General features: G+C 38.6%; 1 protein-coding gene across 1 annotated transcript; it reads right to left on the bottom strand.

Annotated features, from left to right (window-relative positions):
- Nucleotides 1–27432: 27432 nt before the first annotated feature.
- Nucleotides 27433–65501, bottom strand: FGL1 (fibrinogen-like 1). Its single transcript, XM_008572382.1, has 8 exons — nt 65414–65501; nt 50353–50432; nt 47402–47582; nt 35767–35926; nt 35086–35183; nt 30009–30097; nt 29646–29833; nt 27433–27801 (listed from the first exon to the last, which is right to left on the bottom strand). Exons 2-8 carry the CDS (start codon nt 50422–50424, stop codon nt 27642–27644), a joined length of 948 nt encoding a protein of 315 aa, XP_008570604.1. The 5' UTR covers nt 50425–50432; nt 65414–65501; the 3' UTR covers nt 27433–27641.
- Between the last annotated feature and the right edge of the window lie 6588 nt (nt 65502–72089).

The following is a 72089-nucleotide window of genomic DNA, read 5'->3' as shown; positions in this document are numbered from 1 at the left end:
TTTCAGGATATAAGATTAACATAAACTGTCAATTGTATTTCTACATACTAAAGGTAAATTATTTTTCAAATCAAATTAAAAGATTATTCCATCAACAGTAGCATTAAACATAAAACACTTAGGAACGCATTTAACAAAATATATGTAAAACCTCAATGCTAAAACCTACAAATTCTTATAAGAGCAATTAAAAAACACCTAAATAAACATAGGGATACCCCATTTTCATGTTTTGAAAGACTTGATATTGTTAAGATGCCAATTTTTTCCCAAATTGATCTAGAGGTAGTGATTTATTGCAACCCTAACTATAATCCCAGCAGGCATTTTTGTAAAAGTGACAGTCTGATTTTACAAATATTGTGGAAATGCAAAGGGCCTAAAATAGCCAAAACAATAGTGAAATAAAAGGATAAAGCTGGAATACTTATACTATTTAGCTTCAAAACTTAATATAAATTATTGTAATCATGATGTGTGATACTGGCAACAGGATAGACACATAGATCAGTGCAATAGAGTAAAGAGCAGAAGTAGACCAATACCGGGCCGGCCCGGTGGCGCACTGCTATAGTGCGCCGCTTGGGAGCGCGGCGGCGCTCCCACCGAGGGTTCGGATCCCACATACAGACTGGTTCCCACTCACTGGCTGAGCGAGGTGCGGGCGCAGCACCAAGGGTTGCGATCCCGTTGCCGGTCCCGGTCCGGTACGGGCGCGACACTGAGGGTTGCGATCCATTGCCGGACACGAAAGAAGACAAAAAGGAAAAAAAAAAAAAAGAAGTAGACCAATACCTATATTGTTATTGCATTTTGGACAAAGTGACCAAAGCAATTCAGTGAAGAGAGGAAAGTGTTCAAGAAATCATGCAGGAAAAGTAGATATCCTAATGGAAACAAAAGACCCGTAACTTCTACCTTTTTAATTCAAGGTAAATCATGAACCTAAATATAAAAGCTAAAACTACAGATATTTTAAAGGAAAACCATAAGCATACTGTGAAAACCCAGAGGTAAGCAAACATTTATTAGACAGAAGAGACAGAGAAACAACAATAAAAAATAATAATAAATTAAACATTATCATAATTAAAAACTTCTCATTAGGGGCAAGCCCATGGCTCACTCGGGAGAGTGCGGTGCTAATAACACCAAGGCCCCGGGTTCGGATCCCATATAGGGATGGCCGGTTCGCTCACTGGCTGAGCGTGGTGCTGACAACACCAAGTCAAGGGTTAAGATCCCCTTACCGGTCATCTTTAAAAAAAAAAAAAAAAAAAAAAAAACTTCTCATTAAAAGACACCTAAAATATAGATAGGAAGCCAAAGACTGGGAGAAAATATTTGTAAAACATATATCTGACAAAGGACTTGTATCCAGAATATGTCAACAACTGCTACGATTTATTAATAAAGACACAATCCAAGAAAAAAAGGGGATAAAAAACTTTAACAAACACATGACAAAGAGGGCCGAACCCGTGGCTCACTTGGGAGAGTGTGGCGCTGGGAGCGCAGCGGCACTCCCGCCGAGGGTTTGGATCCTATATAGGGATGGCCGGTGCGCTCACCGGCTGAGCGTGGTGCGGCCAGTCACAAAAAAAGACAAAAAAAAAAAACATGACAATGAAAACATTATGCATTTCCAATAAGCACATGATAAAGTCCTCAATATGATTAGTCATCAGGGAAATGACCACAAAAAGGCATGAACAAGAAGATATCTAGTCACCAAAAACTAAAAGCAGCCCAAATGCTCATGAATAAGTAAATGGCTAAACAAATTATGGTATGCTCAAACAGTGAAAAACTATCCACAAGGACAGAACTACTGATACATCCCAAAACGTGGATGACTCTCACAGCCATTATGCTGAGCGAAAGAAGCTAGACACAAAGAATACATTCCATAATTCCATTTATATGATTTTCTTGAATAGGTTTTAAAAAAATCTTGTTGAAAATCTATGGTGAAAACAATGAATCTAGGATAGAAAAAAAAAATAGAAGAGCATTTGCCTCTGGCAGGGGTGATAATTAGGAACAGGCATAAGAGAATTTTATAGGGTAAAAAAAATGTTCTAAATCTTGATGGCAGTGTGGGTTATATGGGAGTATGCATTGGTCAAAACTTATCAAATTGTACACTTAAAATTGGTGCATTTCATTGTATTTAAATTTTACCCTAAAGATAAAGAACCTGAAACAAATATTAAATCTGGTAAGTTTGCTTTTGTCAATGGCTTAGCAATTCTGAAATTATTTTCTGTGTATTTTACGTTTGAGCAAAATGTATGAATTAATTGAGGATAGTGAAAGACAAGTTTTTCATTATTGATGAAGTGATTTATAAACATTGAGCAGGGGGAATTAAGGTGTACCTTGTGGTACTGGATTGGAATTGGAAGTACAAATACAAACACATGATTTTTCATATTTAGGTATAGCTTTATAGACATAGGGAACAATAGTCATAGACATGCAAATAAATATATATATGTGTATATATGTATGTATATGTATCTATGTGTATTAGTCCATTTCTGTTGAATATAACAGAATACCTGAAACTGGGTAATTTATAAAGAAATAGAAGTTATTTCTTACAGTTTCAGAGGCTAGGAAGTCCAAGGTCCAGGGAACACATCTGGTGAGGGCCTTTTTCTTGGTGGTGACTCTCCACAGCAATGCAGGTTATCACATAGTGAATGCGCTGAGCAAGAGAGAGATAATCTTCTCACTCTTTCTCCTTATAAAGTCATCATAACCAAGCTCATGACCACCCATTAAACCATCAGTGAATTAATCTATTCATGAGGGTATAGTCCTCACAATCTAATCACCTCTTAAAGGTCCCACTTTTTCAATTACCGTAATAGAATTTCCCAAACTCTTAACACTGTTACAATGCAGATTAAGTTTCCAATAAGTTTTGGGGGACATTCAATCCTCAGCACTATGCAAATGCGTGTGCCTAACTTCCTAGATCGGTTCATGCATAGGGCCTAGAAGTGCCTCTAGCAAAGAGCACACCTGCTACCCAGATCATTGTTTTAAAATATCTTTTCTCCAATAAACGGAAACTGGTTTCCTTGGAAAATGCTGATTCCAAAACCAGGGCAGGAGAAATGCAAGATGAATCAGGAACACCTTATTGTATTTGTAAGGATATAATCAAAATATGATAGGTACATATCAAAAGGGTATAGGAGTTGGCTTGAAGTGGCTTCCACTAACAAAACTGGAGCAAATTGAGCATTAATTTAAATAATGGTAGTAATGGGTTATAATCTATTGAATAAAGTTAGAATTTATGAGTCCATACTGATGGATGGATGTATGGATGGATGGATGGAAGGAAGGAAGGAAGAAAGGAAGGAAGGAAGGAGAGAGAAAGATGTAAAGGAAAAAAGGAGAGAGAAGGGAAGAAAGGAAAAGAGGGAAACTTTTAACATAGATTCCATAGGGTTTTACAACCATGTATACTCGTTTTGATACTATGATCTTTATTCAGCATTTTTTATTCACTATATGTATTTCCTATTTACACCAGCTAAAGAACATGTGGCTTTGAATTATTTGAAATGAGACAGGTTTTTTTCCCATTTCATCATTGTATTGATTGTATTACTTTTCTATTGCTGCTGTAAAATATCACCACAAATTTAGTGGCTTCAAACAACATAAATTTATTATCTTACAGTTCTGGAGGTCAGAAGACCAAAATGAGTCTTAAGATGCTAAAATCTAGATGTCAGCAGGACTGGTTCCATCTGCAGGCTCCAGGAGAGAATCCTTTCCTGCGTCTCTCACTTCCAGTGTTCATTGTCTCCAGGCCACGCCACTCCAACATGTGTTTCCCTGGCATTGTCTTCTCCTCTAATGTAGTCCAATATCCCTCTGCCTCCCTCTTAAAAGGACACTTGTGATTACATTTAGGGCCCACTGAGATAATTCAAGATAATCTTCTTATGCCAAGATCCTTAACTTAATCACATATGCAAAGTCCCTTCAGCATAAAAGGTAACATTGTAATTTGGGGAAAATCAGTTTTTGTCAGTGAGTAGCTGCTCAGAGAAATGTTGAGAATGCAGGATACAGGAAAAAAATGTTAACAATCTCTGATGTGCAGTAAGAACGGACTCTCTTGAGTATTTTCTGGAGAGCTGCAATAAAGATTTGAGTTGCTTTCATTTAGTATTTTCGGCTGGAATGACCAAAAGAGTGACTGGTTTATATGGTTCCTGCATATTAAATGTTAGTTTACCGACTCTGTCTTCCCCTCTCCCCCACTTGCATACAGACTTTATGAAGTTAGTGTCCTTGTCTGCTTTGCTGTCATCGTAACCCCAATGCTTGCAAAATTAGTAGCAGGTGCTGAATCAATATTGGTTGAATTACTGTGTGATTTGGGACAATTTGCTTAACCTCCCCAGACCTCAGTTAGGGTTGCTCTTCAAGCTTCTCAACTTGAAATAGCACCAACTGCAGAGAAAAAACATTTACTCCCCTGCCCAAGTCTGCAGTAGACTGAAGCAGCCAGTCACAATCCTGAGATTTCTCTGGAGTTTCTTTGAAGTCACATATTCCATCTTAAAAACTTGTTTCATGATTCATCTTAAAATTTTACATTTTATCTTCCATATCATTATATATCATTATTTATTTAAAATTAAAGTAATTTTATCTCAAATCTTCTGATAGAAATGAATAGCATTGTACCTGCTTCCCACAGGGCTATCTGAACTTCAAACCTTTTTGAGAAACACAAGTACTCATTAAATGATTTATAAGGCTCCCTTTTAGCTCAAAGTTTTATGGTTTTTTGATTCTTTTTTTTTTTTTTTCCTTTTTGTCTTTTTTCGTGTCCGGCAATGGATCGCAACCCTCGGTGCCACGTCCACACCTCGCTCAGCCAGTGAGCGGGAACCGGTCTGTATGTGGGATCCGAACCCTCGGCAGGAACGCCGCCGCGCTCCCAAGCGGCGCACTGTAGCAGTGCGCCACCGGGCCAGCCCTGGTTTTTTGATTATAACAAGTCAAACAGCTAATATTTACTAATTTCCTTTCAGGTTCAATGAGGGACAATGAGATAAACTGTCTACATTTAAGGGGATTGAATTGTGATCCATCATACACACATTAAAACATAACATTATAAGGCAGTATAGAGGGCCATGTGAGTAGAACAGATTGCCAATACAGAAGAATTCAGAATGATGTAGCCCTCTAAGCCTCAATTTCCTGATCTGTAACACGAGGTAACAATACTCATATCTTTTATCTCACTGGGTGGGTATGAATCTCAGTAAGATAAAATATGCACACATACAAATGAGAAATAGTGGTGATCAGAAGGGTTTTGATCACATGATGGAACACTGAGATATGGGTAAGAAACAACTTGACAGACTAGCATAGCCTTCCTAAAGTAATAGAAGGAGAAATATATCACAAAGATACAGGAAACTAAAAATAATCTATATGGAGTAGAAAGCTCAATTAAGGGAGATTTCTCTGAAAAAGCAGAAAAATGTGGGCCTTGAATTCTAAGTTAGGGAATTTAGAATTACTACTGCGGACTTTATTATAAAAAGATAAGTCCCTTGGTATGATTTGGTTCATATTTTGAGACAGCTAGAAACATTTTGGCACAGACAAAAGGGCTATTTTAAATATTTCAACTCCTTTAAAGAATATTAAAGGGAAATTTGAAGAAACTAGGTAATTGTTTGCAGAGATCAAATGTCGTGATGGTAATATTGCTAAAAAAGTAAAGAAAGAGAATAGGGTTGTATTTTTTAGTGAAAAATGAATTGGCATTATGCCACATGTGGGAGAACAGAAGTAAATTCAGAAAGGAGTTTCAATATAACTCTTGATGGGAGGCTAAAAGCAAGTGGCCTTCAGCACCATTTGGAATAAATTCTAGCATTCTTGAATGAATAACACATGGTTCAAATCTTAATCTGAAAACTAAATTTATTGTGTATTGATAAAAGTGTGACATTTGTACAAAGGTGAGTTTTTGAGCATGAGACAGAGAAAGCGTGCCTGGTGATGATGATCATTCTACATATTTGATCATTTAAATGATGTTTTTGAAAATCAACTAAAAAGAAAACACATTGTTAGTATACAGTATTAGCATTTGTTTGGTGGAAGCAGGTAAATGCAAAACAAATCTCTATTTTAAGAAGTTTCTAGAAAGCAAACTCCTTTTGCAAAACATGAAAAAGACCACAAAACTAAATGTTGAAACCATATATGTTTGAGTGCTATTAAAGATGGCTGCATCTGAACAGTGCATAGAATATGATACAATTTATGTAAAAAAGAAGGTAAAGAAAGAATAAAGTACATCTACTCATATTTGCTAGTATATGTATAAAATAACCCTAGAGGGATATAAAACAAGCCAGTAATCTTGGTTGCCTCTAGGACCTAGGAGTGAGGGAGAACTTTTTCTGAATACCTTTTGTGTTTTTAAAGTTTGAATCATGTAAGTGAATTGTGTAGTCCAATAAACAGACAAACAAATCAAATGACGTCAAATGAAATGGTTATCTTTGACACGGTTTCTAGAAATTTGAAGTTCACTTTCCTAATACATCAACTTACATCACATGTTCAGATGGATAAGATAGTAATTCTTCTCCCAGCACATTTCCCCCCAAACTTTAGCATGCCTCAGAATCATCTGGGGACTTGTTAAAAACAGATTGCTTGGCCTTACGCACCAGATTTTCTGACTCAGGAGGTCTGGGGCAGGCCCCAAGAATTTTCATTTCAAACAAGTTCCTAGGCGATGCTGCTGTTGCTGGTTTGGGGACCAAAATTTGAAAATCACTGTCCTAATAGTTACATCAGCAACGAGACGCTGGCATTGTAAAACACTTCACTCTCCAACGCAGAAATAAAAATGTATGGTGAGTTAGAAATCAGCAGGCTATAGAAAACATAAGCAAAATTCTGTAAATCTAAAATATAACAGTATCTAAAAATAACATTTCTAGACAAATTGCTATATGAAGTCTTCTCAGTGATCAATAAATCAGCACTAGGCCCCAGCACTCTGCTATTTATCACGAAGAGTACAATGACATATAAGATGCTGCTCTGCCATCAAGAAACTTTGAATCTAATTTAAACAAAGAGTTACTTTTTGATGAACTCTCCATTTAGATGTTTGTCCTAATACTACCTGGTTAATGTATACAAAGAATCAGTATGTTTTGTAATGATGAATATGCCAACTATCCTGATTTGATGATCACATATTATACACAAATACTGATAGTCAACTCTGTACCCCAGAAATATGTACATCAATTATATGTTAATTTTTAAAAAATTAGAAATAAAAGAAACTGCACAGAAAATGTAACTCAAGGAATTTGGTGACAAGTTTTGGTATTTCTTGTATTTATTTCTCATTAACTTTTACCCAAATGCAGATCTGTCAATGCTTAGTAAATAGTAAACAATTTGCAATTTTCACATGGTGAATTGAAAACCCATAATATACAGATGTGGGTTTAAAGACAAGCTTTAGTGCTAAGATTATATAAGCTTAAATTCTCTCATACTGTCTCTTCATCTAAAACTGATTATAATTATAACTACTCCAAGTTTGGTACTCTACAATGGTAATAATAAAATTGAATATTTATTGGACACTTACTATATAACTTATGTGCATTAATTCATTTACTGTTCACAATGACCCAGTCAGATATAGACTATTACTACCCTATTTCCAGATGAGAAAGTGAAGCTCAGAGATGTTTAAGAAACTTGTCCAAGGTTACCTGGTCTGTAAGTGACAGAGCCGGGATTTGATCATGCTTGCTTCCTTTCTAAAAAGTTGAAGATGAAGGTGAACCTGTCTTTACCTCAAACACCTTAGCTCTCCTAGTAGGACATATAAATGGCCTTCTGTCCTTTTCTTTAGTGTAGTGCCCTGAAACGAATTTTTATAAATGTAGAAAAAAACAGATATACTTATTCGATTGTATAATGTGATTTTTTGGTGCATGTACAATGTGGTGCTCTATTAGAGGACCATTGCATAGAAGGCCCTTAAATTCAGGTAATATCTTTATTGCAAAGATATATAGTGAATGTTTATTGAGTATTACACTCTTTTTGTTCCTAGTAATTTTTTTTTTAAATAGACTTTATTTTTCAGAACAGTTTTAGGTTCACAGAAAAATTGAGTAGATATTACAGAGTTCCCATATACCCTCTGACTCCCTCCACCCACCACACACACACACACACACACACACACACCTATCTCCCTTATTATCAATATCCTGCACTAAAATCATGCATTTGTTACAATGAACTTACACTGACACATCATTACCACCCAAAGTCCATAGTTTAGGGTTCACTTCTGGTGTTGTACATTCTATGAGTTCTGACAAATGCATAACAACATGTATCCACCATTGTAGTTTCATACAGAATAGTCTCACTGCTGTAAAAATCCTGTGGGCTCTATTTATCCCTTTCTTCACCCAACACTGTAGCTTTTTTTATATTTTGTTATACAAATAATATATAAGAAAGAAGAAACACTTTCATCCAAGTAATGCAAGGGTATTTCAAAAAGTTTGTAGAAAAATAGAATTAAGGGCCGGCCCGGTGGCGCACTGCTACAGTGCGCCGCTTGGGAGCGTGGTGGCGCTCCCGCCGGGGGTTCGGATCCCACATACAGACCGGTTCCTGCTCACTGGCTGAGCGAGGTGCAGGCGCAGCACCGAGGGTTGTGATCCCTTGCCGGTCCTGGTCCGGTACGGGCGCGACACTGAGGGTTGCGATCCATTGCTGGACAAGAAAAAAGACAAAAAGGAAAAAAAAATAATAAAAATAGAATTAAAAGATAATGTGAATCTTTCTATGAACGTTTCAAAGACCCCTTGTACAGTATGGTTAGGAATGTTTGCTCAGTACAAACATAGTATAATGATAAAGAATATCAGACAATTTCTAAGCATTTAGCCAACTAAAATCAAAGGATTAGCTCATTTATGTCTCTGCAACAATTGTTTTCTTGGAATATAACCACTAAACAATCTATCAAGTACTATAACTTCAGAACAATAGGATAGTCCTTCATTTATCTTGTACTTGATCAGAAATTCATCCTCTTCTGGGGACAGGTGAGGATTTCTTAAACCGGTTACAAAAAAACACTATCCACAAAAGCAATCCTGATAAATTGCACTCAAAATTAAGAGCTGTTCATTAAAAGAGAATGAGAAGCCAAGCCACAGACTGGGAGAAAATATTTTTAGAACTTATATCCAACAAGGTGTTATATCTAGAATATATAAAAAAGTCTACAAATCCTTAGAAAAAGACTTGAATAAAAGAGGTTGCCCAAATGTCCATAATGGGATAAGTATATGAAAAGGTTCTCAGCTTCCTAATCATCGGGGAAATGCCTGTTTAAACCACATTGAGATACTACTGCATACCTATCAAAATGACTAGTTAAAAAGAAACAAAACAAGGGGCCGGCCTGTGGCTCACTCGGGAGAGTGCGGTGCTGATAACACCAAGGCCATGGGTTCGGATCCCATATAGGGATGGCCGGTTGCTCACTGGGTGAGCGTGGTGCTGACAGCACCAAGTCAAGGGTTAAGATTCCCTTACCGGTCATCTTTTTGAAAAAAAAAAAAAGAAACAAAACAAAAAACTGGATAATAACAATGCTGGCAATGATGTGGAGCAACTGGAACTCTCATACATTGCTAATGTAGGCATATATGGGAACAACCACATCGAAAACCTATTTGGCAAAATGTACTAAAGCTAAACATATGCCTCCTCTATGAATCAGGTACATACGCAGGAGAAATCAATGTTTTTGCCCACCAAAAGGCATACACAAGAATGTTCCAAGCAGCTATATTCATGATAAACCAAAACTGAAAGCAACCCAAATGCACATTAACAGTATAATGGATAAATATGTTGGTGTATATTCGTACAATGGAATGTACTACAAGTGATAAAGAGGAATGACCACACACACTGTTGCATGCCACAAAAGAGGTGAATCTCACTGATAAAATGTTTAGCAAAAGAAGCCAGGCACAAGAGAACCCACTCTACTGTTCTCTCACTCTCTCTCTCTGTCACAAACACACACACGTTTGTATATACACATATATATATATGAAGTTCAAGAACAGGTAAAACTATGATAACAGAAGGTAGAATAGTACAATAGGAATTGTTTCAGTGTTGGAGCGTGGGGGTTGTAATTGACTGGGAAGGGGTGTGAGAGAGCCTTTGGGGTGCTGGAATGTTCTATATCTTGATTTAGTTCATCATTATGCAGTGGAATATATATGAAAATTCATCAAGCTATCCAGTTAGATTTGTGTGCTTTACTGGTGCACCTCAATTTAAAAAAGAAACAAATTAATCTCTGATTAATATTATGCAATAAATATTTCCATGCTAAATAATCTCCAGCTCTGAGGGGCTGGCCTGTGGCTCACTTGCAAGAGTGTGGTGCTGATAACACCAAGTCAAGGGTTAAGATCTGCTTACCAGTCATCTTTTAAAAAATAAAAAAATGAAAACTGAAAATAATAATCTCCAGCTCTGGCAGATTAAAAGACTGAAAAAGTCTTAAGTATTAATGTAGTCAGAAGGATCTAGCTGACTATGCTTAATATGAAATTGACATGGTAAAATTACACTTTATCCATGGCATTCATTATGTGCAGTGAATACATCAGAACATTTGGGGGAGAAACTTACATGCAGTGAATATGCTTTCTGTTGGGGAATGCTTGCCTCTGATTGCTTTAAATTTGTGAGTCAGAACCTAGAGGAACAGGGAGTGGAAACATTCCCTCCTTCTCCCACTCAGCGCCCCTGCTGACCACAAATCCTTGGCTTTGATTCTTATTAGGGGTTTTCTGTCAGATTTTATGGTTTTCCACATTCTAAAATACAAGCTATATAAATAAAAGACACATGCTTACGGCCTGCAGATGCCTTCAGATGTTTCTCAGACTTCCCTGCAGGCCAGTTCTCCACCTTCCTGCCCCTTGGACTCCTTCATACATAATGTAACACAGATTGGGCATTTGGACTTGAATAGTTGAAATTTTTCCTATGGACTTTCATTTTCCTATTGTTGCAGTGGCCCTAGGTGGTGTTTGATTAGGGTGTGTACACAGGATTTCAATGAACACACTTTTAGAAATTGTTTGAAGGGTCACATCTACCAAAGTAAAATTTTTTTGTGATGTCCCTACAAATGTTAACAATATGTTGGGTGTATCATGTGCTGCATTCCAGAAAACTGAACTGGAACATATTAAATGCAACTGGTAAAGTAGAATTTAATCCGCTCCTACCCTCAGGTTCAAGATGCATCCTGTTGAGTAGGTAGAAGGGAGCAACTAACATTTTTGCATGGCAGTTTGACTAAAGTTTCTGTGATTCCAACACATTAGAAATGGTAACGAATATTTGTGAGCTCTTCTCTCACTCAACACTGACCATACCAGATCAGGGGGACAGAAGTATCTGGGATTCAGAGAAAAAACTGAACCTTAAATTATCTTGACTCACAGCATCAAGTGCCAATGAGTGCTTACATGGTAGAACATCATTTTGAGATTGTAATTATTCTTCCACTGCTCACCACCAGTCATGTACAGGACAATATTTTCTAATTGTTCTTAGTCTGTGGGTGCCTGAATTCATCTGTAGCTGAGTTTGGGCTTTGGTACCTAGGCAATAATGAAAAGAGGCACTTTCTTTCTTTTGTCCGTGCAGATGGCTGCAAAGGGAATCCTTTCAGGTTTTTATCATTGGGGTGTTAGGTCCAATCCATGAGGCACAAATGCCAAGTGGCTAAAGAACATTCAAAAGCAGATTTGTCTCCAGTGTTGGGTGTGTATATATTTATGATTGTTATGTCCTCTTGCTGGATTGATCCTTTATCATTATATAATGACCTTCCTGGTTTATAGTTTTTGGTTTAAAGTCTATTTTATCCACACACACACACACACAAAAAGCAGATTTATTAAAATGATTCCAACAGACAATTAGAATTGTGCTAAGAAAATCTTTATTTTTTATTTTTTATTTTTTTACTGGTTTTAAATAAAACATTCATGTAGAGTAGTTATTTACCTTTTCCTTAAAAGTGGAATTTAGAGAATTGAAATTGCTAGTTCATTATCCCAGAGTCATTTTCTTTATACTTGCCTGTGCTTCTTTCCTCCATGACTCATTTCTTTCTCCTCTGCAGAGAGACACTTTGGAATGTGTGTTTAGATGTTAAGTATGTAGATTCTAGAGCTGGGATGTCCGGATTCAAACCCCAGTCTAATAGCTGTGTGATCTTAGGCATTTATTACTTGACCTCTCTGTGCCTCTGTGTCTTCATTCATCCAAACAGGATGGTTATTATAAAACCTAGCTCACCGCAGTTGTTAGGAGGATTGATGAGTAAGCAGAGACAAAGCTCCCAGCACAGCGTCTGGCACACGGCGAACACCACATGAAGGGTCAGCTGTATCCTGTTCTTGCTGAGACTCTCCTGTACTTTTTGCACCATGGCTTGCCTCTTCCTGGTGATGTTCCTCTCCCTGTCTTAATTCTAGACTTCACTCTACATCAACATGTTGACCTTGTTTGTTTATGTGTTGGTCTATATTTTTCTCAAAAGTTTTGAATCATAAGATTATTTTATGGTAGAGAATGATGATATCCTTACTGATGTTCATGACATAGCTACAAAGACCTTGGTATGACATGTTGTGTGTCACTTGCTAAGTGATTTATTTATCACCCACTCCTGTCACACACTGGTCATAAGACAATTGAAAGGCACAGATGAAAAGAGCACTCATCTGCTTTAATTGCTGTGTTTTGGAAATAATATGTAATATTAAAACCACAACTCCAAAACGTAAAGTCTAAGGTTAGGGAGAGACCAAAAGAACACTCAGTCTAATCCCCCAGGAGATGCTGTGTGCATTTGCAATATTCTCCACAAAAGGTCCAGCCTCAGTCAACTAAACCCTGCCGTGATGATCTTATCAATTCAAGAAGCTGTTTATTTTATTGTGCAGATAGCTCTGAATTTAGGAGGTTCTTTCTAACTTTAGTCAAAATTACTTGCATTATCATGTATTTTGATTTATTCATTTAATTGACTTTTTTTTTTTTTTTTTTTTTTGTCTTTTGTCTTTTTTTTCTGTGTCCGGCAACGGATTGCAACCCTCAGTGTTGCCCCCATACCGGACCAGGGACCGGCAACGGGATTGCAAACCTCGGCGTTGCTCCCGCACCTCGCTCAGCCAGTGAGCGGGAGCCGGTCTGTATGTGGGATCCGAACCCTCGGGCGGGAGCGCTGCCGCGCTTCCCAAGCGGCGCACTATCCAGTGCGCCACCGGGCCGGCCCTTAATTGACTTTTGAAGTCTTATGGAATACTCGTATAACACATCTTGCCATAAAAATCTTTCAGCTATGTGCTGACTGCTTGCGTGTTTCTTCTAGAGTTCTCTCTAGATATCCCAGTTGAGCTAAATATTGCCCATCTTCTCCAATGTGAATGGTCTGTTCTGAATGAGCTTATGGCTTATGGTTTACTAACATTCTTTTCATTTTGGTCCCAAATTGAACCCAACACTTTGTACACAGTTGGGTAAGTTCAAAGTATTAGAACGATTAGATGTATAACATCTAGAAGCTAGAATAGTAGATATAGGTTAGTAGTTACTAACTGTTACTATCTATATCTACTATTCTAGATTCTAGATGCTGTACATCTAATAGTGGACCCCAAGATCATATTAGCTTATTTTTGGTAGCTACATTATCTTTGTGAATAATACTGTATTAATTATGTCCAACTGACTTTTTCCCTGCCCTGAGATAGACCTAATTAGCAGCTCATTCTTCAGAGGTTCCAGATCATTTTGTACAGGCTGCTATTGCAACACAAAATACAAAGGTATTCTAATTATGTTATAGTGTTTTTATTCTAATTTATTCTAATTACTTTATTGTGTTCTTTTTTTTTTTTTTCCTTTTTTGTCTTTTTTCGTGACCGGCAACGGATCGCAACCCTCAGTGTCGCGCCCGTACCGGACCAGGACCGGCAACGGGATCGCAACCCTCGGTGTTGCCCCCGCACCTTGCTCAACCAGTGAGCGGCCGGTCTGTATGTGGGATCCGAACCCTCGGTGGGAGCGCCACCGCGCTTCCCAAGTGGCGCACTGTAGCGGTGCGCCACCGGGCCGGCCCCTTTATTGTGTTCTTATATTTGACTATGACCTCTGCATAAGTGAATATTTCATCATTTTGTTGTTGTCACTGATAACACATCTGTTACTCAAAACGTATTTGTCAAATAAACATTGAATTAATTCCTCCATAGTGCTTTTTAAGGTAACTCTACTTAAGGAAGATCACTCTACCATAATGTCCTATGAAAATTTTTATATCAGAGGCCCACAGAACTAATAAGCCCATCTCTTTTCCTAGAGGCCTGCTTATACCTAACCCCCCCAGCTGAAGGTTTGTATAACTTAAGTCTAATGAACATCAGGAAAAGGGATTATTAAACATAGTAGTTTAGTCAAGTGCATGCCCTATGGACGCCTCCAACTATTCAATTGTTGGAAACATTATGTACATGTACGGGTAGATTACCATGCAGTGTCAGCACCCACCATGGCAAAGTAATCGGCTTCAGAAGACTGAAGCCATGTACCAGCCTGTTCCGAGGAAACCTGACACTGGAAACTTTCAGTAAATTTTGCTGCCTTGGCAGTTACATGTCATCCGACAGTCTGGAACAAGAAAACTTATTCAGAGAACAAGCAAGCCTTTCAGGAGATTGTAGTGAGTCTGACCTTAAACTAAACACTAGGGGCCTAGAAGGTTATGACGCTATTTATGTTGTTTGTGTTTTATATTTGCTGCATATCCTTTCTTAACTGCACTTCGGTTAATACATATTCCTTGCTAACAGCTGCTATATTGAACACAGAGGAAGAGATACTGCAAGACCTTAATTCTGCTAGATTTTTCAAACTTGATGTTCAATTTCTTGTTCAGCTTGATAGCAATACTCCCAAATTAGAGTGAATAGAAAATATTGCAACAAGCTCTCCTGACAATGAGGTCCTGTGTGCACTAGGTGATGTGGAGCACTGAAAGAGTAGGTATCTGTGGCTTTGATGTGATTTACAAGGTGCATCCAGCTACAACTCCTTTTCTTTCTGTCCAACAATTCCCATCAGTGAAGTTAGACCCAAAATAAATAAAGCTGTTGCTTTATTATTGAAGGGCATTTCCATTAGGAAGCATTGGTGAATTGACACCTGAAAAGTTACAAGAGAATCTACCTGAGGGACTAAGTCCCCAGCAATCAATTCCCAGAGAGAGAGGATGCAGCGACTGAACTTGGCCACAAATGGTGCGTCTCTGAAGCCCCTGAGCAGCCTGATGCAGAGAATGCCAAGTGTGAAGGCCCTGGACTAAGGTCGAGGGCGTCCCTGTACACTGCACCAGTATCTTAGGGGGGCAGGGCTAAAGGAAGGCGAGCAAGAAGCCTGGATACACCTAGGACTTGATCTGTCATTAAGGTTGTCTATGGGTGGCATCCTTTGCAACTATGGCTTTGCAGGGACAGCAAAGGCATGCTGTGAATTTACAGTGAAATCCTGCCTGGCAAGCAGCAGGAGCACACTCACAAAGCTGCCACTTAGCAATTAGAGGCAGTCACTCCACTCTGTAAGACCCACATTGTGCAGGCAGGAAGAAGACACATAAACCACAGCCGATTCTGCAAACAGTGGCCACAGTGTCTTATAAAGACGTCAGAACAGAGGTCACAGCCACCCTGTGAAGGGCCTCAAGTCTGGCACCCCCTTTCTTGCCAAACTCATCAACACTAGTGCCAGAGAAAGCTAACACATGTGTCTTCATAGCCTTCACTGCTGGAACTTTTCTGGATCAACCATGTCACAGCATCCCCTCCCAGCACAGAGGAAGGCTTCTTACATTTTCTTTCTGTTACATTAGAAAATTTGAACAAAGTATTTTTCAGGTAAAAGGTACAAATATTTATTTTTAAATATTTATATTTTAGAACATACTGTGGCCCACAATGTATTCTTTGTGGAAGATGTGTCACATCTTGTTATTGAAGACTCGGTTTTGGCAGGTTTTATTTATGGATATAGGAAAAAAAGAGTCACTGAAAATGGCCAAATAGAATGCCCCACGGTTTACCACACCATTTTGCTCTGGGCCAAAGCCCAGCGTGGAAAAGTTTTAGTCTCTCAGCAGACTCAATAGACTCCTTCAGGAAGTTTTGGATGATGGTGAAGAGGTATTAAGAGAAGTGGCATGTCACCCTAACTGAGCTTTGATGAATATTTTCCTATGACAAAATTAAAGTGATCAATGAGCTCCAGTTTTTGCTATTAAGTTAGGAACAGCTGGCATTCACGCCCCCTCAGCAGGTAGTCCAGTCCAAGGTTGGGACTGAAGGAATGAGCGGGGGACTCACCAGCTGTCTGAGCATCTGGGTTCCAGGGAACTGATATTCAACAGGCTGCTAAAGAATTTAGGGAACACACCTGACAGCCATCTGCAAACCGTAATCGTCATTGAATTGCTGTTTTCTTGCTCTGCTTCAAAAAACTGTGTGAGAATACAGATCCAAACTTCTCATAACTTTGATCACTTTTAGGTTTTTCTTGGAAGAATAAACTAACATATCAAAACTACTCAAATCCTCTGAATGAAAAGAATGTGGAGGAATAATACCAAGGATCCTTAAACTTTGGGGCAAATCAGATTTACAGAAATTGTTAAAAACTAAGTGGCCCAGTGTTTTAGTCCGTTTTGTGTTGCTATAACAGAAGTGCCTGAGACTGGGTAATTTATAAAGAACAGAGGTTTATATGGCTTATGATTCTGGGACAGCTGCATCTGGCACAGGCCTCAGGCTGCTTCTACTCATGGCGGAAAGTGGCAGCAGCTGGTGGGTACAAGCAGATCACATGGTGAGAGGAAGCAAGAGAGAGAGAGAGAGAGAGAGAGAGAGAGAGAGAGAAGGTGCCAGGGTCTTTTTAAACAACCAACTCTCACGGGGACTAATAGAGCGAGATCTCATGCATTAATCCCTCCCCCGCCAGGGAGAGCACTAATCCCTTCATGAGGGATCCGCCCCCATGACTCAATCAGTTTCCAACACTGCCTCATTGGAGATCAAATTTCCACATGAGTTTTGGAGGGGACAACACATCCAAACTCCATCACCCAGGCCTAAAATTTGATATTCAAAACAGCCTTGGGAGTAAAACACACAGTCCTTCCAAACTCCCAGTTCCTGTGAGTTACTCATCCTACTATGTGGTGACTCACGTCCAAACAGCATATAGATGTTCTTGAAACCTGGATTTCAAAAGATCCGTACTTAGAAAAAGGTTTTAATCATATTCACCAACTTCCTCATATATTCTGAAAGTTTTCAGAATTATTTTTTTTTCCTGGTCCTACTGGTCTCTGAATCAACATGAAACTCTTGTTAAAAATTCATTTTAATTTGGCATTGCTTTATTTTTTGTAATCATCACCTACATAAAAGTCGCTCAGCTTTTGACTTCTTAGAAAGGTATTATTTTTTAAGACATATGTTATTTCCTGCTTGTTCAACATGAGTCAATGCATGAGGACATGACTCTTTGAAACCTGTTAGAATAGGACAAAAGTTGAAAGGGAATGGTGATTTTCCACCAGTGAGCTACTTACTCTTGTTTCAAATTTAACTTCCTTGTAACTAGGGAGAGATGGGCTATTTTTAATCTTTTTAAAAATCTAGTGGTTAAAAGGCTTGTATTATCTATAAAGAACCTTCTTTGAGAAGTATGTGATTTTTGAGATTCTCAATTAGTTGGGCACCAGAAAAGGACAGAAAAGGCTTTATAACTAGCTGACTTTTCTAAGGTTTCATTTTACAGTTCAAGAGCTCTGTGTTCTAATATCACTCAACTGAAAAGAGATAGTGTAGATATCCTAAAGGAGGAGAGGAAAAGAGATCAAACAGTGGGCACATGTTAGCCACCTTTAAGAGCTCCAAAATTACCTGGTATTCCAAAGAATTATGATGTGTGTGATGATTCCTGAGGGTATAATTATTTCTTCTAGGAAAGAAACCACAGCAGAAACCAAACAGTAAGCTAGTATCCAACAAAGGGGTATCTGTTTGGCACTCCGAGGGAAAAAATCAAAGTACCTCCAAGTCCAAACAGTCTCGGTGAGATTGTCATCTTTTTTTTTTTCTCTTTTGGCGGCTGACTGGTTCAGGGATGTCATCTTCTAATGAACTCAAAAATCTAGTTCTTCTAAAATATACTCTTGGCCTCATTCCAGTCACTGTATGACCTTGGAGAAACCTCTTTTGAAGTTTTCGGTGTCTATAAAACCTGGATAATAATACTATCTGTCCCAGATGGTTGGAATTGCATGAATTAATTAGTTCAAGCTGGAAAGGTCTTTGATAATGTTAAGTGCTGAATATTGTTATCGTTATAGGTGCAGGTGGAGGCAATGTTACACAGCACACCTATAATTAGAAAGGCCTAGAAACTGCAAAAGGTGCCAATCCCTCAGGAGTTAAGTTAAGGAGACAATACCCTGTGTCATTTTCTGCCTGAGACTCAGGCAGCTAGTTATGACTGAGTACTTAATTCCTTCTTTTATCCTCTCTGAAAGGTTGAAGCTTGTCTTGGACTCGCACACCATCCAGCATAGTTTTTACTGGGTGTATGTGCTTTTTAAGGCAGTATTCAAAATGAAGTGCTGACATTCATTAGAACACAGGGTGCAGTCTTGGGTTTACAATGCTTGTTAATTCATCTGAGTCAAGAGAGTAAGAAAGGCCACAGAAATACCTGTCATCTCAAACATGCAGAAATTTCTTGATCTGTTGAAAGAAGGAGAGTTCATGAAAAGCTTTCTTTTTTTTTCCAAACAAACAAATCACAGAGTTTTATGGGGAACTGAAATACATAAAATAAACACTGAGATGTGCTAAATGTAAGGAAAAAGGGGAAGATTTTCCTATTCCCTGTAATGACCTTGAAGCATGTCGTCAGAATCTAAGGCTCCCTGAGCCCAAGTTAGAGATCACTGGATCATCTCTCAACCAGCTTTCAACATCTAATTTTTGAGTATTCTCAATAGCAGTAGCATTAAAAACCTGGACTGCTGAACTCTTGTAGAAGATATAGTTTACCCAGACTCAGAATTCATTTTATGTGCTATCTCCTCTGGAAAACCCTCTCTGACCATATCCTCTCTTCTCACACCTTCAACTCTAGGTGAAGGTCACACAGCAGTCCAATTCCCATTACCACTTTCTTTTTCTCTTTTTCTTCTTCATTACCATCATCATCATCATCACTATAGCAAATGGTTTTGGGGCACATAGCATATGCCAAGCACAGTATTATCTCATTTATCCTCACGACACTACAATGGGAGAGCTATAATATTCATATTTTAGAGATGACAACATTCAGCACAGAGATGTAAAGTAATTTGCAACCTAAAAATGGCAAAGATAGAAGGTAAGTCTCAAACAGCCTGACTCTAATCTTCTTCGGTAGTAGCAAAACCCCAAATCATCTTGTCTATCACTTGTAGAATAAACATCTATGCATTTACTTGTCTTTCTCCCCAACTAGACCTGTCAGTTCTTTGAGAGCAGACATGCTGTTCTATTTCTCATTATATCACCATGACCTTGTACAGTGTCTGACACACAGTAGGTGCTCAATAACTGTTTAAGTGATCAAACTGGCAGCACGTTTCTGCAAGTTTATCTTAGAAAATAATTCAAAAAACAAAACAAGGGCTGGCCCGTGGCTCACTCGGTAGAGTGCGGTGCTGATAACACCAAGGCCATGGGTTCGGATCCCTATATAGGGGTGGCCGGTTCGCTCACTGGCTGAGCGTGGTGCTGACAACACCAAGCCAAGGGTTGAGATCCCCCTACCGGTCATCTTTAAAAACAAATAAACAAACAAACAAATAAGACCTTCAATTAGAAACACATTTATTATAGCATTTTTTATTATAACAAACAATTGGAAATAACAAAAATATTTTTAAAAAAGAGTAATGGTCAAAAATGGGAATAATCATTTTCTGATGTTTTATAGAACTATCAAAAATTGTGTATGAAAAGATATTTTAATAACTTGAGGATATAGTTAAATCATAAAATTTAGTGAGGGAAAGAAACATGAAATTCTACAACAAACATGATTCCCCAATTATTGTTATCAAAGCAACAGAAAAATAAAATCAGAGAATCATCCCAAAATGTTAACAAGCTTTAGTTCTGGTTGATAAATATTGTTCTTTATTTCCCCCTTAAACATCTCCACATTTAAAATTTTTCTACAGGATTATTTTGTTATCAGATGAAAAATAAACTGTACGGTTTTCAAAAATTATTATTAAAGAGCAGCCATCCAGTATCACAAGGGAAGGTAGGTTAAATTGAGGAAATTCTTCAATAAATGAAAAAAATTTAGAAAAGCAAACTTGCTTGCTTATTCCTAGAGTCAAATGCACATCACTGCATATGGCATGTTGTATCACATACACACAATTAGTTCCCCAAGTATCAGGGGTCAGGAAGACCTATTTGTTGCAAAGAATTGATTTGATATCCACATTATTCCTGCTTTTTTCTCCAGTTGTTTCTACTAATATTGAAAGTTTTGAAAGCAGATGGTGACATAAATATTTGGGCTCGTGAGCATATTAAATACATGCTTTTATTGCTTATAATTTTATTTACTCTCTAGTCAGATTCAATATGACCTACTATATTGCCAGACACTCTGCAAGATGCTTTCACTATAGCTCATTCAATTAAATTTCCATAACTACTTTTTCAAGCTGGTATTAATGTCCACCCCTGACAGATGAGGAAACTGAGGTTCAGTAAAGTGATTGCTCCAAGTTCAATCAGTTTGTTGGTCTATGAATTCTGATTTTTAGCACCTGCAAATCTTTTCATATTATCATAGCTAGACAATTTACCCTATAAAAAACCAAAATGTATCAATAAAATATTCAATAAAAAATTTAAAAGTAATAATAAAATACCAAAGGCAATAATAAAAACAATTCTCATTTTTAGAGTTGCAATAGTACTTGGGGCTTAGTAACTGGAAAAATTTCCATCTGAATTAATTTTTTATATTAGTTTTTTATTTTTATTATATCAATCCTTTTTATATATGTTTAATGAGTGCTACATATGAGGGTACTTCAAAAAAAAATTGTAGAAAAATAGAATTAAAAGATCGAATCTTTCCATGAACTTTTTGAAGACTCCTTGTACTGTAATGTCTGAACAAATAACATGACCTTATGGCACAATGCACACCCAGTATAGGATTCTGCCGTGTTGTGTTCAAATCTGCCACACATGCTCAACCATGAACTTGTGATCTCACTGTAAACCATGGCCATTAGGACTTCTCAAAATCAATGTCTATGGGGCTGGCCCGTGGCTCACTCGGGAGAGTGTTGGTGCTGATAACACCAAGGCCATGGGTTCGGATCCCGTATAGGGATGGCCAGTTAGCTTACTTAGGAGAGCGTGGTGCTGACAACAGCAAGTCAAGGGTTAAGATCCCCTTACGGTCATCTTTAAAAAAAAAAAAAAAATCAATGTCTATGTGCAAATGTGTGTGTGAATATGTGTGTATGTGTCTACATTTTAAGAAACATGCATGTGATGGGGTTAGAACCCACAATCCAAAAATCTCTTTTTAATCATTACAAGAGATGAATGAAAAGTGAAAGGATATTTAGCTTTTAATTAACTAATTGATTTATTAAGCTGGGTAAACCTATTTTCACATGATTTTATAATATCAGTTCTAGTTTGTAGTGACATCTTAGGCTTATAATAGCCTCAGAATTGTCCTATAAATTAATTATGTTTTTTAAAAAAAGAAACATCTCCTCCCTATAGGCTGTCATTTCCTCAAAGGCAAACCATGTTAATGCATGCTGTAATTGCAAAGCTCACCACTATGTTTGTAACACAACAGGCTTTAGATAAATGATTTTTGAAAAATGTTGGATTGGGTATATTTTGAAAAAAGAAAAGTATATCTCTCTTTTTTTTTTTTAACATTAATTCACTCAACAGTCATATCCACACAGACATATACTATTTGTATAGACTGTGGGCACACCGTATAATGAATATAGGTTGAATAAAAATTCTCTGGCATTGCTGTCCAAATGAAAACATAATACAAGCTGCCAAAGCAAGTTATATGTGGAATTTTAAAATTTCTAATAGTGACATTTAAAAAGTATAAAAATAAATAGGTCTAATTAATTGTAATAGTATATTTTATTTAGCAACATATAGCTAGAGTATTATTTTAACATGTGATCAGTATAAAAATTATTATTATCTTTTAGGTATTTTCCATATTTTTTGTATTGTCTTCAAAATTTTTTATATGTTTTATACTTACAGTACACACAAACTAGGACTAGCCTTATTTCAAGTGCTCAATAGCCACATGTGACTGGTGGCTTCTGTACTGACAACACAGCTTGATAACAGTTTAGTTTTGAATTTTTTTGTTTTTGAAATGAGCTAAATTGCCAAATTTACATATAATCAGCCTCACAGTATAGTATCCTTAAAGTCATTTGGTTTGTTTCCTTAGGCCCAACAGCCTATTTTTTTTTTATTTAGCTTATTTTAAAAGTATTATTATTAAATAGGTATTACATGCACATAATAAAAAACTTCACACAGTACTAACAGGTATAAAATATAAAAAGAAGAACGTCCTTGAAACGCATGTCCAAGCCCTTTCCCGTGAGATAATGACTGCCATGTATTCATGTAGATTTTTTCTACATGTATATGAAATATGTAATATTTTTCTTTTCTAACATAAATGAAAGCATAATCTACTTTTCATAGTCTTGATGAAACACTAACAAAAACTTTACAATATGCAAAGGGTTTTCTAGGATATTTTCAAGTGTAAATTTTTTTTTTTTTTTTTCCTTTTTTTGTCTTTTTTCGTGTCCGGCAACGGATCGCAACCCTCAGTGTCGCGCCCGTACCGGACCGGGACCGGCAACGGGATCACAAACCTCGGTGCTGCGCCCGCACCTCGCTCAGCCAGTGAGCGGGAACCGGTCTGTATGTGGGATCCGAACCCTCGGCGGGAGCGCCACCATGCTCCCAAGCGGCGCACTGTAGCAGTGCGCTACCGGGCCGGCCCTCAAGTGTAAATTTTTTAACAGCAATGAGGAAAGAAAGAAAAAACAACATGAGCTTAAATTTGTACGGTGTTTAGGCCCTTATTTTATAATATCCAATGTTTCAATTATCATAGAAATAACCAGTGGCCATGAATTCTGCAATATCAATTGTAGTAGCACTCCCCTACAGGACTATACAATTCATATGCATTATACTGTTCCTTTCTTAATTTCTTTCTTCACTCAGTCAGTCAACAAATATTTGATTTCCTACCCTGTGGCATACACTGTGTGGGATGCTGCATTTTCCCTATACTTTGCTCTATCAAAGAAAGAAAGAATGAAAGAAAGCACTTAAAAGCACTCATGATTTTATTGACCCTAAGGTGTAATCAGCTGATACAAATAAAAAGCTTCTTGCAATTTAAAAAGTGATAAAGCCTAATAAATAACTCTCTAATTGTGAAATTTCAGGGTAATTTATTTTAGACTGAGGTCATCCTGATATGTTGACCGCAGATAAATTCAATCCAGTTCCCCTGTTTTTTTTTTTGTTTGTTTGTTTTTTTCCTTTTTGTCTTTTTTCGTGTCCGGCAACGGATCGCAACCCTCAGTGTCGCGCCCATACCGGACCGGGACCGGCAACGGGATCGCAACCCTCGGTGTTGCGCCTGCACCTCGCTCAGCCAGTGAGCGGGAACCAGTCTGTATGTGGGATCCGAACCCTCGGCGGGAGGCGCCAACACGCTCCCAAGTGGCGCACTGTAGCAGTATGCCACTGGGCCGGCCCCCAGTTCCCCTGTTTTACATTTGAACTCTTCAAATGACCTATCTATTCTCTCTAACTTTTTTTATTTCATGGCCATGGCTCCCTACCATTCCATTGAAGTGGACTTAAGAACACAAATAACATTTTCACTAAATCCAGTGATCTTTTATTAAGACTTTCTCCTCCATCTTTTTATGGCATTAAAAAAGTTTTAATCATTCCTTCTGTACTTAAAAATTATTACACTAGGGTTAGAGCCTGTGGCTCACTTGGGAGAGCGTGGTGCTGACAACACCAAGTCAAGGGTTAACATCCCCTTACTGGTCATCTTTTGAAACAAACAAACGAACAAACAAAAAAACTATTACACTGAGATTTTATGCAATACTATACTTTTAAAGCTCCTTTCCCACTTCTCTGTTGGGTCATATTTTTCTCCTTTAAAAACTTTTCTTCTTTTGATCTCCTAATTGTGTGAGTTCTTCAGGCTACTACATGAGCAAGCAATCCTGTATTTAAAATTGTCACTGTTGCTCCATTATTTATAGCCTCCCAAAGTGTACTCTTTGGAACACTGTTCCCACAAGTCTACATTAAAAAACAAACATTCAGGAACTAGGGCAAACACCCTCTCTTGCCTGCACATTCTATAGAGATCATGAAGTTAAATATTCTCTTTCTTGATCTTACTTCCAGATGGAGTGAACATATGACACAATTTTGGCCAATAAGGCATAAACTGAAGTCTGCTGACCCTTCAACTTTCTTACTGATTTTAACATAGACAAAGCAGGAATTGCAGCAGACAACTTGTGATTTTGAATAAGTGAATTGCAGAGACATCGGTCTCCACACAGCTGAACACTGAACTCAGGACAGCAACTGCCTCTCTCCTGAGTTCTCCTTATGTGAGATAAACAAATCCCTATCTGTTTGCATTTCCATAATCAGGTGATTTATACCTTGCAGCTAAACAATAAAAATGCTGCATCTTATATGTCCCCATTGGAACTTCAGAATGCACATTAGCATATTAAAGGACCTGAGAAATTCTCAAGAGAAGAAATCTGTTGAATTTTAACATATCATCTGTTAAACTTATTTGGTCAAAAAGCCCTTTTCTTCCTGTACTATTAATATCCTATAGAACTATGGTTTCCTACGTTCTTGCTTTTCAAAGTGTGGTTCCTAGACCAGCAACATTTGCATTATCTTGACATTTTTAGAAAACCAGAATCTCAGGCCCAACCCCAGAATCAGAATTTATATAACAATATCCCCACATCATTTGTATGATGTTAAAGTTTGAGAAGCACTGCTGTGGGAAGCAATGGTTTAGAGAATAAAGTACACTAACCTTAATATCTTTATGTGACCATGATGTCAAAGACATCTATTATTATTGTCCTGTAATGCCTACTTCACTGATAATCACACCTAGCTTGTACTGAATGCTTACTTTGTGCAAGGCTTCATGCTAAGTACTCTACTTGTACAATTCTCAAAGCAACCCTATGAGGCAGGTACTATTATCTTCATCTTACAGATGAGATAGCTGAGGCTCAGAGAAGAGAATAACCTACCTAAGGTCACAAAGCTATGGAGTGGAAGAATCTTTGGCTTAAGGATTTAAGGATCACTAAACTATACTGCCTCTCTACCCTTCTTTTGTTTTCATGCACTTTCCTATTTTGTGTACTTTACACATGTGGTTCCCTCTACCTGACATGATCTCCCCACATACACCTAGTTAAAAGATCGTAGCTCAAAAAATTCCTCTGGGAAGCTTTTCTGATCCCCTCCACCCAAGCCAAGTCAGGTCTCCCTAGTATACATTCCCCACGAACGTACTTTTCCTTTATACTTACCAGCTTTTTCTTTTTTATTTTTTTTTTAATCAAACATGTTTACAGGGTGCAATTTTTTGTTTTGATATATGCATGTACTGTATTATGATCTAATCAGAATAGTTAGCATATCTATTATCAAAGCATTCACCATTTCTTTGTGTTTATAACATTCAAGATCCTCTTTTTTTTTTTTTTTTTTTTCCCGTGTCCGGCAACGGATCGCAACCCTCAGTGTTGCCCCCGTACCGGACCGGGGACCGGCAACGGGATCGCAACCCTCGGTGTTGCTCCCGCGCCTCGCTCAGCCAGTGAGCGGGAACCGGTCTGTATGTGGGATCCAAAGCGTGGGAGGGCCACCGCGCTTCCCAAGCGGCACACTGGGACCGGCAACGGGATCGCAAGCCTCGGTGTTGCTCCCGCGCCTCGCTCAGCCAGTGAGCGGGAACCGGTCTGTATGTGGGATCCAAAGCGTGGGAGGGCCACCGCGCTTCCCAAGCGGCACACTATCCAGTGCGCCACCAGGCCGGCCCCCAAGATCCTCTTTTCTGGTTATCTTGATACTTAGCTTTTAAAGTTATTTACATTTGTGTAATTATATGCTTAGTGTATGTCCTTATCAAAAAACTAAGCTCCTTGGGCCGGCCCAGTGCGCCGCTTGGGAGTGCAGCGGCCCTCCCGCCGAGGGTTCGGAGCCCATGTGGAGACCGGTTCCCGCTCACTGGCTGAGCGCGGTGCGGGCACAACACCGAGGGTTGCGATCCCGTTACCGGTCAGTAAAAAAAAGGGAAAAAAAAACCAAAACTAAGCTCCCTGTGGGCTTGAACTGTGCGTACCCTCTGTGCCCGACACATAATTGGCACACAGACATTTGATGGAATATCTTGTCTTTACTCCTGCTTTTACTCTTACTTGAAAGGTTCTTTGCCCACTCAGCACCAATCCAAGTTCCATCCAGAAGAAATTCAAGGACAGTGGTGAAAAATTTGATTTACCATTGGAAGACTCGGAATGAGTCCTTGTTCCCTATTTATTAGTTCTATAACTTTGAGCAGTTACAAAAACTCAGATCCACAAATTCTTAGCTCTGTTAAATGGAAATAATAATACCTCACAGGATAAGCATAAGAATTAAAATGAGGCCTATCAAAGAAGTGTATAACCTACATATACACTAAAAATATGACTAATGTTTTATAGTGATTAAGATCCTGGGGTGTGCTTAAGAGTTTCAGTTCTGCAATCTGAGACCTGAGTTCAAATCCCTACTAATAATACGTTTGTCTAGGAAGTTGGTTTGGTAAGCCATTATTTGCTGGATTTTGCCATGTGTGTTGTCATGTGTCAATTGCATTCATACTTAATTTATTAGGCATGTATGCTTGTGTTAGCTCCTACGTCATGGTATATATTCTATACTTTTTATTGTTTATCCAACATAAGCCCTTATTGTAGCTCTTTGCACATAGGAATTCAATAAATATTAACCCATCTACCTTTATTTGGTGAATATTGCATATTTGCTGTTGTGAAAGTACATTAAGTAATAAAGGCAAGTAAGAAAAATAAAAAGAAGTAATAGAAGTACACACAACAATTGCCATTGTCGTACATGTGTATGTTCAGAATTAGTTTTTCAAATCACTTTAAACCAAGATGAACTGCAGAAATGGAAGCCCAACAGGAACAATTAAACAATATTTGGAATAAAATCATTTGGCCTAATTTTCATAACCACAGATTTCAAAGAATACCACCACCCATGCCAGGTGTACCAGACAACCCCATTGTCTGTGTCAGCCACGTAGGGGCCTCTGTAGTATAAACCATTCAGGTTTGCAGAGTGACACCTAGTGGAAGAAAAAAAGAAAACAGAACAATCAGCCTAGAAAAATATCCTTCAGAAACCCTTTTATTTTGCTAACAAATGATCAAAACTTTCAAACTATTAATTCTGCCATTTTTCAGACAAGTCAATATTTATCAGTTTCCAAAAGCTGAGATATTTCTACAACAGATGAGTTTTTTTAAACTGTTGAATTTTACTGCCTTAGCAAATCTGAGGATACAACCCAGGCCACTTGTAGGGTTTTGAAAAATAATCATTTCCATTCTTAAGATCCTTTAAACAAAAAACAAAAATAAGCAAACACGAACATGACCTTGCAACCTCCAGCCTTACAACCTCCTGACTCAGAACAATGTTAGCTTTGTGCTTAGCCAGAGTGGCACGGGTTAACAAAGCAAGATGTGGGGCAGTTGCTCTACTGCCAGCTTCCCTGGATAATTTGCACTTACGTGTTCATCAATCTGCTGCCAAGACGTGGCTTTCGTAATTCCCTTCCTCCCCTTCTTTAAATCGCTAGTATATCAACTATTTTAATCTCAAGGGTAAGCAAACAAAAGTTAAACCACCATTTAAAGTTTTCCCAGCCATCAACCAATAATCATTTGTCTGAGTTGCTGAGTTAATGTTTTACATGTATTGCACCAATCCAGATAAGCTGGTTAGGTTATCACTAATTTTTAAATGTTCCTCTTCCTCCTTTGGGGTCTGTAAATTTTGTTCTTGACATCTAAAATTACATGTAAGACTATGTGATATTTATGTTGTGTTATTATCAAATTAATTATCATATATCTCTTTATTGATATAACCAATGAAGTTAAATGGATTGTCCTCAATTTTATGGAAAACCTAGTACTCCAGAAATACTCACTTACCAAAGATTCTATAATGGAAAATTTAAATGTCCAGATATTTTAAGGTGGCTCCCACCTTCTACAGAGAAAAGATGTTCAAAGCGCACACATTGCCTAACAGTTTGAGCACATCTGCTTTGCAGACACAGCAGGCTCATCAAGTCCTTTTCATAGATGAAGACTCTCTGTATCAAATATCCATTCCTGCCTTAAATTTGTGATTACAACAAGTAAAGCTGTCTGGAAACCATCTTAGGTGGAGAATAGTTAAAGGAATCATTTGGCCTAGAGAAGAGAAAATACCGAGGAATATCTTCTCATCCAGTGCCTGAAGAATTATGTTGATATGGAATTATAATTACTCCGTAGCTACTGAGGGAAAACCTGGTGAAGTGTAAGAAGGTAGATTTCAGGTCAATAAAAGGAGGAACTTTGTAAAATCAGAAGAGGAATGAGCTTGCTGATAAAGTAACATTCAATTGCAGGGTGGAATTAGGTTTCAGGAATATTGTATGGGAGATTTCTGCCTTGGGAGGGGCTTGGATTCAATGAATTCATGAAAGGCGATGATTGAAAAGTAGTATAGTACTACGTGGAAAAATGCAACAATAACAATGACTATTTTGTAATGACATGGGAGGGTGAAGAGCTAGCTGGTTATTAGGATGCCACAAATATTTTTCTCATGCCCTCTAATTCTTTGTGTGAATTTGTGGACTTTTCCTTTTAATTCATCCATAATTCAGCTTGCAAACAGTCTTTGTAAAAGTAGCAATCTGGCTTATTTCTATGACATATCTTTTAAACTTCACTAATGTGCACAATGAACAAATCCTCAAAAATACCTTATCACAGAGGAATTCTAATAAGAATGATTACTTAATAATACTAGTATTACAAATAAGACCAACATTACCTCATGTATTATAATTAATGCCCACCAGTGAGATATCATCATCACCATTACAACTATGTTTATAAAATGTCAAACCTGTTAAACCACCAGCCAGACTGATCCTCTGCTGCACAGTTCCCTTTGTAGTTGTCATTATCTCTGTCCCATGTGCTGAATTTCATCCTTTGGTGACTAGCCCACCACTGAACCTCAGGATGAAAATTCCCTGAAAGGGAGTCTCCAGCTGTCCCAGAATATTCCCCGATATTCAACTCATAGGAATTCTAAAGAAAAAGAAGCAAGTTCTACTATCAGTTTTCACCATTTAAAAAAAAAAATGTCTGTTTAATAAACAAAACAACAGGTTCTATTGGATATTTTTATTTCCACTGATTTCAGGATTATATTGTATGTTTTAAGCATTAATTCATGGTGTGACTTATTTGAAAATTTTAGTACCTTTTCATCTCCAACTTTGAAATTTTTGTATTGTGCATAACGGGTATTTTTTTCAAAATCTGCAAGGTCGATTTTTAAAGTGTAGTCTCCTGAAAAACGAGAAATTGTAGTTTTTAAATGTGACATGGAATTGACTAGTGAAGCTTAAAAACAATTCACAGCTTTTTTACTTTTACTATTTCCTTCTGCCAAGAGTCAGTTTTCAGAGAACACTCAGTGACTCCATTGTATTTAGAACATGAACACTTTATTGTGTATTTTACTTGAAAAAAATTGGGTACACAATATTAAAGGTAGAAAATTTCTACTAGATTGATCATAGGTAAAAGCTAGTGCAATTTACTTGGTAAAAAACAACAGAAAACAAGTCATTATTTAGTTAATAGATGAAGAAATCAAAGTATAGAAGTTTTAAGGAGTTTAACAGTTTATCCTCTTTTTCTCAATTTTGATAAGAATGTTGACTTTAAAAATAAATAATGACTGTTAATAATGTCTTATAATCTCTAGCAGCTAGGCAGTTGTCACAATGTAGTTGCCATCGTCTGCATATGCATGAACTTGGTTATTTTCCCTAGTAGTGCTCCAAGATCAGCCAGCAAACCTTTTAATGTGCATTTGAGGAAGAAATACAAATCCTGGTTGTTATCAAAAAACCTTCCTTTGATATTGACCCATAAAATCAAGAGAGTGTTAGCATCAAAGTATATAGAATGGATGTCATTGGAAGAGAATTTCAGAGACAATAGAGGAACACTCTCAAGAAATGCTGCGCCAATCCGCGCCTGCGCAGATCTCGACGGAGCGCAGCCGTGGCCATGGCAACGGCGCGGGCTGCGGGGCGCGATCCACTCGGGTCTGCCGCGGTCGTGAGCGCAGCGCGCATGCGCTTTTGAGGACCGCCCTTGGAGCCTGCCGCGCCTGCGCCGAGCGCTCACGGCCCGCCCATCCGCGCCGCCGTGGCCATGGCAACGGCGCGGGCTCCGTAATAACTTCGTATAGCATACATTATACGAAGTTATACGAGATCCCATATAGGGATGGCTGGTTCGCTCACTGGCTGAGCGTGGTGCTGACAACACCAAGTCAAGGGTTAAGATCCCCTTAACGGCCATCTTTAAAAAAAAAAAAAAGAAATGCTACACTACCAACATTCTTGATGGCATAGAGGATGATAATTATTGGAAAACATGCTAACATCAATAACTCTGAGTCAAAAGGTATTTTAAAAGAGTTGATATCTGGATGTGAAAGCATTTTACAAATACTTTAAACCTTTATTTGGCATATATTCTTTGTTATACAGTGCTAAAAATGATATATGATAAAAAAATAAATCTCTAAATATAAAAGAGGTATTTTAAAGACTATAAAATAAAAATTCTAGATGATAAGAGCATTCTCTAAAAGAATAATAATGACTGAAATAGTCACTATTTTCAAGTAATCATCTTTTTCCCACTGTCCCATTGTTTGTAAATAACAAAGACTATTCCTCTTTCAGAATCAGAACTATTGTCAGGAGCATAGAAAGTTACAAACCAAACTAACTGTTAGATCATATATGCTCTATCATTCTATTTTGATAAATTAAATATCACAATGACCTATAAAACCAGGTTGGAATTTAGAGTCTCAGACTCCTTGGAGTTCCAAGCCAGAACATGGAGCCCACAGAGAGAGACTCGCTGGGTCCCGTCACCCAGGCACAGTCTATGGTCGGCCTCCCTTCTCTTTCCATCCCTATCTCCATCACGCACAACAAGAGGTCTTGGATGCACTTGTGGAATCCCAGGTTATGTATCCAAGCTCTGTTCGTACCCATAATAAAATCTATTCCTTAGCCTCCTCTTGGGCTCAAGGGTACACCCATCAGCAACACAGGAGAACAGACAAAGAAGAGGCCTGAACATGTCCTGGGAACAAGCTCAAGGCTGTCTGGGCACAAAATTCTGAATTCCCCATTACTGGAACAAGTTTAGAAAGGGGCATGGGCTCTCACTGGGCTTGTCCTTTTGATCCCACAGACTCCTTGCCCCATGGAGCTTTCTAAGGCAGTAAAGGTCACACGAGCCAACACTGTGAGGTGGACAGGAACAGTAAGGCAGCCTAGGTCACTGTCCTAAAAAGTACTTTGTGTTAATAGGAGAGATATATAAAATCAGTCCCAAATTTCTGAGTAATCATCTAAATATTCCTTTGGTCAATAAATAAGTAAAATTGCAATTACAGACTATTTCTCAATTAATTTTATGGCAAACACTTCCAGTCAAAATGTATGTAATGGGGATAGAGCTATTTTCAGGGACAATTTACTAGCCTTAAGTGCTCCCATTATTAAAGAATGCAGGGACAAAGGTACTGCCTTTTGCTTGGGATGATGTGATACATGGTTGTGAGGCCTGGTTCTGATAAATACTGTGCAATTTTGCTACGATGAGAATAACCAGCCTGAATATCAAATTAAAATATGAAGGGGAAGATTCACTGGCAAGTCCATCTAGGCAAATATGCACATAATAATAATTTTAAAAATAATGTTTGAATTTCATATATTTAGGAGCCAAGGGTTACTGCTTGAGGTTTTCAATTTCAATAAAGAACCAGATAAATATTAATATGCAAAAGAAACTGAAGCTGATATGATATATTATATATATCTCACATAAAACACTAAAAATTGGGATAAGAAATACATTGAAGGAATCCTCATATAAATTTAGAGAGCAATGATCACAAGAAGGACAAACTATTAGGCTTCTAGAACTATCCATCCTCTCTAGCTATTATTCTAGTGTCTCAAAAACCCTTATAATTGTAGTCCTATTGACTGTTACAACTACAGAAACACCAATAGCTTTCCTGAACTTGGATGGAACAAATAAACCCTTGCTTTTATATTTAGTGCATTGCTAGTGTAATGTAGCATGCTTTCTTGGACAATGCAATTAATTGTCTTTTAAGAAACATTCAGGGTTGACACACCTGAGTGGGGCTGACTACAATCTCAGACTACAACTGAGGTAGGGAAGACAATGGATTGGAGCAAAAAAATATGGGAAATAGAAGCCTGGAAAATTTGTTATCAAACTAATGATATTTTAGACAAAGATTAAACCCTAGTTAAGGTTAGGAATGTAAAAGTATAGGGAGAATTGTATAGATGTCTACAATTTACTTTGAAATATATATTCAAAAAAGATGGGTCGGGGCCGGCCTGGTGGCGCACTGCTACAGTGAGCCGCTTGGGAGCACGGCGGCGCTCCCACCGAGGGTTCGGATCCCACATACAGACCGGCCGCTCACTGGCTCAGCGAGGTGCGGGCGCAACACCAAGGGTTGCGATCCCGTTGCCGGTCCCAGTCCGGTATGGGTGTGACACTGAGGGTTGCAATCCATTGCCGGTCATGAAAAAACACAAAAAGGAAAAAAAAAAAAAAGATGGGTTGATGGATGGATGGAGTGATGGCTAGGTGGATAGATATGTGACAAAATATGCACAGTAAAATGTTAATGTTGAATCTATATGGTAGATTGAAATTTCTTTCAACTTTGCTATATCATTGAAAAAATTTCAAAATAAAAGATGGGTGTTGTGTGGAAACAAGGACATATATAGTGTATTGTGGTATTTAATTGCAGAACAATCCAATTCCTCAATTCTTTACCTCTCCCTTTTGCAAGGCAGCTTTGTAACTCCTCCTATTCTCTACGAAGGTACTTCAAAAAGTTTGTGGAAAAAATAGAATTGAAAGATAATATAAATCTTTTCATGAACTTTTTGAAGTACCCATGTATTTTCTTTACCTTACATCCGAGCTGGTCCTTTGACTTGCTTTCATCAATAGAAGGAAAATGGCTGTGCCAGTTCCGAGCCTAGATTTCAAGAGACTAAAGTGCATCCACTCCCTTTCCTGGAACCCTGCCTCTGCTACAAGAACGAGTCCATATGGAGCAGAGCTGAATCCTTCCATCTGTGGCCAACGCAGAGTCGTGAGTTCGGTCAGGAAATTGAGTGCATACCTATGCGCAAGCCCAAGATCAGCAGAGCCCAGCCCTGACCAGCAAAACCAACAACCAACTTGTAGATTTGTGAGAAATAAGACAGGTGATTTTTCTTAAGCCACTAAGTTTTGAAGGGGCTTGTTACAAGGTAGTGTTGTGGCAACAGGAAACTGATAGAGTGTGTATAATCTTCAGGCACTCAAGGCATTAAAAAAGAATGATTATGATATTACATTTCCCTTTTAGAAATAGAACCTTGTATGAGAAAACAATCTTCTACCCTGCCCCATGCCCCCAAAACCAGTTCTAGTTTCTTTTCCTATATTCCTAATTTTAAACAGCCGCATTTTACAAAGGGGATTGCCTTGGGCTAAATGTCCCACCAAAACTTAATCCGCACTGTAACTGTTGAGGGTGGGAAACCCTCTTATGGTAATTGAAAGGTGAGCCCTTGAGGAGGTGATTAGATTTATGACCATGCAGTGAATGTATTAAAAATGGTGGTCAGGGGTATGGTTCTGAGGGCTTTAAGAACAGTGAATGAGCAGGTTAGTCTCTCACTCTGCTTCCACCATCTTGCAATATGAGACCCCTGTGTCACTGTCACCACCAACAGATGTGTTCCTTGGACTGTGGACTTCCCAGCTTCAGAAACTGTAAGCAATAAATTTCATTTTCTTATAAATTACCCAGTTTCAGGTATTTTGCTAGAAGCAACAGAAATGGACTAATACAGGGATTATTGCCAAAAGTTATCATCAGCATCTGAAAATCACAGTAGTTATTGAATTAGCTCCACTGCCTATGATTTAATGAAAAATATTTTAGTGTTGCTTTTATTATATTTCAGATTAATTTTTTTTTCCTTTTTGTCTTTTTTCGTGTCCGGCAACGGATCGCAACCCTCAGTGTTGCGCCCGCACCTCGCTCAGCCAGTGAGTGGGAACTGGTCTGTATGTGGGATCCAAACCCTCGGCGGGAGCGCCACCGCGCTCCCAAGCGGCGCACTGTAGCAGTGCGCCACCGGGCTGGCCCCATATTTCAGATTAATTTGACATTAGGCAAACCTTACCTTGTGTGGTCAATAAGTGAAGATTTTTATTACCCAGCCAATATTCACCATTTTTTTGGACAAAATTTCCAAAGCCATTTTCATAGTCATTCCAGCCTCTAAAAAATTTAACGTAAGAGCTGATTTTAGTGAAATCCAGGTAGACATCTGTAATACCCAAGGTGCCTACCTCCCCCCCCCCCCCCCCCCCCCGTTACTCCCATCTCCAATAGTTTCTTGATTAGGTTAATTCACTTTTACTATTTTTACTTAGAGAGAGTAAAATTCTGTCTAATTAAAAGACTTCATGATATGATAAAAAGATTTAATTTAATATAAATCTCACATTTGTTGATGTTGATAACATCAAGTTCTGAGGTTCTATCCCTCTACCAGCCAGGAAAAAGTAAATCTCACATTTGCTATTCCAAATAAATTCTTTTTTTTTTTTTTTCTTTTTGTCTTTTTTTACTGACTGGTAATGGGATCGCAACCCTCGGTGTCGTGCCTGTACCGGGGACCGGCAACGGGATCACAACCCTCGGTGTTGCACCCGCACCTCGCTCAGCCAGTGAGCGGGAACCGGTCTCGACATGGGATCCGAACCCTCGGCGGGAGCGCCACCGCACTCCCAAGCAGCGCACTCTCCAGTACGCCACCGGGCCGGCCCCCAAATAAATTCTTATGTCATAATTAACATACCTGTTGAATTTCTCACTGCCATCAGATCGTCTCTGAATTACAGTCCATCCTCCTCCATCGGACATGTCACAATAAACAGAGAATTCTGCTGGGCTCTGGAGAGGTTTGATTTTGTAAAATCCACTGCGTTTGTACCCATCATTGAAAATCTCTGAGCAATCTGTTTGCAAAACAAAGTAACGTAACATTTGTTATGTGTCATTTTTTTTTAAGGGAGCCTCTGAATGATATTACTCAATACCAATGGAAATAAACACATGGTGTAGATAATGTCAGCTTTTTAAAATTGCATCGTGTACATTTTCCAGTGGATAGTAGAAGTCTTATTCCCTTTGCTATTTAATTATCACCTGACTCCTTGATATCATCATGGGAAAAGAGTAAAACAGGACTCTGGTTTCTCATTTCTGATTGTTGTAGTAAATGATTTTAAAAACAAACTATATTTGTTCAGTTAATTATAGTACATTTAAGTGAAACTTATAGCTTTATCAGACAGAATAGTGGAACTTATCTCTCCTATGAAGCTAAAAATGAAAGTAGAAAAATAACATCAAATAAATAATTTAATACATGTTATCTTGGTTGGAGCATTATAAATCATTCTGACAATACCAAAAGATTTATTTTATTTTATTTGTATTTTTTTATTGAGACATAATTGATTGTACATATCTGTGGGGTACAGCATTGAATATCGATACCTGTGTGCTCTTTTATATATAAAAAGTCTATAAAAATGCTATCATCCATAAAAGGACCTTACTCACATATTTTAAGTTTTACTTAACTAAAAGTTTTAATGCCTTTTAAAAAATCATCCCAAACATCTGGAAATGAACTCAAAATAGTAATCTCCCAGTCTCACCAGATTTTTGACTAACCCACTGAAATTTTTAAGAGTCCACACATTCTTAGATGTTTTTGCTAAAAGCTGCAAGCTTCTGCTATTACTTTCATCCCTGAATTCCTCTTTGCTATGGTATTTTTTTGACCATTGAAGCAAACATAACTACCAATTCTTCATCAAAAAAATAATATCTGTATCTTAAGCCTTTTGAGGGTGGAATAAACTAATATCCATTGGGTCTCATCTAGGCTGATCTGTACAGATTTAGAGAATATGACAAGAATGAACTCTATTGTTTAGATGTCCCGAAAACTATGTTGTTGGATGACTGAAGTAGTGGCCTCTGAAAAGAGATAGTCTCAAGAATACCCAGCCACAAATGTTTGAATTAAAATACTATAATTTAACATTGCTAACTTTCATATTTTACCCTTAAAAGTTTCTTAATTTCCTTTTTTTTTTTTTTTTTAAAAGATGACCGGTAAGGGGATCTTAACCCTTGACTTGGTGTGGTCAGCACCACGCTCAGCCAGTGAGCGAACCGGCCATCCCTATATGGGATCCGAACCCGGGGCCTTGGTGTTATCAGCACCGCACTCTACCGAGTGAACCACGGGCCGGCCCTTAATTTCCTTTTTTAAGAAAAGCTTTTTTTCTTCCCGATTGGATAATTTCATTCTTTCAGTTCTTTCTTCATTTCACTGTTTTGATGCTAAATTGTCTATATATCTTTTTTGTTTTGTTGTAGATAAAATATAGTACACATTAAATAGGTTGAATAAGCCATAGGAGTCAGAAGAGAAAAGAAAATAAAGAACCTTAGTCACTTTATAAACCCTTTATAAAGGCTGTGCCGGATCATATCTACCCCTTTGGTGAGATATTCATCTTTGTAATGATTTGGGCTTTATTCATATATTTATTTTCAAGATTGAGAAGCACAAGTGTTTCTTATACATGCTGAATTATAAAAAGGATTCTGTTTTGGCAATGAAACAAGAAGAAAAAAATAGGAACGTGATTATCTAAAATTAGCTCAATGTTGCTAAAAAGCTTACATCTTGTGGTCAAGCATATTGCATACCGCTTTCATTAAAATAAGCAGATTTTAACCTTGTTAGAAAAGAAACTCTTTGGTTACATTTAATCTCCTACCAAGGAGCTCAATAGTAAAGGCTCACAAGGCTCAGACTATTTCCCAGGCAAATATGGAAATGATTAGCTATAATATTTGCCTCTGGACAACTTTGTAAATATAGAGGTTTTAGCCAACATTTTCTATTTGTTTTTATTTTATGCCAATTGTGAGTTTGTTTTGTTTTGTTTTTGTTTTTGTTTTTAATTTTCTTTCTACCCAGAAGAAAATGCCAAACACAACTTAAGATTCAGAGGAAAGCTTTCAACTGCACAACAACAAAAACCCCAACAACTAGATAAACTTCAAAAAAGCACCCGCAGTTCCAGTGCATTTAGAGAACAAGTTAAGGAACCTGCCGTGGGAAATGTGGCTGAAACTATGACAGAAGAAAGTTTGAGCAACATAGACTTTAGAATATTAACTAGATATTTAAAACTTATGATTTTCGAAATGTTTCAACCAACTCAACCCCCTGGAGAACAGGCAGAAGGGCAGGGTTAGAGAGCTCGGCGTTCTTGGGAGTTTTAAAAAAAAAAAAAAAAGGATTTTTGGATACTTACATAATACTAGAATGAGGCCAGGGCTTCCAGCCCTCTGTTTTGACAAACATTGCATTGAACTGGGTGATGTGACTAGTTCCTGTGATCATGCAGAAAACAAGCCATGTTGGAAGGCTGAATGTTTAAGCCTCATAAAGTGACATGACAGGGGCTGGCCCGGTGGCGCACTGATACAGTGCGCCGCTTGGGAGCATGGTGGCGCTCCCGCGGAGGGTTCGGATCCCACATACAGACCGGTTCCGCTCACTGGCTGAGCGAGGTGCGGGTGCGACACCGAGGGTTGCGATCCCGTTGCTGGTCCCGGTCCGGTACGGGCGCGACACTGAGGGTTGCGATCCGTTGCCGGACACGAAAAAAGATGGAAAAAAAAAAAAGAAAAAAAAAAAAGTGACATGACAGTGTGCCAGATGGGCTTTTTCCTGTTGTCCCAGATGGGCTTTTTCCTGTTGTCCCAGAATGGTGGCTGAAGCTCAAAGCTGAGAACCAAAGGTACTGAGTACCCCACATTCTAAATTCAAAAAAAGGCCAGCAGCAGAATGTCAGTCACTACTTTACAGGACATGCCAGGACATGCCAGGACATGCCAGAACTGGCTCTGCCTCTGCCATCCTCACCCCCAGGCAACAGAAGAAAACTAAGAGAATAAAGTAAGTTGGCTCTTTGGAGAGTGCAGTGTTCTTGTAGGGTGGAATGAGTGGGCTCTCTCCTCTGAAGACAAGTGAGAGAAGATCTGATAATGTCCATAGATAGCAGACATTCATTGAATGTCTCTCTTTTACTAAATGCTATGTTAAATATACTAACTCATTTAATCTTTACAACAAATAAACAGATATTCATATCACTCCCATTTTACAGATGAGGAATACGAGGGACATTTGCCCAAAGGCTACAGTTAGCAAAATGGGCAACTAGACATTGAAACCAATTAGTGTGAATTTGGTATAGGAATCTTTTAATTCAATAGCACCCAAGGCTTAAAAAGAGATGCATTTTAATTACACGCTGAATAAAAATCATGTGATCTGTGTATTGTTTGCACAAATTACTAGGTTGTATGTAATTAGATGTTTTCTACCATGAGATGAATTAGAATTCAGAAAATAACTAATTTAGTAATAATATAGCAACTTGTAAATAAAAACAAAGAATTTATATTTCTACAGATTATATATATAAATATTTAATTTTTTTCTAATTTAAAGACACCAAAAACATAAACTTTCATGTGAGCAAGTTCTTATATATTTTATACAATATTATATGGTATACATACTATGTTGTATTATATACTTATTGAGATTTATGTGTTATGCATTTTATTTATTGTCTGTTCTTGGAAGGCTCTCAAGTACTATTTGCCTATATGCTGAAAAATAAAGTACAATTGAACTGTGTGTATACTCATACTTTTTCCTCTTTCACTCCTTTATATTTGCATCATATATGAAGAATATTAAGTGCCAATGTACTGACTTCTGGATTATTTATTTATTTATTTATTTTGTCTTTTTCCGTGTCCGGCAACGGATCGCAACCCTCAGTGTTGCCCCCGTACCGGACCGGGGACCGGCAACGGTATTGCAACCCTCGGTGCTGCTCCCGCGCCTCGCTCAGCCAGTGAGCGGGAACCGGTCTGTATATGGGATCCGAACCCTCGGGCGGGAGCACCGCCGCGCTTCCCAAGCGGCGCACTTATCCAGTGCGCCACCGGGCCGGCCCCGACTTCTGGATTTTTTAGCTGTTATATGCAGCAACAGTCATCTAGAATGTCTGTCCTCCATTTTACCATTATAACACACACAGAGTCACAGATAATATAGTAGTTTGTGGTGGACCCTCTTTGTATGACTCTTCTATCTAAATTTTATTTGCACAATCAATTCTACTCTGATCTCAGCCTTTTAATTTCCTAGTAACTGATTTCTTGCCTTATTCCTTGGTGAGTTGTTTCCCAAGGTCTGATCCCCACTGCTCTCAACACAGAAACTGGATTTTTTAGCTTGTAAGCCTGTCTTCCCATGACTTGTTGCATAGCCCCGGGAACAAACATCTCCTTACCTGCCTCCTCCTATGCTCTGACCTCTGAATCTGTGTTTGAGTAGATACCCCGAGTCTTAAGCGAGGTCGGGAATTTGGAATCACAGTACTTCAGCTGCATCTGTCCATGCCTTGCCCTGGAGGTCAGTGTTGTACCTACTTTTGGAATCACATATCTGTACGATCGGTCCCTGAATGACCAACCTGTTGCCTTCCTCTCAAGTTCTAATTCAGATAACTGCCTTGCCTGTCCCTGTGGGTCTGTTTAAAGTGTTTGCCTTCACTTTCTTCCACCTGATCTGTTCTATCAATTAGATTCAACAAATATGTGTTGCATTTACTATGTGCCAGTCTCCGTGTTAGGTGCTGAATGTACAGCAAGAAGCTAGACAGTTTAGCAGGACAGACGATTAAGCCTTCAGTGACAATACTCCATGATAAGTGCTAAGCTGGAAAAGCAAAGGATACTTTTGGAGTGGACGGGAGTGGTATCTAATCCAGACTTTAGAGTCAGAAAGTTTCCTGAAAGGAGTGAGGGTTAAACTGGGACCTTAAGAATGAATAGTAGGAGTCAACCCGGGGGGAAAGGGTAGCGTAGAAAAGATGCTCCAGATAGAAGAAAGGGCTAATGCAAAGTCCTATAGGCTTAGGAGAGTGGGATACTGTTGAGAAATTGAAATAAGTTTAATATACATAGAATGTAACATGCAAAAGAGGAGCAAGACAACAGATAATGTTCAAACTCTGGTTCTGCCATATATTTCTGATCCCATACCAATGCTGCCTCCACAAAGCCAACCCACTCATAATACTAGGGGGCTCTTTTCCAGGGCAATCCCCTTCATTACCAAACATACTTTTAACTGTTTATTGTTCCACTTTGAGCTCCTGTGATCCAGAATTGTCATCTCTGGAGTCAAAGACTCTTCTTTGTGCTGTTCTTGTATTTTCTTTTCTTCTCTTTCCTTTTCTTTTACCTCTCCCACTTTCTCTAGCTGTGATCACACATTTGTGGGTTTTGGTCACTGCCACCTTTGATCTTCCCTCCCCAATCCCCGACTCCTTTTCTGACTTGGGGTGCTGAAGGAGACAGAGTAATAGGGGCTGCTGGTGAATAGGGTCATGTGGAGTATACTAACACTTATAAAGCACATGTATTTCACAGAGCTTCATTTCTAAAACCCCGTGGTTTCAGGTGTAACCTAATCTTTTAAAATTACATATAGAAATGTTAACCTTGCAAAAGACAGGAAACTTTCCCCAGGCTAATGTCTCTGTTGTGGATATAGAATTGTAACACAGCAAAGTTGCTGGCTCAAGGACAGACAAGTTACTTGATTGTTATGTAAACATACTAAAGAAATTGCTGTAGGGAAAGAAAATGTTTGCTAAGAACAAGCTTTTGTTAGTGGATTGACTTAACCTTTTGCAAATTGCATTATGGAATATCACTTTGTTACTTCACTGATGTTACCAGCTTCTATTGTTAAACTATACTTAGCCATTACTCCACTTATATTCCTTTTCTGTAACTTCCTTGTCTGGAGAATAAATATGGGGAGAGAACCTCAGTTCGTGGTCAGTTTCCCAAGGAGGAATGCCTCTCTCTTGAGGGTTCTGGGAGATTGGCCCCTTTGGGGTGTCTCACTGCTCAGAAGAGATGGGCTTTGAGTAATCTTTTTTTGCATCTCCATCACCCTGTGTGAGGCAAAAGTAACAGAGTCAGGTGACTACTATTCCTGGTGGATGCAGCTTTTGCCCAGATGCTAGAATGGAATGATTTTAGCTCACAGGAGAACCCTTTGCTATAAACTTGAAAAAGGTCCAGTACCTACCCCTCTTCAATGTTTGGAACTAGTAAACATAATGTCTCTTTAAATTTGAGAGCATGTCTCAGAGTTGCTGCCTCATTTCTCCCCATCCCCTGCTTGCTAGTGGGCAATGAGAAACCTTATGGGTGGCAAGTCTGATTAACTACTTGGTGGCAGGGAGCAGAAGCCCATGCCATGCCATAGCCCAGGCCTTGTTTAGGAAGGCATGCTGCACTGTTCTGTGGGCTGGTGTGTTCTTCCAGTATCCTCTGTTGACCCTCAAATGCTCCTGAGGGGGGAATCATGCTGGATGACATCTTTCATTGACCAACATCTCCTGGAAAATACATTTTCCTGATGGTGGTAGACACTCTTGAAAATGGCATGCTTCATCCCTTCCCCATCTGTACCAGCCACTGACAATCTATTCATCAATGAGATCATCCTCCACCATGCATTTAAAGCCACATGACCTTGACCGGGACATTCGAACATGTCTCCCGGACTTAGGAAGCAACATTCAAAATGTAAAATCTACCTGTCCTCTCCCTGCTATCCAGATGAATGACCGAATGGAGTGTGTAGCTGAGTAACCTACCTCATAATACCCACAGACAACTGATGTGCTTATCTCAACACTGATGAATTTACCCCAGACTTCACTCCACTGAGAACATTTTATCCCATAGCATTCGTGGATCTTGGCTCTACTATTTCTTTTCATCCCTGACCCCACTGACATTCCACTGGTCAGACCAGCTCTGAACAAACTGCAGATCTCCCCAAAGAACCTCTAAGTTACCCTCAAGTGGATCAATGACAGAGACTTCACTAATTGGCCCTGAACCCTGGGGAGCTCCAACTAAATGACACTTCCAGTGACTTTTCTTTGTGAAGGTACTGCCTTCTGGGCCAGAAGCTTCTATCTGTGGCAATGCAAGGTGTATTAGTGGGCTAGGACTGCCATAACAGAACACCACAGACTGGGTGGCTTAAACAACAGAAATTGTTCTCACAACTCTGGAGTCCGTAAGTCCAAGATCAAGGTGTCAACAGGTTCGGTTGGTTTTGAGTGAGCCCTCTCTTTTTGGTTTGCAGATGGCTACCTTCTCTCTGTGTCCTCACATGGCCTTTCCTCTGTGTGTGAGTATCCCTGGTGCCTCTCTTTGTGTCCAAATTTTCTCTCATAAGGACATCAGTCAGATTGGATTAGGGCCCATCCTAATGGTCTCATTTTAATTGAATCACCTCTGTAAAGGCCTGATCTTCCAAATAGAGTCACATTCACTGGTAATGTGGGTTAGGGTTTCAACATATACATTTGGTGAAAAGGGCTGGAAAGGGAACACAAAATTCTTTTCTGTGGATAAATCCTGTCATCTATAATGATTGACTCCATTAACCCAGTGAAATCCTACCCTCCAACCTGTGTCTTATTGACATTTTCCACAGTTTCAGGATAGGTAGCTGAAGTTTCTGGACACCTGACCTCAGCCAGTGAAAAGGTACTATTCAGAAGAACTGCTGCAGGATCCCACCTCCTACCTGAAAGAAGGGAAGCCTTCTATCAGGTGACCCAAGAAATGTTGGCCCTTCTCAGCCTGTGGGAAGAAATTTGATGAGAAGTCTAACCTGGTGGTGGTGTTGAACCATCTTATCCCCAACAGTGAAAGCACAAATCCTTTTCAAAGCTGTAGAGATTCTCATTTAATTGGTCTGGAGTGAAAGCTAAGCAGTTTGTGGACAGTTCCCCATGGGTCACTTGCTTTTCTGCACATTTTGCAAGCAGAGCTTGTGTTTTGTTTTTTCAAGGATGGTTTTATAGTGAACAGCCTTGGAAGATAAAGATAGTGTCTCCTCCTGGAGCAGGCAACAGGTTTGCTGTCCACTATAATAAAGATAACATCTTTCCCTTGGGCAAAGGTTGGGCAGATTTCCTTGTAACCCATTCTTTTTTTTTTTTTTTTCCTTTTTGTCTTTTTTACTGACCGGTAACGGGATCGCAACCCTCGGTGTTGCGCCCACACCGCGCTCAGCCAGTGAGCAGGAACCGGTCTCCACATGGGATCCAAACCCTCGGTGGGAGCACTGTTGCACTCCCAAGCAGCGCACTCTCCAGTGCGCCACCGGGCTGGCCCCTTGTAACCCATTATTAAGAAGTGGGGGTTCCTACTCACAGGGTTCCTCAGCTGTGACATAGCCCACTGACTGCATGTCTTTCACCTGGGCTACTCCATACTGCCCTATTGGTATTTGGGGACAAGGGCCATTGATGCAAGCATAAAATTCGTGTCTCTGACCCAGAAATCTCATGTCTTCTGCTAGGGTCTATGCAGGCTAACTTGTTAGCTTGCAAATAGAGTAAAATCTCAGGCCCTTCACAGTTCTTGATAGGCATTGGCATTTTAGAAGGTTACCAGGTGACTCTAATGAGTTGACACAGCTGAGAATCACTGTCTTCAAGGAATCTCTACTTATTCTGCTTCCTGTTAGATTGCTGTCATGAGATTTCTTTCACTGTCTCGACTAGTTTTCACTGTAGTTCTCTTTTTTGGGTCCAATTCTTGCTTCCTTGTCCCCTGGGACTGCTTCAGACAGTCCCTTTTTCCTAAGCCTGTTTTCATGTGAGCTGTTCCTGGTTCCTTTTTGTTCCACACTCCCGAACCACAGGCCATGCTCACCCTGTGCCCATCTCCACCACCACAGGCCAGTGGCTCTGGCCTTCCTCTGATCCCTACAGGCAGGGGAGGGCAGTTGGACTCCAAGAATTGAGGGTAAAGGACCAAGACACTGGTCAACAGAGAGTCACAAGCCCAGGGTAAGGAGTTTGATCAGAAAGAGATTAGCATCTTGGTAAGGAGAGAAAAAGGAGCATTTTACTGAAGCATAGGCTCTAAGGTTCTCACAACTTGTGAAGGTTAATTCTAGGTGTCAACTTGATTAGATGAAGGAATGCCAAGAAACCTGGAAAGCTATCTTTTCAGGTGTGTCCATGAGGGTGTTTCCAGCAGAGATTAGCATGAGAGTCTGAGTGGACTGGGTGGGAAAGACCTGCCTTCAATGTGGGTGGGAACCATCTAATCAGCTGAGGGCCCAGAGAGAGCAAAAGCAGAGGAAAAATGTGAGTCTCTCTATCTGCTGGAGCTGAGACAGCTCTTTTCTCCTGTCCATAGACATCAGAGCTCGAGACTCTTCAGATTTTGGGTTCCAGGGCTTACACCAAGGACACCGTTGGCTTCCTTGCTTTTGAGGTCTTCAGGACTTGGACTGAGCCACCCTACCAGCATCCAGTTTGCAGAGGACCTATCATGGGACTTTTCTTTACAATCGCATGAGCTAATTCCCCTAATTAATCTCCTCTCATATATTTATAACTTTAGAGGATTCATAAAGCAAATGTACTTCACAGGGCCTGGTTTTCCAAAGCCTTGCAGTTTCAAATATTGACCTTGCAAAGGATAAGAAATTTTCCTCAGGCTATAAAGTCTCTGGTGGAAGATAAAGATTTGTAACACAGCAAGGTTGCTGGCTCAAAGACAGACTAGTTACTGATTGATATGTAAAGATACTGGGAAGCTGCTGGAGGGAAAAGGAATGTTTGCTAGATCAAGCTTTTGTTGGTGGATCACTTAATTGTTTAACGGAATGTCATCTGACTTGTTTTTACTGAATGTTACCAGCTTCTCTTGTTAAACTTGTTAAACGGTACTTAGCAATACCCCCCCCCCATGTCTCTTCCTGTAACTTCTTGGTCTGGAGAATAAATGCAGGAAGAGAACCCCAATTCGTGGTTAATTTCCCAAATGGAAGGAATGCCTCTCACTTGAGGGTTCCGGGGGAGATTAACCACTTTGGGGCTTCTCACTGCTCAGAAGAGATGGGCTTTGAGTAATCCTTTGCGGCTCTGTCACTCAGGGGAAGTGGAGTGACAAATCCGTGTGGGGCAAAGCAACATATAACATATCCTACTGATTCTGTCTAGAGAACCCTGACTAATACACAACTCATTTTGTACAGTGGTGAGTATATTTAGAAAAAAAAAAGGACTTTTTATTCTTACAAGCTTGGCATCTCTTTGGTCTCTACAGTCTTTCAATTATAGTCAGATATATTTCCTAATTTGTATTTGTTTATCTTGCTACTCCTATCTCCATGTACTACTTTGCTTCCATTCATAAATGAGGATCTACTATGTTCCGGGCACTCTGATGATCAATAGGAAGGTAAAAGTCCATTAAATGTCATCTCAGACCTTACAAAGTGCCCTATTAATTGACAAGATGGACTCACAACCAGAAATTATAATATCTTCGTAGTTCTAGGGCAGACATACGAACAAAATGCTCTAAATAGCATTCTCTTTGTTTCTGGCAACCATTGTTTGTTTACTCTAAAAGATGCCTTTTACTTCTGGAGGAAGTCAAATGGACAGTTTTCTACAGAGAATAATGACCTGTGCAGTGACATGTGTAATGAATTCACAGTTTAAGATCATTTGTTATCTGGGGGTAAATATTGGCTTAATCAAAAGGATAATTACTAAACTATAAAATATACATGTAGGGCCGGCCCGTGGCTCACTCGGGAGAGTGCAGTGCTGATAACACCAAGACCACGGGTTTGGATCCTATATAGGGATGGCCAGTTTGCTTACTGGCTGGGCGTGGTGTTGACAACACCAAGTCAAGGGTTGAGATCCCCTTACCGGTCATCTTTTAAAAAAATAAAAAAATAAAAAAATAAAATAAAATATACATGTAAAAACTACTCTTTTATTTTCCTTAATAATTCTGGTTCTTTTTCCTTTCCTGCCCTTTTATTCTATTACCTTATTTGCCATCCTAAGTTATATCAGGATTTCAGGAGAGAAAAATGCATTAAGGTAACAAGATACACAAATAAAAAAAGCTCAAATGTAAAATTCACAATTATCTGCCATTTGCACTTTTGATATTTAATTTGATATTTAAACAATCTATTGTCCTGACTTCTTATTAAACTATAGAAATTCTCAGATACTTAGCATTCATTTTAAACCTCCCCTGCAGAGATAATAGAGAGAAAAGGATACAATGTGGTAGAAGACATTTAAAATTGATATGATGCTTCATGTTGCTTGTTACTGGAATAGGAAAAGCTTTTTAGCAAGACCTGCAGTTAAGGCACAGCTAGCACCATCATTGCAAATGGGTGTATGATGTAAGTTATTGAACACTTAAGAAAAATCAGTTCTGACCTGCATACTGCCTCTTGCCTCCAAGGTCAACGACACTATTTTCATCTCCTTTATCAAGGAGCTGGACCTCCTTCTCTTGTAAAAGCTGCGCGATCTTGATCTGTTGCTGTTTGACCCGGGTCTCAAGCAGGTGCACCTGGGCTCTTAGCCGTGCCTGCTCCTGGGAACAGTTCTCAAGAGCCTGCAAAGTAATGTGCATCTCATTTTCATGGAAAATAAATGCTGTTAACAATTTGGATAAGCCGATAATTCAATGTTGTCTTCAACTCCCATTTCAGAATATTGTTCCAACCACAAAGTGGTTCGAAAAGTTCTAATACTATTTGCTACTTGAAGAATACGAAATGATGGCTTATGCTAAAACTCCTGAATCAAGAAATGAAATAACATAAAATAATTAGAATGACTATCCTGAGTGCTTTATAGTCGTTGTCTCATTTGATCCTCATAACCATTCCATAAGGTAGGAATGGGCTTAATCCTGATGAGACTCCCTCATGAATACCTAGTGGTTAAAAGGAATCTGGATTCAAATTCAGTTCAAGGACTGGCTCTGAATCTCTGCATGATGCCACCAATGTGTTTCTAAACAGTAAAGTGCTTTACAGAAGTTAATTGTATCATTAGTATGTCAACTTCCAAAATAAATAAGGTTTTTGAATGACCTTCTGGTATAAGTATTCCAAAAATATAATTTAATGCGTGTAATCTGATGACATATGGCATCTTTATAAGGGATGCTGTTTTAGACCCTCATATCCCTGAGTATCTTATCCTCTTTATCTGTTGATGGAAATTCTACTGGAGTCACTTTAACTTTTTGTTCGTTATTTTTCCCCTCAGCTTCTTCAAAAAGGGGTGCAGCCTAAGTCATTCATCTTCTCTTAAAAGGCAAATAACCTTAGAATACTGCATGTGAAAGAATTTACCAGCTCCTCACCCACCAAACCCTTGACCTTGGTGTTATAACACGTCAGCTCCTTTCTAATGGGGCATCTGACTGATCAGAACTCTAAAGATACAGCAAATTCAGTAGGTGAACTAGGGAAAGTTGCAGAGGTGGGTTTCTTAGAAGAGCTACTGAGGCCAAGCAGCTGCAACAAAGGCTCCTGAGTACTCGGTTCCAGGAGAGTCCCTAGGAGTAATGAAAAGAAAGCTCAAGACAAATGTGTAACTTGACATTTCTATTTGCAACTCATGTCATGATCTCCTGGGATAAGTATAAATGTGTACTTCTGAGAAATTATTAATTTTAATATATAATTGCCTTTTACTATCTTTATACAAATTATTTCTTAAAATAATCATTCAATTATAGACAGATATGTTTGCCAATTTATGTTTGCATAACTTTCTGTTCCTATCTTTAAGTACTACCTTGTATTTATTCGATAAATATGACGACCTACTGTGTTCCAGGCACTCTGCAAGACAGTCAAAACAGCAAAATTAGATATCCTATTTTTGGCAAAGGAAAAGGGTATACTGCCTTTCTATGTAATTCAGACTATAAATTTCAGGAGCACAGAAATTCAGCCTCAAAATGGCAAAAGTCACAGAGCAATGGAGAAGCATGGTAGAGACTCCTCCCTTCCACCTCTAGGTCCAAATCACCACATTGCTCCCAGCTATTTCTCTAGGATTATTTCTTGTAAATTGCTCTTGGTAATCCCTCCTAGTCAGTCTTCGATTTATCCTGAGAGAGTTATTTGCTTAGCCCCTTGAGTCATACAGGCTAAAAAATGAACAGAAAGAATATTTTATGATGTCTGGAATCCTGTGTTGCTTTCCAATAGTAGGATATTGGCTGTGATATTGTTAAGTATAGTGGACTATGCAACTTAAAAACAATTGAAAGGATTACAGGCCAAGTATGCCCAATCTTTATGAGACCGTATATACCATTTTGAAACAGAATAGGGCTAGGCCTCTGACCCACACTGACTCCATTTTCCTTGCAGAGGGCACTTTGTTACTTTTCCCCTCCTCAGTCATGAGACCCCCAGGGCACATGATTACCCCATGGCACACCTTGATAAAATAAACTGAGATAAGAGGGGAACAGATTTCACTGAGTTGCAAAACCCCTTCCCCAAGGCTTGTTAAAATATAACTGTTAGCTTTATTTACAACTTAATCATTACCTCCCTATTCTTTATTTTCCTGTAATTGTAAAAATTAAGTTACACATTAACCTTAAGACCCCTTTGGGAGTTGCACGCAGGATGTTCCTGGAACTGACCCCCCTCTCAACCAGCATAAAGATATCAGAAATCATCACAATTGAGGAATTGCTTGGATTTAAAAACCCTTCCCCACCTTCTCTGGGGGTAGACAGCTTTTCTGTTTCTGATTCCTTCATACATAAGTCTATCTATTTTTAACAAAGCGTAGCTTGCCTTAAATTCTGCTGGGTACTTTGTTCATTTCTATAAAATTGAGAAGAGCCTAATTCAGTAACTTTTAGTAAGCTTATTGTTTAAGTAACTTAGGAGTTTTCTTTCTCCCAAAGCTTTGAATAAATGAGTATTTTTTCTTTTTACTCATGAATGGAAGAAAACAGAGTTCATTGTAGTTACTTTCAAATAATCTTATTAATTTACACTAGTAGTGTTCATATTGGAAAGCCCAAGGCCAATTTTAATTACTGTGGACAATTTTCAATTTCTAACATTATGTAACCAATGAAATAACCACAGTGAATTTAAGAAGATTTTACTTATTTGTTGTAAATACTGATTTTTTACTTTAAAAAGTTTTTTTTTAAGTACTGGTAAGTGCTACTATGTGCCAGGTGCTTTTTTCTTCCCCCACCCCTTTATGTTAAGTATTTTCAATGACATGTTTCTATAGGTTTTCTGCAAAACTGGCAAAAAAAAAAAAAAAAAAAAAAAAAATTCAGGGCAAAGCAGACATTATAAATACTATAATAGTTTTCACAATAAACTTACCCAGCTTTCCCTGCCCATTATCAGAGCAGTGGAGACAAGGATAAAACGGAACATCTTCTCCATTTTCCCCATTGAAAGAACTGCAAGAACCAAAAGAATTTTATAAACTTATCAGCTTTGAATTTTTCATGAGACCAGAGTTGGGTTAGACTCAAGTAGCTCTAGGAAGTTGGATGAAGCCCCAGACCATTCTTAATTTGAGTCTCCAAGGAAATTCTCCTGGACTTTCTCAGCCTTCTGTCATATAGAATGATGCTGAGTGTTACCTTCAATAGAATTGAACCTGTTTAATTACAAAAACAGAGGAAAGACTCAAGCTCTTTTAGTGTTCCTAATGTGCTGCTTGTACAATGGTGTAGAAAAGGCACAGGCTTCATATGCAGAAAGACCTAGGTTGAATCATTTCCTAGTTGTGTGAAATTAGGCAACGTGCTAAAATACTCTTGATTGTAAAGTGAAAATAATTGCACTATGGAAATTTTGAGATAATATTTTGTTAGCCTGGCATAAGGTAAATACTAAATGAATAGTAACTTATTTTGTATATGGAAGACCGCGTTTATTTTAAAAGGAAAAAAAGAAGGTGTTGGGAAAGTAGAATGGTTTGGTCAGGGCCCTCGCCTAGGGTCCAGTTGGGTGCGGTTCAGCATCCTTTGTAAGCAAATTGTGTGTGTGTTGTGTAGTTAGTTCACGTGCATGCCAATGTATCTGTTTAGTTTTGTTGCGATTCTTGTGTTCTTCAGAGAGAGAGGAGTTTTAGTGAAGCAGGTGGGCGGGCATCGGCCTGGGACTTCTGTCCTGTGCAGCCATGCTTTCAAACCTACGGCTTCCAAGGAACTTTTGGCCAGTTACCTAGCTCATAGACCTGCCTGTAAGGGGTCTGGTGACCCAGCCTGGCATGTGAAGGGTTTGTGACCCAGTCTGTGAACAGGCTTGAGGGGTCTGTGGGCTCCAGACCCAGCCTTAGCTCAACAATTGGCTCAGTCGGTGCAGGATTACCAGCAGGTAAAAGAGCACCACAACTGGCATAGTTGTGGTTGAGTAGCTTTACAATTGGCATCATGAACAAGAGCTAGACAATTGGCACTGTGAGGATTCCAGGCCTTAGCCTAGCCAGACAGAAAATTTTAACAAATAGAAGTGATGTGCATTGTTTTTCTCAATGTCTTGATGTATAGGCAATCTATCAAGATAATATAAAACTTTAAGCTCTGCTTAAAGTCATGGAAGAAAATTAACATTGCCACTTCTTGAGATTATTTTTTTAAATCAATCTTGAAGTTGTGAGTCTTGAAGAAAAATTTTGCTCATACTCAAAATAGCTTCTCTGTGCTGCCATAGCTGTGAGTTTTCATAAACTGTAGCAGGTAAGGAGCCTAGAAAAACAGAAAACATCTGCATAATCTTTAAATGAATTTTTGTTTGGAAAATAGAATGGTTTAGTCGGGTCCCTTGCCTCAGGGCCAGTTGGGGGTGGTTCAGTAAACAAATTGTGTGTGTGTGGGTTGAGGTGGTACACAAGCTTGGTGCTGCCACTTTGGCTGGACTGGCTCAGGTGGGTGTCTGCTCTACACAGCCATGCTTTCCAACCTACAGCTTCCAAGGACCTGTTTGCTGGTTACCTAGCTCATAGACCTGTGTGAGAGGGGTCTGGTGACCCAGCCTCGCATGTGAAGGGTTTGTGACCCAGTCTGGCCAATGGGCTTGAGGGGTCTGTGAGCTCCAGACCCAGTCCTAGCTTCACAATTGGCCCAGTCAGCAGGATTATGGACAAGTAAAGGAGCTCAACAAATGGCCCAGTCAGCAGGATTACGGGCAGGTAAGAGAGCTTGACAATTTTATACTGATGACTTCTGCTAAAAAAGAACTGGAATGAACTGGATTATTTATTTTTAGCCCATTTTTATTCTTATAGAACCCATTATCACTAGTCCTTTCATGTATCACTTTCTCAACTTTTATGTAATTAAGAAGTGGTTCCTAAAGTTTGCTGCTCATTAGAGTCACTCGAGGAACTTTTTAAGAAAATCTCCACACCCAAGGATTAAATCAAATGGTCTACAGGTGACAATTGGGGTTTGGAATTTTTTAAAGACCCCAGTTGATCTCAATGTTCAGCAAAGTTTGGGAAACAATGATTTAAGCACTGAATACATAATTTTTAAAAAAATCTATGCTGGGCCGGCCCGTGGCTCACTCGGGAGAGTGTGGTGCTGATAATACCAAGGCCACAGATTCGGATCCCATATAGGGATGGTGAGCGTGGTGCTGACAGCACCAAGTCAAGGGTTAAGATCCCCTTACCGGTCATCTTTTAAAAAAAAAAAACTATGCCCACAGAGTAGGTAATTCTCAGTCCTTCTGGGGTCAAAAAAACCAATGATGGTGTGGGAAGGCCATCTTGGGAAGCATTGCAAAATACAATGTGAATGTTTAGAATATGTGAAATTTGTGCATTACAGAGAGTAATGAACAGCCTGCTACTTATAACTGTATAATTTTACTTCACTCATTTTTTACTTCTGGTGACACTTTTTTTACAGCCTACCTAGAACAGTGCTACACTTTTATAAGCATCATCTTGCTTAATCCTCGAATAACTTTGTAAGGCAGGCGCTATTATCCCCATCATCCAGCTGTATAGATCGGAGCCATTAAGTTGCTTCCCTAAGATCACACATATGAAAAACCTGACAATTATGCTGAGGTCGTGCCCCCTCGAAGGCCCATGCCCCTTGGCAGTGCTCTCCAGGGCCCCGTCCACTGCTTCTCCTGCTATATGCAGGGACACAGGCTGCATAGAGCTATGGAGGCCCTGCTGCTTGGCCTTCTCCAATGGACGTCACTCTCACTCCTGAATATGGCTGTGATTTAGTTGCCCCTGAGTTACGCACTCCTCCCGAAGGACACTAGGTTAACTTAGCAGAAGAGGAGACAGCTGCACTAAAGCAGAAGCAGTCCGACGGAACGGTAGCATCAGCAAGCGTTTATTGATCAACAGCTTTCAGCTCAGCACTATGCTAGGTGCAGTGGAAGAATAAAATGTAGTTGCCTCAGCAAGAGAGTGTTTGGGGGAAGAAATGAAAATAAATATTAGAATGGAAATTTAAGATTATATAACTAAAGTATCCATGAAACCATACGTAATTGATATAAAACTAGACTTACCCAGACCACGTCTCAAGACAAAATTAATTACTTCCTCCGCTGTGATTCTCATAATACTACATTTACAGACCACTGTAGCATTTATGCACTCGGCAAGCATTGTTTGTGTGCATAATACGTTCCAGGAACTGTGCCAGATGATGGAATTACTGTTTGGCAAGTTTTTTACTTGTCTTTCTTCAACCGCTTCCCTTTGTCCCTGCTATTTTGCTTAGAATAAGATTTTTGAAGGCAAAGGCCACACCTTGCTAATTGTATCCCTAGAATTAAACTCATTGTGGTGACCCCAATAAAAGTTGAGTTGTTGCCTCTGCGGAAATTATTCCCCAGGAGACAAAATCCTCGGAGGGGAAAATGTGATTTACTTGCCAAAAACTACAGTCTGTTTGTACTGACATACTTTCCTCCTCTATTGGAAAACAACAGGCTAAGTGTTTGTGAAAATAGGTGTTAAGAAGGAGTCAGGGACTTTGGGTTGGATTGAGTTTTCTTTCTCACAAAATCCTACTAAAACAAGGAGTAAAGAAAATATGTAAAGATTTGAATTGACAAAGTCAAAGAGGAAGAGAGAGGAAAAACACCTGGCCTACGATGTCAACAGGTTTGTAAGTGATGAAAGCACGTGCGGGAGGTGGCAGAGCTGCTCTTGCTGAATGACAGGCAGCAGCAGAGGGGAGCACCGTGAGAAGCAAGCTCAGTCGCATCGCAGGCCACCGATGGGTGCAGGACCAGGACCGGAGTCACTGGCTAGCTGGGAAGGCAGGGTGGAGGTGAGGGGCTGATCCTCACCTAAACCTTGCATGGCCAGGGGAATGCTGCTTCTCCCACCCATCAGTTTCTGTTGAGATTGAGCCAGAGAAGCTCCAGGTGGTAAAGCAGCAGGAGCACTGGGGAGGGGAGAGACGTTGCTCACAAAGGCTGAGACTTTCCCAGGCTACTTCTGTCCCTGTAGCCAAGCAGCCAGCTCTGTCCTCCTCCCACCACCTTCCAGGCCAGAGAACACGGGATTCCTCTCTAGGGAAACGGAGTAGCCACATGGAAAAGATCTTCAGAGACTGACATTGGGGGATACTCTGACAAAAGAGCCTTGTCCTTGACTGCTCATTCTCCAAAAAAGTCCACCGGTTGGCAAGTTTCATTTCAAGCACAGGGGAAAGGTATAGGCATAATATTTTGCTTATTTTTTTCAGAGGAGGTCTTCTCTCTGAAGGGAGGCCTATTTTAAATTTCATTCTATGTCCATATTTACTTAAACAATCTAAAGAGAAATACCAAATTTCTATATTACAACACTGGGCAGAAATCCATATAATACTTGATGCAATTAATCGACTGTGAAAATATATAATTTTCTTGTCACAACTTAACCCCTTTACCCAACATTGTGAACAAAATAACCAAAATGTATGGAAAGAGGTGAAGTGTGGAGTAAATGACACAGCTAAATGGGCAAAGAAATTAGATAAAACATAAAAACACATACAGTTTTTCATTACAGAGAAGCTCTAATAAGGATCTGTAGACCCATTATTTTTCAGTACGTCATCCTTTTTACACATTCATACCATATAATTGGTAGCAACAATTTAGGAGAACTCTGGTATATATATATTAATGAACAGCCTGCTACTTATAACTGTATAATTTTACTTCACTCATTTTTTACTTCTGGTGACACTTTTTTTACAGCCTACCTAGAACAGTGCTACACTTTTATAAGCATCATCTTGCTTAATCCTCGAATAACTTTGTAAGGCAGGCGCTATTATCCCCATCATCCAGCTGTATAGATCGGAGCCATTAAGTTGTTAATTTTTAATTTTTTAATTAATTAGTGAATTTAGTTTTTATGTATGTATGTATGTACTTATTTATTTATTTAAAGATGACTGGTAAGGGGATCTTAACCCTTGACTTGGTGTTGTCAGCACCACGCTCACCCAGTGAGATAACGGCCATCCCTATATGGGATCCAAACCCGGGGCCTTGGTGTTATCAGCACCACACTCTCCCGAGTGAGCCACGGGCTGGCCCAGAACTCTGGTATTTTACTCTTTCTATTACCTCAGTAACTATTTTTCTTTAAAATTCAGTCATGTATTGAGTACCTACTTTATGCCAGGTGCTGGGTATACTGGATACTTTCATATATAACTTATTAAACATACTAATATATTAAAATATTAGATTATATTAAAATATAGAAAAAATGACTTTAATTGTGCCATTTAAAATGTTTTTCAGTGTAGAAAAGAGACCTCACCCCCCCACCATGTGCTTTTATAGAGAGTAGACTGAGGTGAGAAGAGACTTGCAAAGGAACAGAGTAGTTAATAAATGAGAAGAAAAGATGGAGAAGTTTGCTGCCAATTAGTATATTCTAATTACTATCAATTAGTATTTTCTAATAAAATATTTAAGGATTATTTAAGAAAAACTTTTCTAGGTAGCATTTATTATTGTCATGAAAGATGAAGTCATTCCCTTTAAGATGTCAACATCGACTGTCCTAAAGAGGCATCACTTACAATGCAGTAGTATCCTAAACCTTGCATTTGCAGATGTTGAGGTCATATCTACAAACTGAACAAAATTTCAAGTTGAAATGAATACCCTAAACCAAAGACTTCTGATGCGACAAGCATACACATTTTTATTCTGATCCTGGGGGTAGTTTCATGTTTTTTTTGGTCTGGGAGTTCTTGGAAGGATCTGTCATTGTCATTGGTCCATCTGTCCAGATTTTGTTTGTGAAGAAAGAACATGCAGAAGAGTAACTTTTCACTACAATTACAATCATTTACTTTAGATATATATGGAATGAAGATATTTCCACCTTTCAAAGTGAGCATAGCAATCAAATACAGTTACAGTAAGGCTTATTTTCGTATAGATTTAGCTATACCAGTGGTTTAATCTTGTTCATTTAAACATAACTATATCTAATTAATGCCTAAAAAAATACAACAAATCTCTAAAACATGTGCCTCCTTTCCTCCATTAGAATGAAAGAAAAAAATGAGAGAAAAAAAAAGGATCCAATTACTTTCAACACAACACTCCATAAATCACATTTGAAAAACAGTATTGGTCATCAATATATCTGTCATTGTCTGTACTAAACATCCATAACTTCGAATTGTATTTTATTGGAAACTTATGGCCTACTTTTCCTAAGAATAGCTGAGATGGTGAGAAGAGTTTCCTAAAGATCATCAGGATGGAAGACCCGAGCTTGTATTATTTGTTTACAAATACATATAATATTTTCCTACTTGAATCATAAATATCTTGAAGGCCTATGTTTTCTGCTACATTGTCAGCCTTCTGAATTACCTATCCTTTTTCAAAATAGAAAAGACAATTATCCTTAGACTTTACTACTATTGATAATTCTCTCCATTAACATATTACTAAATATTATTATAAAATTGTGGTAAAATTATGATTTTTAAATTTTAATTTTAAGAAGAAAAATAAATAAACCTCCATAGTGTAGAAAATATATATAATTGAAAGCAGGGACTTGAACAGATATTAGTATGCCAATGTTTATAGCAGAATTATTCACAATAGCCAAAAGGTGAAAATAATCCAAACGTTCATCGAGAGATGAACGGATGGACAGAAAGTGGTGTATACACACAATGGAATATTAACCCTTGTCAAAAGACAAAATTACAACAAATTTAGTTTAAAGATCTAATTGGCTTTTATTTGAGGCTCTCCCGCCGAGGGTTCGGATCCCACATACAGACCGGTTCCCGCTCACTGGCTGAGCAAGGTGCGGGGGCAACACCGAGGGTTGCGATCCCGTTGCCGGTCCCGGTCCGGTGCGGGGGCAACACTGAGGGTTGCAATCCGTTGCCGGACACGGAAAAAAGACAAAAAAAAGAAAAGAAAAGAAAAAGAAACAGGGAACAGAAAGGATTGGTTGTTTCAGAATGACTTTCCTTACAGGGCTAAAACAGAAGGGTGTTATTATCATGCAGCTCAGGTAACTGGGCCTCTTCTTATTGTGAATCTTCTGTTTTGGGAAAAACTGGCCTGTTTCAAAGTTCAGTTTGATTAAGTGGCACCTAGCACGAGTGACTCCATTCTGGTTTGGTCTGGTGTGTTGGAGCCTACTGTAGGAGCTTGGTGACGGTTGCACAACAGTATGAATGCTGTGTCTTTCAACTTCTAAATATGTGATCAGAATTTAACCCTTACTGTGGCTGAATTTTTTCTTTAAACATTGAATAGTACAACAGGTTAGATTAGTTATAAATCAATAGTCAGGGATTTTATTAAGAAGGAATAACCATTATTTAAACTGAAGTACAGCAGGAAAAATATATTTGTAAAGAAGGGTTAGAAAAAAAAGACAATAACAGAAGTAAACTAGAATGGGAAAGTTTCAACGTACATTTTCTGACTATTCTTAGGTAAAGTCTTCTAATCCCTACCACTAAAAAATCACCAACCTATAGTATGCTTTACTGTGTCTTCCTTCACAATAAGAGAAAAGTGTTTTAATAATGGCAGAGAAAAATTGCTGAGTGGGCCTTTTGGGAAAATTTGTCCCACAAGGATACCAGCAGGAGGCATGGCCTGGGGCATTACACACAAGTGGATTAGCCAGTCAGGTAAAATGTACCTCTGCAAGGCTGCAATATTACATTCAAATCATCAAGGGGAGAAGGGCTGGAAAAGTGAGGAAAACAGTCATCTGTAGCCATATTGTATTCGTGTCTGAGAATCACTAAACTCTAGCAGAATGTAATTGGCCGCCCTATTTTATTTCATAAACCTCCCAATGAAAATAACACAGGGATGCCTAGTGACTTGCCAAAGGCTATGCAGTCTCCTCCAAATCTCCTGGGCTACTTTTCTTACAGCCTGATTGATTCTTTCTTACTATATGAGCTTGAACTATAAGAAATAGCAGATGTTTGGACTTTTTGGGGGGGGTAGCTGGCTAGAGGGATATGAACCCTTGACCTTGGTATTATAATACCACACTCTAACCAACTGAGCTAACCAGCCAGCCCTTTTTTGGCCTCCAAAAATGGCAGTTTCATATGCTTCAAATTACTGCATATTGGTTAGATAGGGAGAACACAGCTGAAATCATTACAGCCTTTTATGGTAAAATGAATGACAAAAGACACAGGCTGAAAATAAAGTATTTGTGGCTTATTTAATAAGAGAAAAAACAAATGAGCAAAAACCTGTTTTTATATGAGTGCTGCCTCCTATATTGATACATTAAGTGTATGCCACTTAAAATACGTAAAAAAAAAAAAAATTTGCTAACACAAAGTCAACACATGGAATCTCTTGGATTGGCCTTAATCTAATCTTCAGGATGCCTTTAGAAGAGAAATTATATATTTTTTTCTAAAGAAAGTTAAGGGCCGACCCCGTGGCACACTTGGGAGAGTGCGGCGCTCCCGCCGCAGGCTCGGATCCTATATAGGGATGGCCAGTGCACTCACTGGCTGAGTGCGGTGTGGCCGGTCACAAAAAAAAAAGACAAAAAAAAAATTAAATTAAATTAAATTTTAAAAAATAAAGAAAGTTAAAATAGTAAAGCAAAGACAAGGAAAGACTATACATTCAAAATTATATAACATCCAATCCCTTCTCAACACCTCTGGTCCAAGCTACTATTGGAAGATTCTAATGTTCTAAACCAGAACATTTTTGAGAATTACACTGGGACAACAGTCTAAACAAAGCCTTGTCAGGGGATATATCTTCTTTCCCACTGCTCTGCCATGGTCCCTTTGCTCTGGCCACATTGGCTCTGTTCCATGTTGGTGGAACACACCAAAATACACGTACTTCTCAGGGAAATAGCACTGACTGTTGCCTCTACCTGGAATGCTCCTCTCCTGAAATCTCCACGGTTTGCTCCCTCGTATCCTTTAAGTCTTCGCTTAAATATCATATTCCCAGAGATACCTTCTCTTATTACCACATATAAAATAGCCACCGCTACCCCCATCCATACACCCCATGTCTCTATTACAATGGGTTAGATTTCTCCTTAGCATTTATCACCAAATGTCATAAAATATTATATAGCAGTCTCCCCTTATCTACAGGGCATATGTTCCAAGACCCCAGTGGATGCCCGAAACTGAGGGTAGTACCAAACCCTATGTATACTATGTTTTTTCATATACATACATACCTGTGACAAAGTTTAATTTATAAATTAGGCACAGTAAGAGATTAATAATGATAATAAAATAGATCAATTATAACAATATACTATAATAAAAGTTATCACGCTTGTGGCTGTAACTTTTGCAGTCTGAGGTGTGACAGCAAAACTAGCACAAATATCTTTTTCCTTTGCAATTTCATGTATAGAAGATTTGTTCTTACTGTACATCTGAGCAACCTTGGTATACAATTTTTTCTGCCCCTTTTCACTTTTAAAAAGCTCTTCACGGCTTCTCTTTGGCATACCAAATTGCCAGCATCATTATTCTTGCGCTTTGGGGCCATTACTAAGTCAAATAAGGGTGACTTGAACACAAGCACTGTGATACCACATCAGTGGATCTGATAATCCAGATGGCTACTAAGTGACTCATGGGCAGTCGTGTAGACAGTGTGGATCTGCTGGACAGATGGATGATTTATGTTCTGGGTAGGACAGAGTGGGACAGAGCAAGATTGTATCACACTACTCAGAATTTACAACTTATGAATAGTCTATTCCTGGAATTTTCCAATTAATATTTTCAGACCATGGTTGACTGAGGGTAATGAAACCACAGAAAGTGAAACTGTGGATGGGGGGTCGGGACTACCGTACAGATCTCCTCGACTTACGACGGGGTTAGGTACTGATAAGCCCACTGTAAAATTGAAAAATTGTAAATTGAACCATCATAAGTTAGGGATCGTCCATATATGTGTTTATTTTCTGCCCACCCCCACCACCGTCTACAAATGTAAGCACCATGAGGTGAGGGACTTGATCTATTTTATTTGCTGCTGTAGTCTAATGCTTGGTAGGTAGTTAGGTACTGTATTAGTTTCTTAAGGCTGCCATAACAAATTACCACAAACTGGGTGGCCTAAAACAACAGAAGTTTATTGTCTCACAATTCTGAAGTCTGAAATCAAGATGTGAGCAAGGCCATGTTTCCTCCAGAGGCTCTTGGGATAAATCCTTCCTTGAGTCTCTCTTCTAGCTTCTGTAATTGCTGACAATCCTGACATCCTTTGGCTTGCAGCAGTATAACTCCACCCTTTGTTGCCATCTTCGCATGGATCTCTTCCCTTTATGTGTCTCAGGGTCTAATTTCACTTTTCATATAAGGACATTGTTTTAGTCCATTTTGTGTTGCTGTAACAGAAATACCTGAGACTGGGTAATTTATAAGGAAAAGAGGTTTATTTGGCTTACGATTCTGGGACAGCAGCATCTGGCATGGGCCTCAGGCTGCTCTTCCTACTCATGGTAGAAAAGCAGCAGCAGCCGCCAGGTACAAGCAGATCACATGGCGACAGGAAGCAAGAACGAGGGGGGGGGAGGTGCCAGGGTCCTTTAAACAACAAGCTCTCTGGCGGGAACTAATAGAGCGAGAACTCACTCATTACTCCCTCCTCCCACAGGAAGAGCATTAATCCATTCATGAGGGATCTGCCCCCATGACTCAATCAGTTTCCAACACTGCCACATTGGGGATCAAATTTTCACATGAATTTTGGAGGAGACAACGCATCCAAACTCCATCAGACATCAATCATTGGATTAGCACCTACCCTAATCCAGTATAGACTCATCTTAACTTGATTACATCTACAAAGACCCTATTTGCAAGTAAGATCACATACCTACATAATGGGAGTTAGGATTGAACATATTTTAGGGGGCAGGATTCAACCCAGTATAGGTGCTCAGCAAAATGTTTGTTGAATGGATGAGAAGAAAACTTGTAAACCTGAATTAGAATCTTCAGAGGGCTGGCCGGTTAGTTCAGTTATTAGAGCACAGCCTTGTAACACCGAGATGTGTGTTCAGATCCCCACATCTTTCAGCTGACAAAAACAATGAATGAGTTGTAGAATTTCCTAGTATATGTTATTGTAATTCTATAGTTGCTTACTGGAGATCAAATTCTTTTGTGTGTTTATATTTATTAGATGTCCTTATAAGATCCCCTACATTCTCTTCAGCCTCCCAGCAATAACTAAGAACACTTAATAAACCATGCCTTTCATAAAGTTTTTCATGATTTGCAAATATGACATTTTTATGTGTGATAGCTTATTTTGGTTTTATAAGAGATATTTGAATTTATAAAATCCTAAAAGAAAATAAGTAAATGAAAACTTAATACCTAAGATATTTAAAATTTGGCTATCTCACTGGGCTAAGGCCATTATCACTGCTATCTCATAATAAATTTTTAGTGTGACTCATGTTTTCAGTTGGCAATAAACATACTTCTCAAGAAAAATTACAACAGCTATGCTACTTAAAAAAAAAAATCGAAGTCATACTCCTCTGGTCTTATTTATTTCATTTTAAAATTTACCATAAAGCTCAAGTAGTAAAAATTTTTTTAAAAACCCTCTGCATAATGGTGATTTCTTAAACATGTAATCAATTACATGGTCATAAGCATATAATCATAACTTTTAAAAATATTATTACAGTGGGCCAGCCTGTGGCTCACTCGGTAGAGTGCGGTGCTGATAACACCAAGGCCACGGGTTCGGATCCCATATAGGGATGGCCGGTTCGCTCACTGGCTGAGCGTGGTGCTGACAACACCAAGTCGAGGGTTAAGATCCCCTTACCAGTCATCTTTTGAAAAAAAAAAAAAATAATAATATATATATATATATATATATTATTACAGAAAATAAGAAATAAGAATAATTGTTTGATTATAAGCAAGCAAAAGATAGAAAAGAAAAAAAATTTTTAATAACATATATAGAGATTTTAAAAGTAGAAAGTATCCAACTGAATAACAGAAAGAGGCTCTCAAAAATAATGAATTTGATCAAGAATAGGGCATTGCAATGAGAATATGCATGCCATAATAAATTATGTGCATATTCAGGGAGATAAAGGAAGACAAAGGTTTGTAACAGAAAAATGATAGAGGTTTATATAATCATTTGGGAATAATTAACCTTGGCTACAAGAACTAATAACAAGGGAGATGCCAGTCCGAGGTTGAACAGGTAGTTGCTAGGCAGGTGTCCTTGCAGAAGTATTTTTTGTGTAAGGTTGCAACGGCCTTTGTGAAAGGTCATGGTTTTGCAGAATCCTTTGTGATAGTTCTTGTTATCAGGCATATGAGGGTACCTCAAAAAGTTCATGGAAAAACAGAATTAAAAGATAATATGAATCTTTCCAGGAACTTTTTGAAATACCCTCCTTCATGGCCTTCCCCCGTTCTATATTATTAGGGTTTGGTTTTGTATTTTAACACAATGACTCCATTTTGAATCTGAAAATTTTCACAAAAGCGTTATTCCACAAGGCTAGAACACAAAATATAATTAAAGGAAGTGAGATCATCCAGTCAAATATCATCAACACTTGAGGAAACGAGGCTGAGAGGAAAAATTATTTGCTTAAAGAAATAAAAAAGGCTTTCACTAAGTGTATTTACACTAATCTTGGAGATTAGTATAAAAATTTAATATAAATACCATTTACTTATGACTCCAACTCAAATTGTTCTTCTGACTGAAGAGAACCAATACACTGTATTATTGATTAAGCTTTTTATTTGATAAAGGGAACTGCTAAGAACGAGTAGTAAAAATAATGCCACCTTTTTCTTATGTGTTAGCAACCAAATCATGATTTCAATCTACTTCAAGCTATCAGGTAAAATATTCAGGAGTCAAGAACCAAAAGTCACGAAGATTTTGTGCTTTCCAAAATTTGCTTTAATGCTATCTGTTAAAATTATTTTTTATTTGGTTCATCAAGTTCCCTTATGCATTTGTGGGGTCAAGTTCTTTATTTCAAAAATGAATAAATTAGCTTAAAAACTTAAAAAGCTTAAAAAGTTACATTTTGATTCTGGCTCTTGCATGAGTGTAAGTCTGTTTTGAAAGTGCTCTGGGAGATGCACTTATACATAACATATATATTTGTGTGTATATAAATTATATAACATTATATTGTAAAGATAAAACATATAACTATTGCTTAGCATTAGATTTGATAGAAAATAAAAGGCCTATGAAAATGTTTTGACAGTCTCTGTCTCTTGGTGTTCTGAAATTTTCATCTCATTGCCATTAAAATAATCAAATATGATCTGTCCCAGAGAAAGGAGGCAGCCCCTAGTCTGGCAATACTTAAACAATAAGGATTTCAAAATGTCATTATATATATATTTAAAAGTCATTACATTAATTTGACTATCTTTAGAATAATTCCTGAGAATATGTTCAGTTCTCTAAAATTTTCTGGTGTCCTCATTTGTAATTCTAACCAATATCTCCTACAACATTGAAGAAATGTTTTTTTACGTATTAAGAAACTTGCTTTGAAAATCTGGTTTCCATCATTCATTATAGTAAACCATTATTTGTTCTGCAAATCTGGCTTGTGGTAAAGTTGTATCAAATTATTCAGCTCCTACACAATTAGTTGTATTTCTTTTGTAATGTTTTTGTTTTAGGCTATTTCAAAACTTTTAATTATTATAAAGTTAAAAAATTTTTTTCAAATGGCTATTCTTTGATGGACTGCATTATTTGATATAAACTATTTTAAGACTATAAATTCTAATTCCTTCCCCACTGCATTTTTAAAAATTACTTGATTACACTGCATTAAATTTAAAGACACACCACTGCTAAATTTGACTGGCTTTTTTTAAAGAAGTAAATTTAGAGATAAAAATATTAAATTTTGAAATGAAAAGTTCTACAGCTGATATGTAACTTATAAAAACACAATTACAAAAGTAAATTAGTAGCAAGTAAAAATTTCAAAAATGGTATGTTTTGGGCCGGCCCAGTGGCACACTGCTACAGTGCGCCGCTTGGGAGCACGGCGGCACTCCCGTCGAGGGTTCGGATCCCACATACAGACCGGTTCCCGCTCACTGGCTGAGCGAGGTGCGGGCGCAGCACCGAGGGTTGCGATCCCGTTGCCGGTCCCGGTCCGGTACGGGCGTGACACTGAGGGTTGCGATCCGTTGCCGGACACAAAAAAAGACAAAAAGGAAAAAAAAAAATGGTATGTTTTAAGTGAGCCATTATAGAATGATACAAAATAAAAGAAATAAAAAAGAAGGAAAAAGTTATTGAACAAAGCATGTTTAATAGGTTAGCATCCACAAATGGACTATAACCTCAATGTAAGATAGTTAGTTAAAAATTTACCCATAAATACAACCTTAGAGACTCCTCTTAGGTTTTCTTCCAATTTTTCCTCTTTTTCTGAAAATAGAGTATAATTGTACCTTTGTTACTTATCTCAAGAATTTATACTCAATGAAAGCCTTAAAAAGCTAAATACGCTTGATCACCACATAGAAGAAATAAAGAAAAACATTTCCAAAGTTTTTACTTCTGATATGAAAATTATAATACCGTCCATTTTCTTTTCCATTTTCTATGTTGAAACTGCGAATCCTATCATTTACTTCAAACTCCCATCCGATTCATCCAAAATATAAAGGGACTGGAAAGGATTTATAATTCTAAATCTCTTTTCCAAGTTGCAGAAGCAGCCTTCTTGCTAGTCAACCTGACCTCTCTGAAAAGCCAACAGTTGTATTAAGCTCTAGGAGAAGGTGGAAAGAAGCCGACGGTTGTTTCTTGAATTGTGATTGCTATGCCTGTGCAATACATGAGCGTTATTATAATCATGTCAAAAGTGCAGAGACATTAAACAACTTGCCTAAAGTCAGAAATGAGAGACATACCTCAGGCTCGGTCCAGACACTGTGCCTCCTAGGATCCTCTAACTACATTCAGAATTTGTAATTGTTTCCCCGTTATTTGATTAGAAATAGGGACAATGTTGATTCTGGCTTTAATCCAGAAATACACATGAGGAAATCGGTTCAACTAGAAGAAAAACTAAAAAAAAAAAAAAGGAGATTCAAGGACAAATCCCAATACTCTATGTTCCCTTTTCTCCCTATTTGAATGAGTTTTTATGAAAGATCCAATAATATATCTTTACAAAGATACAGATTTTTTAACCTCTTATTATTGTGCTCATCCAGAGAATTTTTGTATTTTTACTTCAATAATGCTCAATTGAAGATAAAGTAAAACCAAAGTTCATCTGAAGCTTTGCTTTGTCAATACTAAAGATAATAAAAATTGAACCTATAAAGCTACGAATTAAAATATTTCAACTCAAATATGGAGAGAAGCCAATTTTTCTTAGTTATAAAAAATGCACAGGTTAATAATTGCCAGGATGAAATGGTCAGTTTATTTCATCTTTTAGAAAAGCAGAAGTATTCTCTGAGGTGCAAAACTATGAAATTTATGTGTAAGCATCAAAATTATACTCTGAAAAAATTGTTCCTTTTGTTTTAAAATCCTCTAGTGGATTTTTTAAAATGTGTAATAGGTGACTTGTTAGTGCAATTAATCATATTGTGTAATAGTTTGACTGGAAATCCAGGTTCATTGTTTTATTTTCATTCTGATGTAACTCAAGCAGTTGTTTGCTATTTGTTTTGTGGTCCCCACTTATTAACTCAGATTCCTGTAAAATGCCAAGGTTGTGTTTTTTTCTATTCTTTGTTTTTCACTGAACATAAGCATTGCTGGTGTTTGGCTTTCCCCTTAAACGTTTTCCTGTCATTCATTCATTCATTCAGGAATTCTGAAGCTTAAAAGGAAAAGGTAATCTTGATGACTTTCTGGAAATAAAAAAAGTAAGGCTGGAGTGATGTATACATACAGGAGAAGTGGAAATCATGCATTCATAATTGTAGAGAACTCAAGCTACTGACATTAAACTTCAAAAGCAAAAATATGGTAATTTGATAATTACCTTTGTGGTAAAATGAAATATTTTGAAATACAAACCTATTTTTCCTCCTTGTATCCTTTTCGCTTTCTCCCCTGTCAAGCAATTAATAAGTCCCATGTTCACGCCTCAAAGGAAGGACAGTAATATTAATAACAGTAGCTAATACATGTGACACACTTATTATGTGCTAGACACGTTAATTTTATTAACTCTTTCAACCACAACAGCCCTATGAGCAGGTAATATTACTATCTCCATTTCACAAATTGGGAAACAGAGACACAGAGGTTTAAGTGACTCTCTCAAGGTCACATGGCTAGCAAGAGGCAGAGCCAGTATTCAAAAGTAATCCAGCTCAGAATCTGTGTTATTCACTATTAAGGGTCAATTACACTGTCTATCAAGGACTTGGCCAGGATCATTGCCTCTGGAAAAACCTGGAGAAAGCTAATCACACGATAAGGACATAATCAAAGGTCAATGTTCTGTGGAGGCATGCCAAAAACTGAACTTGCTGGGAGTAATATTACTTCTTTAGTGCATAGACACATTGTCAGAACACTGTGGAAGAACCATCAAGAAAGGTCAAAGTTGTGACCTTGCATGGTTGTACCAAAGCTATGAAATGAGAATGAGACCTGAGATCACTGGCTGAAAGAAGTATGAGGAAAAAAATGATATGAGGAGCAGGCTGGATCCTGTGTTTGAGGAGACGAACCAGAAATAGAAGGGTCAGGATGCATACTTTAAGGCACAGTTTTTAAAGGGGACTTAGCGAACAGAATCGTGAGATCATAAGGCTCATATCTCATATTAGCTTGTCTGGACATTGGATTTTGTGCACTTAAGAGTGATTAGTCTCTGAGGAACTGACTCACACGTAGCAATTTCTCAAGTGATACATAAAACAGAAATGCTTACATATTAACTTACGTACAGGGAATTGCTTTGTAAGATAACCTCTTTAGGTAATCTGCCCAGAAGACATTGTCATGGTAGGCAAATTCACTCTGGAGAGCAAACCAAGCAGGAGTTTTTCGTGAACAAAGAACATGAATTAAGTGCATTGGATAGTCTTGGAGGCTTTTTTTTTTCCCCCCAAAGTAAGGTAGTGAGATGTACTTTTCTTCTCTAGCCTGAGAATTTTTCCATCGCATAGCAGGTACAGTTCCACAAAGGTTGGGTCTCTCTGGCTCCTCGACATATTGGATGAACACTGGCAAATTCTTTCTTTCTCCTTTTGGAGGACGTTATTCAGAGAACACCTCAGTTAATTCATCAGCCACAGCACAATTGTCATCCAAATGGACGTCATCCATTGGATACCTGCCCATTGCTTGATACTTGACCCAATCCCAATGGGAAGGCCTAATTCCGGGTCTTCCCATCTCCAGTCCATTCAATCCTGCAGCAGTGAACATGTTTGCTCATGGCCCCATCATAAGCTAGACTCAGATAACTGTTCTTATATCCTTTAGTATATTTGACCAGCATAAATTTCTGATGGTTGTATTTTCCAAATTGACTCTCAATTCAGGAGGATACACCCTTTACGAGACCAATAACACCCAGTGCTCTGAATACAATTATAACATTTTAAGCTTAAAATGTGCCTTTTATCAAAATATTTAGACTGGAGCATATTATAAGTATTAAGTAAAGAGATCACTAAGAATGGTCTTCATTCCAGACAGCAAACAGAGCCTCTTTAGGTGGAGTAATAAAACCTCTTCCTAAAATGTTGGTTTGGATATCATCTCAGGAAGAGTCCTGGAGAAATAGAAAACTTATTCTTACATAGCATAGGTCTAAGAAATTACTATTGAAAAGCATTTTAAAATTAGAAAAAATAAACCAACTTTACTAGTGAACCACACTAACTATTCCTATTGTCTATGTAACTAGTGGAATGTTTAAATTAGTAGTTTAATAATAGTTCCTGAGTTAATTAATCCATGTCCTGTCAATATGAATGGTATAGTCAAGTGAGAGAAGGCACTTACTGAAGACTGAGACATCTGCATCATTTCCAGGCTCTGCCATTGCTCACTATACGCCCTTAAACAAGTCATTTCACCTCTCTGAACCTCAATTTTCTCATCTATAAAATGAAACTAATGGATCAAATGGTCCCTAAGATCCACTCTACTACTTTTAAATTCTTTTTTGCTTATTTGTTATAATCTACGAGAAACCACCCTAAAACATATAACATGAGAGAGGATTAAAGTTTTATATCTGAGATAGGAGAATTCATGTATAACCAGGCAACAAGGATAAATATATGTGAGTCGTCTAGTTTGGAGCTGAGACTTGGATACAGACTCCTATGAAGTTAAGATCTCCTTCACAACTCTTCTGATGCTCTAAGCAGATGATGACAAAACTGTTAATACTTATCAAGTTGGAAAACCTATACTACCATCTGAAAAAAGCTAGATGCTTTGCTGTGTTCCTGGCCAACTCCTGGAGTTCTGGGACCATGGTGATCCTTTGAAATGCTGCTGCTGCCACCAGGTGGGTTTTGTAATGGGGGTTGTTCATGTAGCAAAAGGCTACTTTCTGCTTCCCTAATCTTAACCCAGACTTGGAAACAAGTCCCTTCCTAAAACCCCAAAACAAGCTTTTAGTAGGCTGTGATGTTTAGAAAATTGTTCCGAAACTTTGGGGATAACGGAAGGAAATTGTAACTGAAAGAAGGAAAATGTAAGCTGGGATATAGCTATGACTATTCTCTTCTCCATTGGGGTCCCTCCTCTCCCCTTATCCATGGACTATTGCCATGTTGAAAGTTTGCCTAATTTCCCATGAGCCGAAGTGTCTTTGATCATGTCCCACCCCAAACTTCTCTCTTGCCTCACAAAAAGGAAAAAAATATTTCTACCTCCCCAGCCAGTATAGTAATAAATGCTAGCAATATAGCTATGCCCACAATAAAGACAATATTCATAGGATAATGTAGAGGAATTTTGCTTTTTATTTCTACAAAGTTTCCATTTCAGAATATAATCTGGGCTTTACTTTTTTATAACAAAAACTCATTAAAGTGTCACCCACCAAGAAAAAGAAGTTTTCTCCCAAAGATAAATGTGGTTCTACCCCCTCACTAAACAGAAAATTGTTATCAAAACCATCGTGTTAAATATGGTATATTGATCACACACTTTTAACTGTACTCCCTCTCCAAATCTCTCTAAAATGACAGCTAAGAAATAAAAAGGCATATATCCAAAGTGCCAAAGCAAACAGAAATGATACATGAGGAGATAAGTGATTAAAACTATTTTTTGGAAGAGATATTGGACAAAATTCAAGGCTGAAAACAGGGGATTAATGAAATACTATATAGAGTGTAGTTAGAGCCTACAACCCCTTCCCCACTCCATGTGACTCCTACTTTCTTTATTCATACACAATCCATCCCTTGCCCTTTTTTTATTTCTGAGAGAGTTTGATCTAGAATATATGTTCATTTGGGGATATCATGAACATTGGAAAGTAGCAGCTGTAAACAGAGAAATTAAATGAAAATATGCATAATAAAGAGTGTGACTGGTCATCTCTTCCAAACCAGATTGCTATTAGGCAGGCATATACTTCCTGGCAGGAGACTTGAAGACTCTTCTTGGGAGAAATGAAACAGCCCCAGAGAAAAAAATTAAATAAAATTCACGAGTAGTTGTCCCTTCACAAATATCCAGCTCACCATTTAAATCACACATTGAAGCTCATCAGTCCACAAAATCCACCCATGCCCACGAAGCTAGCTTTCAATTGGCCTTTTTGGTGTCTCTCCTAGAGACCATCAAAGATCACTATCGAGGAATGTCTCCAATATGAAAAATAGAGTTAAAAACAAGAGGTGGGGGGCCAGCTCCGTGGCTCACTTGGGAGAGTGCGGCGCTGGTAGTGCTGAGGCTGTGGGTTCGGATCCTATTAGGGATGGCCAGTGTGCTCACTGGCTGAGCATGGTGCAGACAGCAGACAGCACTGTGCCAAGGGTTGTTGTGGAAGTAGAGATAACCCCCAACCTTTTTGGTAAACAATACCAGATACTTAGGACCTTCCATTACCAGGTGCTTAAGACCTTCCGTTGCCAGAAGATTAGGACTTTCCGCTGCCAGGGGGAAGGGACTTTCCAAAGAGCCCAAAGTTCACCCTGTCCCAGGAAGGGAGTATGCTCACCTGATTGCAGGAACAGCATGACACCTTATCTTTGGACACCAAGGGAGGAAAGACGGGGGGGTGGACCATTGGTCAATACCTCAGTCTTTCCTTTGCCCGCCAAAAGCTAAAAGCCCAATGGTTTTAAAAATTGCTTAAAGTGGCCAATAAACGGCGTACAACCCAGCCTGTTACCAAAGCCTGCCTACCAAACTGTATAAAAGATGCTTGAGTTAAGAGCTTGGGGCCGCTCCTGTCCTGAAAACGGGGCAACCTCCAGCATACCAGAAATAAAAACCTCTTGCTTTTGCATTGATCTCTGTGCCTCCTGGTCTTTGCGAGATGAGCCTTCCCATCAAGTAAGAATTGTGCTTTTAGGCCGGTCTTACATTGTGATCCCCTTACCGGTCAAAAAAACAAAACAAAACAACAACAACAAAAAAAACACAAGAGGTGGGGAGTGGAAGGAACCCAGGGAACACAGATTACTGAGTACTTACTATGTGACAGGCAGCGTTTGAGACGCTGGGGAAATTGCAGTGAGCAAAACAGACAGAAGTCCCTGCCCTCATAGATCTTACATTCTAATGGAGGCAGGGAAGTAAATATTAAACAAAGTAAATAAATTATACAATATGTTAGAAGGTGATATCTGCCATATTCTGTGAAGAAAAAAATAAGTCAGGGAAGAAGACTGGGGAGTGAGTGGGGGAAGGAGATACAAATCTAAATAGAGTAGGTCACGGAAGGTCTTATTGAGAAGACATTTGAGCAAAAAACTTGAAGGAGATAAGAGAGTAAATAGTGAGCCTATCTGGGCACAGGGGGAGGGGAGAGCAGTCCAGGCAGAGAGACGAGCCAGTGCAAAGGCTGTGAGGCAAAAGTGTGGCTGAACATCTGAAAAATAGCTAGGAAGCAAGCAACTCATGGGTTCAGAGAGGTAATGGGCCTGAGAGATAACAGGCCTCCAGGTCACAGAGGGCCTGCTAGTGTATTAAAAGGAATTTGACTTTTACTTTGAGTGATAGAGAAAGCCACTGAGGGATTTTCTTTTTTCTTTTTTTCCTTTTTGTCTTTTTTCGTGTCCGGCAATGGACCGCAACCCTCAGTGTCGCGCCCATACCGGACCGGGACCAGCAACGGGATCGCAACCCTCGGTGCTGCACCCACCCCTCGCTCAGCCAGTGAGCGGCAACCGGTCTGTATGTGGGATCCGAACCCTCGGCGCTCCGTGCTCCCAAGCGGCGCACTGTGGCATTGCACCACCGGGCCGGCCCCACTGAGGGATTTTCAAACCAATGAATAATATGATGTGACCAGCATTTAAAAGAAAAGACATACTTTGAGGACATAGATGTGGAAGTAGAGAGACTTTATGAGGAATCTAGAGGAATACTCCAGGCAGGAAATGAAGGGG

The sequence above is a fragment of the Galeopterus variegatus genome, unplaced genomic scaffold (assembly GCF_000696425.1).
Source record: "Galeopterus variegatus unplaced genomic scaffold, G_variegatus-3.0.2 Scaffold778, whole genome shotgun sequence".
Classification (NCBI taxonomy): domain Eukaryota; kingdom Metazoa; phylum Chordata; class Mammalia; order Dermoptera; family Cynocephalidae; genus Galeopterus; species Galeopterus variegatus.
The sequence above is the reverse complement of the archived record's forward strand: the minus strand, read 5'-3'. Positions and strand labels throughout refer to the sequence as shown.

Excerpts from the sequence above, each read along its gene's own strand:
- FGL1 (XM_008572382.1), bottom strand. The coding sequence starts at position 50,424 with ATGGGGAAAATGGAGAAGATGTTCCGTTTTATCCTTGTCTCCACTGCT. Across the intron at positions 35,927-47,401 it reads AGGCAAGAGGCAGTATGCAG|ATTGCTCAGAGATTTTCAAT; the intron begins GTCAGAACTGAT and ends TTTTGCAAACAG. Across the intron at positions 29,834-30,008 it reads TCAAAGTTGGAGATGAAAAG|AATTCCTATGAGTTGAATAT; the intron begins GTACTAAAATTT and ends CTTTTTCTTTAG.